At 34.3% G+C, this 72,089-nt stretch overlaps 3 protein-coding genes and 1 pseudogene across 4 annotated transcripts in view; 3 read left to right on the top strand and 1 right to left on the bottom strand.

Annotated features, from left to right (window-relative positions):
• LOC127241767 (sorbitol dehydrogenase-like) overlaps positions 1-7,578 on the top strand; it is a 14,111-nt gene extending 6,533 nt beyond the window's left edge. The window contains exons 2-6 of one of the 2 annotated variants that reach the window (XM_051260968.1): positions 4,886-5,054; positions 5,145-5,212; positions 5,288-5,815; positions 6,050-6,240; positions 7,305-7,578. In XM_051260968.1, coding sequence (XP_051116925.1) covers positions 4,937-5,054; positions 5,145-5,212; positions 5,288-5,815; positions 6,050-6,240; positions 7,305-7,497 — 1,098 coding nt within the window. In that variant the 5' untranslated portion in view covers positions 4,886-4,936 and the 3' untranslated portion in view covers positions 7,498-7,578. Of the gene's footprint in view, positions 1-4,766; positions 5,055-5,144; positions 5,213-5,287; positions 5,816-6,049; positions 6,241-7,304 lie in introns of those variants that run through there. The other variant, XM_051260969.1, reaches the window with a different exon arrangement.
• Positions 7,579-33,634: 26,056 nt separating this feature from the next.
• LOC127241800 (sorbitol dehydrogenase-like) lies at positions 33,635-37,608 on the top strand. Its single transcript, XM_051261019.1, has 5 exons — positions 33,635-33,725; positions 33,868-33,935; positions 34,166-34,693; positions 34,898-35,088; positions 37,416-37,608. Exons 1-5 carry the CDS (start codon positions 33,662-33,664, stop codon positions 37,606-37,608), a joined length of 1,044 nt encoding a protein of 347 aa, XP_051116976.1. The 5' UTR covers positions 33,635-33,661.
• A 19,332-nt stretch (positions 37,609-56,940) lies between these two features.
• LOC127241642 (organ-specific protein S2-like) lies at positions 56,941-58,372 on the top strand. The gene is made up of 5 exons (XM_051260783.1): positions 56,941-56,959; positions 57,047-57,059; positions 57,163-57,190; positions 57,912-58,007; positions 58,079-58,372. Exons 1-5 carry the CDS (start codon positions 56,941-56,943, stop codon positions 58,370-58,372), a joined length of 450 nt encoding a protein of 149 aa, XP_051116740.1.
• Positions 58,373-59,081: 709 nt separating this feature from the next.
• Positions 59,082-61,638, bottom strand: LOC127241641 (ras-related protein Rab7-like; annotated as a pseudogene).
• Between the last annotated feature and the right edge of the window lie 10,451 nt (positions 61,639-72,089).

Below are 72,089 nucleotides of genomic sequence, written 5' to 3'. Positions count from 1 at the left end.
TGTATTACAAAAGGGAACAACATAAAATTTATTATTTTCCAAATAATCATATTCATTCAGAATTTTAAGACCCCTGTTACTAAGGTGACCTAACTATTTTTCCATAATTCAGTATTATTTATTTCAGAATGATCAACTCCAGACCATGCAATTAGAGGAATAGAAGAAGTAACATACAGATCATTTTGCAATTCTGCCCTAAAAATTACCAAAGCCCCTTTTGTTATTTTCATGCCGTTTAAACCCTATTTTCCTTCTAGACCTAGAGTAAATAATCTAACACATGACAACAAATTGTTTGACAAACCATACACATATCTCACATCATTCAATTTGATCACATTCCCATATTTAAATTTCAAATTGGCAACACTAATTCTCTCAACTTTTCACACATGATTATCAGCTATAGTAACATAACAGTGTGTTAAAGTTTTAAATTTAGAAAAAATATTTTTCAAAGGTGTCGTATGGTATGTACATGCAGAATCAACAATCCATTCATTAGCACACAAAGAATTTGAAATTAAATCTGTCATAACAACAAATACATCCCCTAAATTTCGATTCATATAAGACAAATTGGCCAACTCATATACTTGTGTACTTTTATTGTTATGACTATTATTATCTCCAACCATGATTATCAAGTTTCCAAAATAATTTACTCAAAAACACTTTTGAAAAAATGAAAATTGTTTAGCAAAAACAATTTGTTTTAAAATATAGTTTATTAAAGAGATCAGTTTATAAATAATATAGATTATTTTAAAAAAAATTGAAAACCAAACAAACACCCAAGTCAAAGCACATCAACAACAATTCACATAAAACAAACACAACAGTCAAACACAAGAACAAATATATCACAAAATATTGCAATAGTAGGCAAACAATAACAAAAATACAACCTATCTATTACAACATTCATACAAGACTATTCCACCGAAGGTACTCAAGAATCACTCACAAGAGTGAGGATCGGAGTTTTGCAACCTTGGTATCATAATAGCCTTTACAATCGATTGAGCGGAATTTAAATGTAGATATTATACTAAGAAAATTAACAATAGTAATATAATAGTTAGGGTTATAATAGTTAGGGTTATAAAGTTTATCCTCGAAGGACAACAACAATATATTTTCTACAACAATACAAGGAAATATACAAATAACCTATTCTTTTTCAAGGATAGGGGTTAGCCAACTAATAACAACAAAACAGAAACAATTTTTCTCCTCTAACCAAAGTTAAAGTCATCGAAACTCACATATAGAAGATGACAACACAAAAAGAACAGAACATATACAGATACAAGGCCACAAAAAATGTCAGATTTAACAAGATCCTTGAAAAACAGTTTTGGCTTTAAAGATTTTAACCAAAATTAGTTACGACTTTAAAGATCTTAAACAGTTTTAACAAAAAATTTTAGATTTTTAACCCAACAAGCACAGATCTAAACAAAAATAAGGCGAAGTGACAAGTTTTACAGTTTATTTTCTTAAAATAACAACGGAAAAAATTGATTTTCACCAAATCAAAACGATTTTGAATCATTCTTAACCAAAATGGACTCGAACTTAACCGATCTACACAAAACAGTAGCGATTAAGTCCAAACCACACATTAACAGTTCGACCGTGGCTATATTAGCACGTACCGAAGCACACGGGGTCGATTTTGAACAAATCTAAGAGAAAAGAACCAAACACACCAAAAACAGGTTCGATCCAACCGGATCCTTTAGATCTTAAAGATTTGAATCCAAAAAACTTTACAAAATAAAAAATAAAGATAATTTTGTGAAGAAAATCTTCACAAAAAGCTCTGATACCATTTTCTATTAGAAATATAAGAACGGGTCGAAGATTTTATTATGAAATCGACAAAATATTTGACTAGATTTGATTAGGCCGTGCCCCAAATCAAACTCGGAACACATATCGACACAAAAATCACACCTAACTTGCGATTACGCATAAGAACCGGCCCAAAACACACGACACACACCAAAATGAACCCCCACAAAACATACAAGGGGAAACAAAACAAATACAAACGCCTACAAGTTGAACGAGCCCTTTGCGGCTACGAACAACAACAAACAGGAGAAAAAATGCACCACAGGAACTCCACAAGCTACAGAAGGAAAGACGTCGCCAAGAACCGCCGTGGATTGCTGGGAAAGGTCGCCGGAGAAGATGGACATAAAGGTCGAGAGAGAGGCTAGAGAGGGCGAGTATAGAGTGAGAGATAGTATCGTATCGAGTAATGGCTACCCATCTCACCATCCACATATATATATATATATATATCTAAGTTAAGAAACCCAACAGTAAAGATTAAAACCCCAAATTGGACGGTCAACGCAGCGTCTAGGAAAGATGCGGATCCTCAGCGGGTCGCGGGTAAGTCGGTAGCTTTGGGTCAAGCACAAGATCGGCCAGAAGGTCGCGGGTCGTAGGTTGGCTCATGGGTAAGTGAGATCGGTTCTGGAAGATGGGTCACGGGGTGCATATGTGGGTCTCGGGTCAGGGCCATGGTTCTAATGGACTACATAATTGGATGTGTGTCTTATTTGGGATGGATCCAATTGGACAAAAAAAATTCAATAATATTATTTTCATAGACCAAAATTTATAACAATCCTCCACTTAATTCTAGTCAAGGGTGACTAGGGTCATCATCTTCCACTACAAAAAAAATAGTATATTAGTAACGAAATTTCGTTCCTAAAGTGTATGTAGTTAACACAATTCCCTCTCTAATTCCGTCTCTAATGTCTTTAGTAACGGAAAAAAGGGATTTAGAGACAAAAAAATCTTGTTACAAAATTGATATTTTTTTGTAGTGTTCCAAATGTTGGATTACTTTTTGGCACAAAGAAAAATACATAACAGTTAGTCAAAAATATTAATTTAGCCTTAAATCTACATAAATATATTAAAGTAAGAAAAAATTCAAATAAAATAAAAAATATTATCATTCCAAGGCATTAGATCCACAACAATAGGAAAATATGCAAATCCAAACACAGTGAAAACTAGTCTAAATTGTAAATGTGTCGTACACCTGAACTTATAAAATACAACATTAGTTAACTTTCTAAATTTCATATAATTTACAATCAATTATAATATAACACAAAGAAACCAACACATGGTTTAGAAATCGAATTCAAAATTTCATTATCAACCAATGAATTTATATCTTTTTTTTAACACCATATATTAAGACTTATTTTCAAAATTAATTATTTCCTAAACAATCATAGCTTCATTTATATATAAGTTTTCAAATATATCACAAGTTAAACAAGATAAAGCCGAAATACAGCACATATAGAACAATTTAGGACTATCCATAACCCCATCACTAACAAATAATTAATTTTCTATCTCGTTACTATCATCACAAAGAGTTCCAACATTACTTTTAATTTTCGACACTGAATTTTCAATTTTATCACTTACAAAAATATCATTTCACTATGTTTATCAAATTTTCCCACTTGCATGTTTTATGCATATTTCAATTTAATAAAAAAATGATTTCAACTAATAAATAAAATTCAAAATATTTTATATTTTTTACATTTATAATCAAATACAATATATATACATATAATACAATTTACCCTTCAAAATTATAAGAAAATAAATAAACATTTGATCCGCAACTCAATAATAACAATAATAATAATAATAATAATAGCCGCAAGTCTTTAATGTAATTAGACTGGGCTACTAATAGTAATCAAAATAAACAAGCTAATCAATGTCTGCTAATTAAGCCAAGGGAACAATAAATAATAATATGGGTAAATTAGTTAACTACTCCCTCCGTCCCAAATACTCTGCAACATTTTTTTTATATATGTCCCAAACGCTCTGCAATATTTCCAAAATAGAAAATAATTAATTATACTTAATCTCTACTCCACACTTTATTCTCTCACATCATCCAAATCAAAAAATAAAATATATATTTGTCTCTATATCACATCACCTCATTTCTAAATTATACTATTTAATACTACCTATCTAAAAACCCGTACCAAAAGTAAATATTACACATTGTTTGGGATGGAGAAAGTAGTTAATTAAATTAGTTTGTGCCCATTAATGATTTAATTTAGTCAAAAATAGCAAACAACATTTACATGGCATGTCGTGTGTATTCAAAAACTTGGAAGTGGCTAGAGGAGCTCATTAATTAAAGTTAACCAGTAAAGTGCAGAGATTAATTATATGTAAGGTCAGTTTCTACTATTATGCATTTATATTATATTATACCTCTCCGTCCAGATACAGTGTCTGCTACACGGTAGAGAAGGAGGGGTATAATTAATAGATAATTAAAAATGTATTAGTAAAAATAATTATTCTGTAATATAAATAATTATAAATTAAGATTAAGATAACTAATTAATTTAATCAAAATTAAAAAAGAAAATTAAAAAATTTAAAATGAGATTAAAGTGTGTAATCATTTTCCAAAAAAGGAAAGTGACATAGTATGTGGGACGGACAGAAACAACAACTTTGGACATAGTATTTGGGACGGAGGAAGTATTATATTAATTAATATTTTTAAACTGAGATCATTTATTACATTTTGTGTCAGAACTATTATCATAGCAAAGATTGGTAAGTACGGTGCCGATGACTAATGTATATATAGTGTGCCGCCCTATTTTACAAAGTACATATTCATACCAAACCTATTTCCTAGATTCCTAGAAACAAACATCTCTTTCTTAACCAGGAAAAGAAGAAGAAAAATAAGATAAAGCATTATGTATTACTAATAGTTATCCCTTTATTGTGTTCTATCATCCCTCCAACCTCTCTCTATAAATGCCCTCATTCTACTCTCAAGACTTTGTAAGTAAAAAACAAAAGATAGAGAAGCAGCAACAGTAAGAAGAAAATGGCGGCGAAAAATGCTTCAGCGCAAGGATTTAGTAAAGAAGAAAAAGAAAACATGGCAGTATGGCTTGTTGGTCCTAAAACCCTCCAAATTCAGCCTTACAACCTTCCCTCTCTTGGTAATAATTAATCATTCATATATATACTCTATGTTTTTTCAATTCATCAATTTAATTTTATACATGTATGTGTTGATTCGAATGAATTAGGGCCTGAAGATGCAAGAATCAGAATCAAAGCTGTAGGGATTTGTGGAACTGATGTTCACTTCTTCAAGGTAATAATTTTATATTTACTGTTTGGATTTGATCACAATTAGATAGATAGATGTGACGACTATTGATTTTTTCAGGAGTTGAAAATAGGCGATTACATAGTAAAAAAACCGATAGTCCCATGCCACGAGTGTGCCGGAATAGTCGAGGAAGTCGGGGCCGGCGTCAAGCACCTGTCGCCGGGCGACCGTGTGGCCATCGAGCCGTCAATAGGGTGCTGGCAGTGCCACAGCTGCCGCCAAGGAAGATACAACATCTGCCCCGAGTTGAAGTTCTTTTCCATTCCCCCTGTCAATGGCGTCCTCGCCAACCGCATCGTCCATCCCGCCAAAAATTGTTTCAAACTCCCCGACACATTGACCCTCGAGGAAGGCGCACTGTGTGAGCCCCTCAGCTGTGCAATACACGCTTGTCGACGCGCCAACATAGGTGTCGAGACCAATGTATTGATTGTTGGGGCCGGCCCGATTGGGCTCCTCACAATGCTTGCGGCTCGGGCTTTCGGATCCCCAAGAATCGTGGTCCTCGACATCGAGGATTCCCACTTGGAAGTGGCTAAGAATCTTGGGGCTGATGGCGTTGTCAAGGTTTCGACAAATATTGATGTATGTAAATTTTCTTGACAAAATTGTCGGCATAATTTTTTTTTATAACATATAGTTCTGTGTAGATTGTTAAAATGTGTTGTTAGTTCATACTTTTTAACATGTACTTTGTGTTAATATCGATCATGGCATGTGTTGTATTACATATGCTGTATGGATTATGATAATGTGCTTTATATCCCATATGTTGATTAAATTGCTACCTAATTAACTGATTGAATCATTCTCTTTTAGGACGTGGAAAAAGAAGTAGAGAAAATTAAGGATGCCATGGGTGCAAGGATTGATGTAAGTTTCGATTGTGTAGGGCTTAGCAAGACAATTTCGACGTCACTACAAGCCACGACATCAGGTGGAAGGGTTTGTCTTGTCGGATTAGGGCACGCCAATATGACTGCACCTCTAACCGGAAACGTCGCAATAAGGTATCTACGTATCAATATTGGTTCGATTACAGTGCTGATTTTGAGAAAATGAACACGGCACTAATTTCCTCAACTAGCACTGAGATCAAGAGTTTAGAAAGTACCCATTAAAATTTGAGAGAACACATTATTTATGTTAATATAAATACAACATACTTCTATATAGCACATGATACCGTGATGATTTTCCTAAATATCACCAATTCAAAAGTTCAAAAATCATCAAACATCATTTATATAATAAAAATATAACATAAGAACTAAGAACACATGACACTGTAATGATTTTTCAAAATATCACCGATTTAAAAGTCCAAAAGTATCGATCAAGAGTTCATAAAACACACAATTTTGCATATAGCCCATGTTCTTATATATAGAGCACGTGGAATCTGAAGTTTTCATCAATACTTTTTGGAGTTTTGATAGATATTGTTTTGAAAACTTAACACGGTTTTATTTTTCTAAATTAACACCGTATAAATATATATTTGAAGAAATATAGTTTTACTTTTATATTTATAGCCAATTATTATTCTTATATTGTATGATAATATATTTTTAATTATATTAATCTAATGTAGTATTTTTTAAAAATAAATGCTTTTATTTTTTAAATTTAGGCCATTCGATGGGTTTGGAATATGAAAATATTCCTCCTAAGAGATACGTAAATATATGTAATGTTAATTTTTAGTTTTTCTTATAAAATCAACCTGAGTTTTGAAAAAAGTACACCATCTTTAGAGTACTTTAATTCAAGAAATATTTACTTACCTTTTAGCTAAAAACATATTTTGTATATACAAATTATATTATACATACATTAAAAAAATAATAATTTAGGCCCCCCTTTTTTTTTTGTAGGGGTGTTCTAGTCGAACGCCCCTTTTGCCCTTGCCTAGGGCGAATTCCGAATTAAATATATATATCCAAGATTAAATTTTCAAATTTTGTTGTATGTCTACATATATTTTCAATGTCTAATTATTTTATTGTACGTCTACGAGATTATTTTTCGATGTCTAATTATTGCGCCTATGTAATGTATGTATAAATTTCAGAGAGGTGGATCTTGTGGGAACATTCACCTACACAAACACATGGCCATTGGCGATCGAGCTTATAAGGAGCGGGAAGATAGACGTGAAGGCGTTGATCACACACAGATTTGGGTTCTCCCAAAAGGAGGCTCAAGAAGCTTTCGAAACGAGTGCATATGATGGCAATGCAATTAAGGTCATGTTCAACCTCTAATATATATATATGGAACCAAATTAATGAGACACCAGTTGGGCTGTCTTCATAACCAACAAAACAGCTGCTGCTCTATCAATAAATTCTTTATAACTCCTACTATATACTTTATTGTTTTACAATTTCTACATCAAATAGGATCTAACTTTAATTCTTCATGTAGTTTAAATTTCATGTCAGTACTGATTATTCGATTTTTATTTTTATCTTTACAAAAAATTATTACTATTTTATAAGACAAATGTCAAATTTTATGCCACATTATTTATTGCAAACTTGTGTGGATTAATTTTTATATTTTATTTTTAGAAAATAAGTTAGGTCTAAATTTTATGCCAAATGTTTTTCTAAGTCAAATTACGCCTCAAGTTAATTAGGTGGTCCAAAATTATGCATAAAATCAAATTTCATTGCGCATCCCAATTTTTAAATAAGGAAATTTAGAGTGTGTTTGTTTGGGTGATTTGATTATGTGTGTTGATTTTAATAATAAAATTTTGAATTTGAATAGTTATTTGATGGGATATATATAAATCAATGTAATATTTTGAATATAAAATTAATTTTTAGTTAATATAAAAAAAAATATTTGATTTATATTTTTGAAAGAAAAAAATTCATCAATATTTTAAAAAAAAAAATCAAATCATCGAAAATTAAAAATTGATATTTGATTTAATGTATTTAATTCCACGCTACCCGAAGGTGTTCGCTGGGTTAAGCCCATGCCGAACCTAATACCCTCCAAACTATGTCCGACAAGGCAAATCACACTAGGCGAACTATGTGCGGCAGGTGGACCTCGAGGCGTCGACTATCATTTTGCTCTTTTAATTAGATGGTCTCTAATTTTAATGTAGTAATTGCGGCTCTATTAGTTATGTTTTCAATTTAGTTTTCGTACTATTCAAATGAAAATCATTTAAATATATATATATATTTATATTCCATTCAATATTTATTTACCTCATATAAAATACTTCACTTTTATTTTATCTTATTTTATTTTTAATTATGATTTCCAAAACTCCATAGTACTTCTAAAGTAGATCCAAACCCATCCAAGCTTATTTTTGCCATTTGGTATTTTAAATAATGCTCACGACCCGTACATGTACTCACATTAATTGATTGGAATTAACATGGACCTACACATTCAAATTCTGATTCCCAACACAAATATTTTTATATACGTGAAAAGAGAAGAAAAGTATGGGTTTGTTCTTTTGTTCAAATCTAAAATTAAAATTATTCACTTTATAGTTTTAAATAAAAAATATATTATTTCTTCTCATAAAATATCATATTGTAATATTATTTAAACAACATATTCAAATCAACATTATATTTCAAAATCAAGTTCAAGATAAAAATAAAGATAGAAAAATGCAAAAATTTTAAAGCTTGAGCACAAGAAATTGAGCCTAAAACAATTACAAGAGGGAAGAGCTATGTATTTTTGGACAAAAAAAAAAAAAAAAAAAAAAAAAAAAAAAAGAGAACAAATAGGGAAATAGACCATTTGAAAGAGAGAGTGTGTGTGTGAGAAATATATGAATAAATAGAATGATATGACCAGAGTGGTCTCGAATTTTTTTAGGGTTACGAACAAAATTTCAATAGTAGGACCGATTATTTTTTTTTTCGAAATATTATAAACGATAAATATAATAATAAATTATATGAAAGTAAAAATTATATTAATAATATCTCCAATAAATAAAATATACTAACTCAATAATAGTAACACTACTACCACCACCAATAATAATAGCTACGAATTCTAAAAACATAGGAAGATGAGATTAGTTTTAGAGAAAATATAGTTAGAGTTAAATTTTACAATTAAAATTGAATTTAGCAATTATAAAGAAAAATATAGAATAAAATTTAAATTAAATTTTAATATATTCAATAATAATTAAATAAAATATAAAAATATGGACCCTCTTAAAGTAGAGGTCCTGAGCAATTGCTCATGTTGCTACTGCTAATAGCGTCTAGATTAAACACAAGACAAGATGTACATAAAAGCAAAAAATGTGGCAAAAAAAAAAAAAAAACACATTTAGAAAGAAGATTTAAAACTTGTTATCTTCTACTATCATTTAATAGACATGTTTATTTTATAAAATTATTTTTCCATTTGGTTTTTTATAGATTGTGAATGTTGGGTTTAATCCCAAAGTAAGTCATGGCGGAATAGGACCAAACAGGCCAAAGAATCTATTTGAAAAGATGGCCCATGTGGGCCAAAAGAATTAGTGAGAAGAAGAACCAAATGATAGGAGAACTTAAGAAAAATGTAAACTTTTATTTAAGAGAGATTAATGTGAGGAAGTTACAAAAAATAAGAGGTAATGTGTGAAAATTAATGAAGTCCTTTGGAATAAAAATAAAAGAGATTGAGGATGAAACAAATGACCAGCCAAAAATTAAAACAAAGTAGGTATTTTTTTTAATATATCATATGAGTTGTACTTTTTAACAACCTACTAGTGTGATTCAAGATCATACTAGGATTGAAACCCAAGCTTCTTTACATGATTCAGCTCTACAAATGTCTTATTTCGGGCCAACTATTTGAAATAAGAGTATAGTTTTTGGGGTGGAAAAAACACCTATTTGAAATGAGATAGTATAGTCAAAATGAGGTACATTCTTTATTCCAACCATCAAGAAAGTAAGTTTTGTTTCTATTACATTGTTGCCACTCCAATGTGGGTAGGAGCTGACATGGTCCTGATGTGGCTGATATGTCATCGCTACGTAGATGCCACGTCAGCAATATGTGTAACTTTTTTATTTTTTATTTTACAAAATATCTTGGTAAACTATTTTTTTAGTATCGTATATGATATCATTTATCATTTTTAGAACTTTAAATGGATTGTGTCTGAAAATAATCTTGCAAGTAAATTTTTTTCGCTAAAATAATCATTCGACGTGGCATCTACGTGGCGATAACATGTTAGCTGCATCAGCGCCACGTCAGCAACGGTGGGCCAGCTTGGTTAGTCCGGCACCTGAGGACCATTTTCTTACGGGATTATTTTCAGACATGGTCTACTTAAAGTTTTAAAATAATGAAGGAGGTTAATACAATACTAAAAAAATAGTTTATCCAAATAAATAAGATGAATAGGTACCGGCTATAGAAAAAAAGGGTTTCTTAAAAAGATGACCAAGTAAAATATAGTTTGAGAACTCCTATATTTACAACATGTAAAAGTTTTCAAAACTCATAAATATAGAAACATTTGAAAACACCTAAAATATTAAACATAGAAGTTTTCAAAATTCTTACTTATTCTTCCAACTACCTTGTGTCACTGTTAATGTCATAAAAATTGGGGAATTATGTTTTCTCAAAATTCCTATAGTTTTTATCTTAGAAGTTTTGAAAACTTTTTTATATAAGGTAGTTCTCAAAACTCTTATATTTTTAATTATAGAAGTTTTGAGAATTCCTACATTTTTAATTTCAATTCATACCGTTTTAAATGATTTTGTTTCATAGTGGACTAAATTATTTTATAATTTTATACAAAAATTTATTTCATATTGTTAGTGGGCTATTTTGTTTATAATATATATTTGTTGTTTTATTACAATATTATTTTTATATGATATTTATTTTGGCATTATTTTTAAAAAGTTAGTTGTTTAGCGTTAATGCATTTGTTTGTATTTTATAACATCTTAGGGTGTTTACTTTGAAAGATTGCATTATAATACTAACGATTATTTCAATAGATTAAATAATCAAAGGATTAATTAAAATAATATTTTTTTTGGTAGATTAAATAAGAGATAAAATTATATTATGTTTACTTTGTTAGATTATATGATATGATTAATTTTTCTTTTTACCAAAAATACCCTTCATAATCATATAATAAATTATACTACCTCCGTTCGGCTCTAAGGGTTTCATTACTTTTTGTGTATTGATCTTTGAATGTTAATTATTATATCAAAATGTAGTACAAATTAAGAAAAAAATGTAAAAATACTTTCATTGGTGTCTTATGATACTAATAGAAGGATATTTGTACAAAAAATTATACAAATACAAGGATATTTTTAATATTAAATATTATGACGCAAAGCGTTAATGCGACCCTTAGAGCGGACGGAGGGAGTATAATTTATTTTATACATTTTTTTTCTTTCCAACTATAGAAACATAATATATAACAATCCATTAAAATTTTTAATTTTGATATCATTATAAATATATATATAATTTGATATAATATTTTTTTATTATAAATTAAATATATTTAATTTTATCTTCAAAATTATGAATTAGCTTTTGGCAATATAATATATCTCATTCTTATCACTTTATATTTCGTTGATTCAGATAAATATATATAGTTTCTTTTCAAATGAATTCAAAATAAATTTTAAATAAACATTAAACAAAATTATTTTTATTATATTTATATAAAATAATTCTAATATTCTTTACTATAATTTTTTATCAAATAAATTATTACAAACACTCAACAAACTCATAATACTAAAGTGTAAGTCATTGTCATTGATATTTTCATACATTCACATATGTTCAGTACTTCGTTATATATATATTTTTTTCAATACTTGCATATATAGTTAATGAATTACTGCAAGAGTGAAGAAAATGAAATGTACAGGGCAAGAAAAAATATTAAGACTACGGATGGTTTAGTAATTGTATTAAGTTGTATTAAATAATATTAGGTTGTTGGATTAGATTAACAATCCTATAAATTGATATTAGTGTATCGGTCATGCGATTATCTCGAGATCGAATACATTAAAGTAAACATGATTGTTTGTACAAGCAAAACCTTAAAACCCCTTTATGCTATTTTTGGCAATGAACAGACATGCTGACACGCTGTCACAGCTACTATGTAACACAGTTTTGGCACTGTCCGGTGCTCTGTTCGTGGAATCAGGTTTGCAATGGTCAAACCTGCTGTGCATTCAATGCTTTGAGACAAAGGAATTTGTCTTATGTGGAAGAGGAAATAGGACATAACAAATGACATCTCATTTGTCATGCATGACATTAATTGCCTTTATACACACTTTGTCTTCTAGTGTGTGTACATGTGTTTTGTTTGTATTTTTTTTTTTTTTTTTTGTTTTCGTGCGTGAGCAACCAAGACCAAAGATTTTTTTCCTCTCCACCTGTTTGTGTGTTGAGAGAGCTCATCCATGGTGGTTTGAAGACGAAAATAAGGATTTTTTTGGAGCTAAAGCCGAATGAGTCATTCATCCGATACACAACCTTATTCTTAGCTTGGCCACAGGTCTGCTGGTGTCATTACGGTGGAGTAACAATCAGTCCATGAGAGTTTGTAAAACTAAATGAAGTTTGGATAAAATATAGGTGGGTAGCTCGGTTTGATGACTTATATGGTGTAAACCAAGTGTTTGGTTTAGTTAAGTCTCCCGGATTGGAATCCCCCAGACGTAGGTTGGATAACCAAACTGGGTAAACAAACTTGGTGTGTTGTTTTTCTTTTTGCACTTATTCAGCTATCAATTTGTGCACGCACACACACCGTTGTTATAACCTCGAGATAACTACGTTGTAAAGTTGTGGTTACGTCGAACTTTTCACAGTTCCGCTGTGCAAGGTACTCAGAGGCGTTAGACCTCTTACTCGCCCCTCATCGTGATTTCCAACATCCGGTATCAGAGCAGCGTGCTCAATACCCCGAGTAGATCTGTCTGTGGTTTAAGATGAGACGTGAAGTAATCTTGTCCATTCGTCCGCCAATTTTCGATGGGAACAACTACACCTATTGGAAAAACAGAATGGAGGCCTACCTGTTAACTCTTGGTGATGAAACTTGGGAAGCTGTAGAGCTTGGATGGACTCCTCCAACCAAAGTTATGCCTGGAGAAACTCAGAACGACCCCTCAACTATCATTTTGAAGTCAAAAAATGAGTGGACACCTGAAGAAAAAATTAGCTGCTGGTGGAAATGCCAAAGCAGTAAATTCCATATTTGTTTCTATCGATGAAGTTCAGTTTTGTGTCATCTCAAACTGCAAGAAAGCAAAGATGCATGGAAAGCCTTGGAAAATGTATTTGAAGGGACTGCTGAAGTTAAAGAAACAAAAATCCAAAGGGTAGAAAGTATGTTTGAAGCCTTGAAAATGATTGATGATGAAACAATGTCTGAGTTCTACACTCGATTCAAAGATGTGATGAACCAAACATATGCTCTTGGCTTGCAATATGATGAACAAAGGTTGGTTCGAAAGATGCTGAGAAGTGTGACCAAAAAGTTCAAAATCAAAGTCTCTACTCTTGAGGATAAAAAGAAAACCAAGAATATGAATCTTGAAACCTTAAATGGTATTTTCATGAATTGGAGATGAATCATATTGAAGAAGAAAGCTCAAAAGGGTTACTCTTACTGCTGAAGATCTGGAGCTTGTCGAATCTGATGAATAAATGTCTCTGCTGTCCAAGAGGTTGTCTTTAATGATAAGTGAAAAGCGTGCTCGAAAATTCCACAATTCTGGAAAAAAAGGTCACTATGGTGGTAAAACAACTGGTGAACAACAAAATTATCCATAACACAAAAGTGCTAGTTACAACAAATGAAATAGAGCTTATGATAAAAGCTATAAGAAGAAGTTCAACACTTCTTTTAGGCCAGAAAACTCAAGTGATCCGAAATGCTTTGCATGTGGCGGAGTTGGCCATGTGAAAGTGGAATGTGCAACATTCAAGGAGAAAGAAAAACATGCATTTGAAGCTACTTGGAGTGATGAAGAAGGCAGTCAAGAATCTGAAGATGAAAGTGATAATGAAAGCGTTGTTGCTTTTGTTGCCAAAGAAGGAGAATCTAGCAAAGGAAAAGAAAGTGTTCCTGAAGAAGAATGTAACAGCAACGACACAATCGAGATGGACATTTATGAGCTGATGGAAGCTTGTGAGGAAGTTGTATCCGAACAAAAAATTTGTGTAAAGAAAAATAAGGATTTGATCAACACAGTCTACTGTTTGGAAGCACGAGTTGAAAAACTTGAGAAAGTGAATCAAGAAATGTTCGAAATCAATGAAGGACTTCAGAGGGAAGTCAAGCAGTTGAAAATGAAGTGTGATGATCTGAGAGAAAAGAATGATAGACTCAGAAAAGGAAAAGACAAACTCAATGAAGTTTTATCGATTAGGAAACCATTTTGAGATCATCGTGGGATTGGTTATCAAGAATCCATGAAGGTGAACCCAACTACCTTTTTGAAAGGAGGTTTTCTTACTGATGTGAAGATTCCAGAGATATCTGCAAAAGGGAAGAACACTAAAGGTCCCAAAGAAAACAGAAATGAGAGACAAAATTAAAATCGCAGAAGACGTGTCAACTCGTCGTTACAACAGAAGAGCAACTCCAAGTACTGTTTTCAATTTGGTCATGCTGAATCTCAATGTTTCAAGCTGGCTAGGGATTTGATGTCTAGAAAAAAGGTCCATTGGCCCTCAGAGGAGTTGAAACAAAGAGTGAATTTTAGAATTGGAATGGAGACCTAAGAAGGATCAATATAAGATGATGTGCAATGTCACTCAATCTAGTCAAGAAGCAACTAATTCATCCCGATGGTATTTTGATAGCAGATGTTCACGCCATATGATGAATCAGAAGCATCTATTGAAGAACTATGTAGCTGACACTTATGGAGAAGTGATATTTGGAGATGAAGCCAAAAGAAAAATTGTGGGCTATGGTTCTCTCGAAGCCAAAGATATACCTAATTTGTCGAAGGTATATTTTGTTGAAGGCTTGAGTATTAATCTCATTAGTATCAGTCAGTTATGTGATGATGAGCTTCAAGTGAAGTTCACTAAGGATGCTTGTAAGGTGTACAACAACAAGAAGGACTGTGTGATGACTGGAAAAAGGTCAAGGAACAACTGCTACTTACTTGACAAACCTGTGGATATTGCATTAATCTCAAAGGATGATGAAGCTCTTCTATAGCATACAAGACTTGGCCATGTCAACCAACAGAGCTTGATGAAGTTGAGTAAGAAAGGAATTATCAGAGGACTTCTAAAGTTTTTGAAGTTACCTAACTTTTTTTGTGGTGATTGTACTCGAGGAAAGAAGAAACATGTCTCTCATTCGCAATTGGAACATCAAAGCAGCAACACCTATCTTGATTTGCTGCACATGGATTTGATAGATCTAGTGGATACACCCAATCTTGAAGGTAATAAGTACATACTTGTTTGCATTGATGATTTCTCGAGATATACATGGGTTGATTTTATGAAGAAGAAATGAGATACATTTGATATCTTTGAGAAATTGTGCAAAAGATTAATGAATGAGAAGAGATCAAAGGTTAATTGAATTTGTACCGATTATGGAAAGGAGTTTGAGAATCAGAAGTTTGATGGTTTCTGTTCTGATCTTGGAATACTGCATGAATATTCAGCCCCCAAGACCCCACAATAAAATGAAGTCGTGGAAAGGAAGAATCGAACACTTCAAGAAATGGCTAGATCCATGATGCAAGCCAAAGGTGTTGCGAAGTATTTATGGGCTGAGGCGATCAACACTACATGTTATGTGATCAACAGAGTATATTTGAGACCCCACACTGAGATCACACCGTACGAGCTATGGAATGAAAGAAAGCCGAATGTGTCATACTTTCACACATTTTGATGTCGATGCTACATTTTCAAGGATAAAAGTTATCTTCAGAAATTTGATGCAAGATCAGATGAAGGAATATTCATTGGGTATTCTCATAACAACAAAGCTTGTCGCATTTACAACAAGAGGATGAAGAAATTTATGGAATCGATGAATGTAACTTTTGATGACTTTTGTGTGGAGAAGAGATCGATCAATCAAAAGGATGATGAAGACTTGATGCCTCTTCCTACTATTCAGAATCAAAATACTTTACTTGAGGTTTAGAACCCTCTACCTCAGATTCCAAAACCAACTCGTGATGAGAGTTCGATGCAGTTCGATTGGAGTGAAGCAAATGAATCTACTGAAGTTATCACTGCTGCTGAACAACCTGGAGAATTTCAGTCTGATACTGAAGTAAGGAGCTATAGTTCAAGAATTCCTAAGAACCATCCAATTGATGCTGTCATTGGAGATCCACAATAAGGTCATCGAACCATAGGAAAACAAATCGATTTTAGAGAATTTTCTGGTATAAATTGTCTTCTGTCTACCATTGAGCCAAAGAACATTGAAGAAGTACTGAAAGATGAACACTGGATCAGTGCCATGCAAGATGAGTTGAATCAGTTTGAAAGAAATAGAGTCTGGACGTTGGTAAAACGACCAGATGACGTCAATGTCATTGGAACGAAGTGGATATTCAAGAACAAATCTGATGAGAAAGGAATATCACAAGGAACAAAGCTCGGCTAGTTTCACAAGGATACACTCAGATTGAAGGAGTTGATTATAATGAAACGTTTGCCCCCGTTGCAAGAATTGAAGCCGTGAGGTTATTACTCTCAATCTCATGCTCGCTTGGATTTTCTCTATTTCAAATGGATGTCGAAATTGCATTTTCGAATGGCTAGATCAAAGAAGAAATATATGTGGAGCAGCCTAAAGGATTTGAAGATCCATTATATCATAATCATGTCTACCTATTGAGGAAAGCTTTGTATGGATTGAAGCAAGCACCTTGTGCTTGGTATGACCGATTGTCTACCTTCTTGATTGGAAAGGAATATACCAGAGGATCCACAGATAAGACATTATTTATCAAACATAAAGGTACTGATGTTATGATTGCTTAAGTTTATGTCGATGATATTGTCTTTGGATCTACGGAAAAAAAGTTAAATGATGAATTTGTAGAGTTCATGCATTCAGAATTCGAGATAAGTATGATTGGAGAGCTGAGATATTTCCTTGGATTGCAAATCAAGCAATGTGCTGATGGGATATTTCTGAATCAAATGAAGTATGCAAAGAATATGGTTGAGAAGTTTGGTACGAAGAGTTCTAAGATTGTTACAACACCGCTGGGACAATATGACAAGCTGTCTAAAGATGCTGAAGGAAGGATGTCGATCAAAATTTGTATAGGAGCATTATCAAAAGTCTGTTGTATCTCACTGCTAGCAGACCCGATATCACATTTAGTGTTGGTGTTTGTGCTCGATTCCAATCAGCCCCGAAAGAATTTCACTTGAAAGCCGCAAAGAGAATTTTGAGGTATACTAATGGAATGTCCGAACTTGGATTATGGTATTCTAAGTGATCATCACCTGATCTAATTGGATTTACTGATTCCGATTGGGCCGGATACTGTCATGACCGGAAGAGTACGATCAAAAGATGTTTCTACGTTGATGAATATTTGATCAATTGGAGTTCCACGAAGCAAAGTTCGATTGCTCTATCTACTGCTAAAGCGGAGTATGTAGCAGCCAAAAGTTGTTGTGCATAGTTGTTATGGATCAAACAAATGTTGAATTATTATGGGATTAAGAAGTCGTTTGTACTGTGGTGTGACAACACCAGTGCAATTAACATCTCGAAAAATCCAGTACAACATGGTTGAAAAAAGCACATAGAAATTCAATACCATTTTATTTGAGAGCTTGTTGAAGCTGAAGTGTGCAAATTGCAGCACATTGGGACTTATTTTCAAAAGGCAGACATCTTACCAAAGCCTTGGATTCGGAACGGTTTGAGAAATTGAGAAGGAAATTAGGTATGTGTTCATACCTAAACTAATTCCATTTATGACGGGATTGGTCCAATATTCATAGGCTAAACTAATTCCATTTATGGTGGAATTTTTCCAATATTATGGGATTTTATTTGGATATATTGTAAAATATTGGATAAATATAAGGAAGGGAAAAATACGTGGTTTGATATTATTGGAAAGGGAAATTAGTAGCCTTTTTAGGGCTACAGTGCCTGCTGCCTAGGGCAGTGTCCCAACGTTGAAACGACGGTCTGACATTCCGACGCGCCTGTTCTGATAGTGTAATTATGATGGCGTGTGAAGGGTTTTAATTCCCCTGCATCTATATCTTTGGATCAGAGATCGTATACACCACTCATACTCACTCTCTTAATCCTAATTTCAAATTGTGCGGAGTTTTCTCTCAAAATCTCCACTATGGTGAACACTCGTTCTGGAGGTGCTTCTAGGGATACTAAAGCAAGGAGTTCATCGAAGAAAAAAACTGCATCTTTTAAGAAAGGGAAGAAAGCAACTGAACCCTCTCTTCAAGTTCTTGAAACCATCAATGAATGTGGGAGTTTGGAGGAAACTATTCGTAAGGTTGAGAATCAAACAGATGCTGAGGTTCATGCTGAGGAAACTATGGTCATAACCTTTGGAGATTGTCCTATGTCTGAGGGAGTTAAGGGCAAGTTGAAGAAAATGTTATTGTTATCCAAATCGATCTCAACCAAGAAGCTACGATGGAAACTGAAGATCAAAATGAAGTTGATGGTGCACAAGGAGGAAATGCAGAAGAGATTGGTGCTAGTGCTGAAGGAGGTGTTGTTCAAACTGATGGTGATGGCAATGCTACTGTAACTGCAAGAGATGCCTTGTTTCAGCTGAAATACAAGGTGAACATATTTCTGAAATTGTGGCTAGCGATATACTTGGACCTGATGATCCAATAATTCTACAACCGGTTGATGCTGGAGGTGATCCAAATGAGGCTGGTAATGTTGCTGAAGATCGTAAGACAGTGAGCCCTGAAGGAGAAGGTAATGATATTCATGTTGAGCATTCAGAGGAACCCGAGGCTCAAACTGCTGAAGGTAATGAAGAGGAAGAGGACCTTGACTCTATCCATTTGTCCTTTGCCTTGGACCATCTTCGGAAAAGGAAGTTTGGAGGATCATCGAGAATCAATCCTCCACCGGAGTCGTCTCGTCCATCAAAATGAAGTCTTCGAAAGTCGACAGCTTCTATTGGTGTTCGAGAAGATAAAGCCCTTAATGAGACGTACTATTATGCCTCAGGCAGATGGTATGCTCTTGAAATTCTTTCCGGTAGAACTTTTATTGCTGAAGCTTAATTTGTTCGCAGAGCATATACAGAAATTGGCTTCCGAGCCTTTCTGGAGGAACGCCATTTGTTATTATGGGCAACTGGTCTTGACCGATACTATCCAAGATTAGTGAAGGAGTTCTACGCTAATCTAAGTGGCAAAGTGCTAGATCCAACCTCTCTCTGGCATCATAAAATCTACATGCGTGGAAAGGTTTTGAAGTTGAGTCCCGCAGTGATCAACGCTCTGTTACAGCTACCCGCCAACGACGTTGATAAATTGCCATCCAAGATGCTTAAAGAATAAACTAGAGAAATTGCACAGGCGATTTTCCACTGGGAATGCTTTCACTTTTGGCCGTTCTAGAGTAACTTTCGCGATGCTTACTATGAAATACCAGTGCTTATTCCGTTTTTGTGGATGCAACGTGTACCCGACCGTAAACAACACTGCCGTCAGTCAAGATTTGGGTACTTTAATTTATGCCATTGATAAGAATTTTGAATTAATTAACTTTGGATTTGTTGTGATTAAGAAGACAATAGATTTCTGCTCTGATTCACGAGTGGAATGGACTTGATTGCTCTATCCGGGCTTGATAAGCATGTTTCTCTCATCCAATGAAATTCACCCCGAGCCGGAGGAAGATGTGTCTGTTATCCGATCGTTCCTGGCTCAATCTAATCTGGAATAGCTTCATAATGATTTCCTGCATGGTGCCTCGCTGGATGCCGAAGGGAGACTTGCTCGTTGCAAGGAACTACTCCAAGATGTCATGAAAGAACATACTGCTTTGTTTGTTGTCTTGATTGAGCAGAAAGAAAAGTTGCTCAGGTCTTGCGACTTTTGCCTCATTCCGTTGCTCCTTAGGAGGACCTGGAGGAGGTTCCCGATGTTGGTGATGAAGAGGCAGAGCCTTGACCTGACTTTGTTTTTGAATTTTGCTTATTTTCTATCTGTTTTATAAATTTATGTTGTCTGCTAGTTGTTACAACACCCTTTTGATGAAAAAGCCGTATGTGGCTTGGTGGATTTATAGCCTGTAATAACTGTGATTGAATTGTGGTTGGATTGTGTTTGCTTGCTTTTATTTTGCCTTGCTTCATTTCCAAAAAGAGGGAGATTTTTTGTACAAGAAAAACCCTAAAACCCCTCTTTGATATTTTTGGCAATGAGCAGGCATCCTCACACGTTGTCACAGATACTCTGTAATACAGTTTTGGTACTGTCCGGTGCCCTGTTCGAAGAATTAGGTTTGCAAGGGTCAAACCTGTTGTGCATTCAATGCTTTGAGACAAAGGAATTTGTCTTATGTGGAAGAGGAAGCAGGACGTGATAGAGGACATCTTATTTGTCCTGCATGGCATTAATTGCCTTTATACACACTTTGTCTTCTAATGTCTGTATATGTGTTTTGTTTGTATGCTTGTTTGTTTTCGTGTGTAAGCAACCAAGACCAGAAATTTTTTTCCTCTCTACCTGTTTGTGTGTTGAGAGAGCTCATCCATGGTGGTTTGAAGACGAGAAGAAGGATTTCTTGGAGCTGAAGCCGAATGAGTCATTCATCCGATACACAACCTTATTCTTAGCTTGGCCGGAAGTCTGCTGGTGTCGTTACGGTGGAATAACAACCAGTCCATGAGAGTTTGTAAAACTAAATGGAGCTTGGGTAGAAGATATGTGGGTAGTTCGGTTTGGTGACTTATATGGTCTAAACCAAGTGTTTGGTTTAGTTAAGTCTCCTGGATTGGAATCCCCCAGATGTAGGTTGGATAACCGAACTGGGTAAACAAACTTGGTGTGTTTTTTCACTTTATGCACTTATTCAGCCATCGATTTGTGCACATACACACACAACTGTTATAACTGCGAGAGAATTACGTTGTAAAGTTGTGGTTACGTCGAACATTTCACAGTTCCGCTGTGCAAGGTACTCGGAGGCGTTGGACCTCTTACTCGCCCCTCTCCGTGATTTCCAACAATGATATTAGGTCATATAAAATTATATTATCCGACCTAATCCTTCAAAGTAAACGCCCCCTTAGTTTTTTATTTTGGTATTATTTCTAGGGTTTATCTTTATTGCATATTATTTATATGTATAAAATATTTATGTATATTTTTTATAATACTTTCTCCGTCTTACTTAATTTGTCCACTCTTTCTATTTATGTCTGTCCCACATAATTTATCTATTTATTTTTTTGTAAATATAATTATAGACTTTAATTACATTTTAAAATTCATAATATATCATTTTTATTTTAATTAAACTATTTACTCATCATAATCTTAATCTATAGTTATATTTATTAAATTATAATTATTTTCACTAATACAATTTGTAATTACTTATTAATTAGCAATATCTAAAACTCCATGCTTAAGTTAAAAGAGACAAATTAGTTGAGACGGGAGGGAGTAGTACTTTTATGTATTGCTTATTTTCGATATTATTTTTATAATCTATAGCGTAGAAGTTATATAAATATTCAAATTTAATTAAAATGCATGTCTATTTCCGTCATGATCAAGAATATCATTAAATTTATATAACTATTTTTATACAACATTAATGCATTTTGACAAATTGGTTATTAATATAGAATGCCGACACCCTTCTTCATATGCAATGACCCATTTACTTTTGTCAATTATGTTATATCAATCATAAGCTACTTTCTTTAGAAGTTGGATTGCCACCATTGCTTCAATAAACTCCAATGGATCAATAGATGCCATTGCCCTCAATTACATATCCTTCAATCTTAGATCTATATTAATTGAAGTTGGAATATACATGTCTAAGGCAAAATCGATGTCAGCCACAAGAAGGATGGAAAAAAAGAATATGCTCAACTGGACTTGTTATCCCAACATGTCTATCATATGTGAGACACGCGTGATACCAACCGTGCACAATGTATCTACATACAAAATGCAAGAATTTGTGTTATTAAAAAATATTTAACAAATTATGAATTATAATTATTATAATGGCATACTTACTAATTGAAGAAACATAATGAAGATTCAATACTCTCTTTATCAACAATGACAAATGCTAAAGGTAGCACATGATGGTTGGCATCTATAGTAGTAGCAATGAACATAACATGCTTGTATTTTGCATATAAATGAGTCACATCCACACTAATCATATTACAAAAATGCGATAAGCTTTAATGCAAAGTCTAAATGCCCAAACCACATACCCCAGCGTGTACTCTTTTTAATGTGCCATTTCTACATGTCATCACTCAACAATAGTATTTGATGCATACTTTTGAAGTATTTTCATATAGGTTGGGTGTTCTTGCAATTTGCAATGAACTCTCGCATGTCCTATAAACATCTTCAATAGCCCCTTTAAAGCTATACGATGCCGTTGAATAAGAAATATCAAACACAAATTCTATCTTCACCACTTTATCCATATTTTCTAACTCATATGCCATATTTCTTCTTACAAACTCCTTCAATAAATTTGCTATCATGTTAACATCCAAGTTACTATGTCTCAACGATAGATCATTTGGTGATCAGACATCACTATAATTAACTGTAAATATTCTAAATGTGGTTTATATTATCCATTGGTTTGCAAATTTGTTTCTTTCCAAAGTACATGTGCTAAGCACAAATATAAAACTGTAAGTAGAATTTATTGACAAAATAAATATTAAGACCTAAAAATATATAGAAATATATCCTAGTAAAGTACGCCTATCAATTCTCCCTATACCTAAACTATGCTTATTCTAAAACCAAATGATTCATACCATAATATTTTCACAACCATCGTGTTCACGTATGTCAAACAAAACATCATCAAATTCATACATATATATAGAGAGAGAGTGAGAGTGCTACTCTCACTTTAAGTGTTTAGGCTAAGAACACTCTATGCACATTAAGACAAGCATAATGCCTTAGGCTTACTCCAAAATATGTGGAGGAATCAATTTTGAGCATTAATTGCTTACTGTAATTAATTCCTTAGAAAAATATAGACATGACCCTTTATGAGCTTTAGGAAAATTGAAAATCATTTTGCAAACACCTTTGAATGTACGGTTGTCTTGCTAAAGTAGGGATGCTACCTCATAAACATATAATAGTAAGTCCTAAGTTAGTGGAATACATTTTCATTGATAAACACATAATAATACTACTTATCATTTCTTGATATTCAATTCAAAAACTACAGACATCCCAAAATATATGATTTTGTAATCATATAATCCATCGCTCTTTAAAAATATGTTTCTTGCGATTGTTGGCACTGAGTCTATTTTGGCCAGTTGAGATCATAAAACAATAGATCAAGATGGAATGGAAATAAATGAATCCAATTTCGAACCAGGTCATGAACACGAGCTTAGAAGAAGCAAGCAAACACGAGTTAAAAAGTTATTTGGAGATGACTAGTTCACTTATCTTCTTAAAAATGAACCCCGGCATGTTGAAGCAATAAAGCCGTCGTAGACACAATTCTATAAGAAAACTTATAACAGCTAAAATTATTATCATTGACCATGTTACGTCAAAAAATTAACTTAGCGGATTCACTAACCAATTGATTAAACTGTGATGCGGTTTACTATTTGACTAGAGGAACGAACCTTAAACCTGCTCAAATATAAGTCTTACAAGGGAAAACTCAACCTTAAAATATTGAAGATCCTAAGAGAACAAGGTTTAATAGGACAACTGGCCTATAAGAGTTATGTGTGTCACTGTGGAAGGCTAACAGTCTCGACCGATTCTTATCAACAAATTGTGAAAAAGTAAGGATAATAGTTTAATGATTATTACGTGAGTGAAGTGTCACCAGAAAATTTAAAGAAATCACCTATATGAGATAAAAATAGAGCCCCTTCGAGGGAGAACTTTTTAGGCTCAATATTTTAGAAGCTCTCGTAAAACAAATAAGGGTTTCATGGGCAAAATGGGCTAAACAATGAGAACCAAATTATGAAAATTAATTTTTTGTTAGCATGTAGTATATTTACTAGAAAATTGAACAGTTCAAGGACAATATGCCTCCTATTGAACTGTTGGTAAAAGCAACATATTATTCAAGAGAAAATTTAAATGGAAACTTATTTATCTTATGCAAAATTCTCAGTCATAATCCTTCTTTTCATTCATAGGATTGTTGAGAGCATAAAGTGATGAAAAGAGAAGAAAAAGATGATAATTTGTCCCACATTGAAAATAAAAAAACAAGCCACCCTACTTTAAATGGTTTTGGACTCTATTAATTATTGATGAACTAATTCGGCAAGTGTTTGAGTGGCATGTGAATTGTGTGGGCTTGGGCTTGTTTATTTCAAATGTCAAAGATTAGCCTTAGGTTTGGGACCGTGGGGGCTTGTGGCTTGTGGGCCGAACCCAACATATTAAATCAAATTATAAATATACGAGGAGTCGGTTGCAATTCATTGGAACGGCAAAAAGTGGAGATGAACTGATCTATTGGAGTAAGTTTTCAAAGTTGTTTTTTCTTTGCCATTAATTACAAACTTAAATCTACATGCATAACATATCAAGTTTTTTTTTTTTTTCAACATGGATAATATGTTGTTTATTTTAATTTAGCAGCATGTTGAATGCTTGAAATGAATCCTATTTATTTAATTAATTATATAATTTAATTTTATAAATTAAAGACAATTGAGTTTTCAACATTCAACAAACTCCGGAATTAAAGTACTTAGCATTTGATCCGAACTTTTTTTTTTCTTTTCTGAGTTCCCTTCTATTAAAATTCTGCAAGTTTTTATTTTCTAAAGTTCGATTTGTTGTGAAATATGTTATTTCAATACATCTCATCTTGGAGGGCGATCAATGACAAGTCAAATTTACTTTAAAAAATTCACATACAACATGAGACTCGAAACATGTGGTTTGATTTTCTAGTATCTCTGTTATTCACGTTTTATTTATAACAATTTTTTCATTGAATGTTTTGAATACAAAATAGTAATTAAATAATATATTTTAAAAAATCGTTATATATTAAAATATTATAATTTAATTTTTTATTGCCTTGGCTTACACGTGTAGTTTTTGTAAAATTGATTCGTAATAATCTTTAAAAAAATGCACTAAGGCTATATTGATTTTTTTTTAATAAATATACAATATTATGAATATTTATATTGCATAAAATATATCCTATTCTACAATTATTTTATTAAAATATGAAAATATAAATAAAAAAATAAATATAAAAAGAAAATATTCTACGTAATTACAACATTTAATTTTTGTAGTTATTTAGTAAATTTCTAAACAAATAATAAAATTATAAATCCTATATATATATATATATATACCCATCTGGTATTAACTATGATTTTATCAATTATATCAATTCAAAATTATGAGAGAATTTAAAAATATAGATCATACTTTTAATTATAGTAATAGCCGCAAACCTTTAATGTAATTAGACGGGGCTACTAGTAGTAATAAAAATACAAGGAAATAGGGATGACAAAGGATATGTGTAGACCTTATACCCGACTTTGACTTTACCAATTTATTTGGGGTCGGGTCTAATTATTTAAATATTGGGTTGGGTATGAGTTGGGTTTTTAATAAATTTTTTAAGATTGGGTCAGATCGGGACCAAGGTTTAATTCACTACTAGAAATATATAGAATTGTCTCGAAAAAATTGTTTTGAAATCAATGTAGATACGAGACAATTTGTTGAATACTCTCGGAAATTGTTTCAAAATTTTTTCCGTGGCCGTTTGATTGTGACAATTTGTGAGGTCATAGAGAGCCGAGACAAATTATCTTGTTAGATTGACCGAGAAAATATTGTAACAATATATTATCTCGAAAATACTCGCAAACTTAGTTGAGACTATATTTATCTCGAACAACTATGGCAATGTCCAAGAAACTATATTTTGTTTTATATCTCAAAAATCCGGGACAATATCCAAGACAATATATTGTCTCGAATACCCTTGACAATATCCGAGCTTATATTTTTCTCTCAAACAAATGTGATAATTTTTTTAGGCTATAATTTGTATCAAACAATTGTAAAAATATCCAATACTTTATACTATTTCGTTTAAAATAATTTTAACAAAATTCAAGTTTATATTTTATACTATATAATTAATTAATATATTTGTTGGCCTTTTTATATTACATTTCTACTAAAAATTTGTGCATATAATCAATTAAAACAAAATTACTATCACAAATGATTACATCGTATTTCAAATAAGCACACTAGAATTAAACTACAATTTTCATGATAATACGTATATAAAAAAAAAAAAGGCTGAAAATTATGTCTCCATCCACAATGAAATTCTTCGATCCTTCATTCTCATCAAAGCTACATCTTCTCCAATAAAAAATATAATTTGTCATGACTAATCTTCTGACCCGAAATTGATAGAGCTACTGAGATTCGTGCTGATGTTCTTTCATATTTTTTCTTTCCTTCCACTAATTTGATAGTGATAGAGCTGCTTTCAAACAATATTTGCACAAGAAAATCACACATTATTGTCATATGTTTTCAGCAACTATTTTTTTAGAAGTAGAAAATAAAAAACTTACAGATGGAATTGGACAAATTTATATTCAAATAAGATAGACATACCTATCTAACTAATTAAAAAACTATCTAAACAATTTAAGGAGACATTAATAAAAACAATACATCTAAACAAATGAGTATATACAAATTATACAAATTAAAGAACAAATACAATACAAACTTACCATAGAAGAGAAGTTCTATTTATACATGTAGAAAATAAATAAGTAGGTAAATGTGAATGTGGGTAAGTAAATGTAAATGTGGGTGAGAAAAATTATGATTGTGGAGTAAAAAATTAGCTAGATTAGTGGGGAGTTTTCTAGTCAAAGTTATTGTAGTTTTTATATTTTCATATTTATTATAAGATATTTTTTTTTTTATTTTGATTATATTTTAATTTAATTTTTTATTATAGATAAATAGATTTAATTGAAAAATAATTATAATGTTGATAAAATTATTGATTATACTTCCATTAACAATGATTGAAAAATAAATATTTTAGTGACTTATTTAAAGATAATTTATATATTCGAAATATTTTTTTATGATTTATTTCGAGACAATTCAAGCTTTCAAAATATTTTATGTTAGTTATTTTAAGATAATTTCTACTCTTAAAATATATTTCGTGACTCGCTTTTGAGATAATTCAAACTCTCGAAATATTTTTTGTTACATATTTTAAGATAATTTTTACTTTTGAACTATTTTTATAGATTTATTTTGAGACAATTTATGGTCTCGGAATATTTTTCGTGACTTGTTTTCAATTCATGCTTTCCATATATTTTTTGTGATTTATTTTGAGATAATTTTTACTCTCAGTGGTGTTTCGAGACAAATATGCAACAATAAATTGTCACGAAACAAATTTTGAGATTATGATCAAGAGAATTTATCGCGGTAATGTCTCAAATCATAGTTGAGATACTAATTTGTCTCGAACAAAGGTTTCGTGACAGAAGATTGTCTCAGAATTTTTTTCCGAGACAATTTTTCGAGATAAATGAGCACTTTTGTGGTAGTGATTGTAGACCCTATCCGACCCGGACCCAATTAATTACATGATAAATTTTATTATTATTATTGTTAGTGTTGGTGGTGGTGGCAACAAAGCATCTATGTTGTATGGGTGAATATTTATAATTCTGTTACCACAAAAAATTAATCCTTCAGACGCATCAAATAGTTGACGTGTATAGTCATTTCAATAACCACCAACTCCCTAAAAGCCACTCGACTGCGTAAGTTAATACAGATAATAGTTTTGAAATGAAATAAATTTGAAGCCGAAGGACCGCCTATGTTACTATTTCCGTAGACAAGGCAAGTAACATGGAAAAAAGAAAAAAGATTATTATTTCCATGGAAAAGTTAAAATACATTAAAAAAAGGGGAGGGGGGAGGGGGCAATATTCTTTTTCAAGGAAAAGAATGCTAATATGGATATGACAAAGTCCACGGACAAGAATATTTTTAAATGAGCACTAATCATGTGTTGATATGAAAATTAATTTAAGCATTTACTAAATTAATAAAAACCAGTAATTAATTAAAAATAATTAAGTAAATTATGATATTTTTTTAATCAAGGGTAAGGATGAAGTTTCAGTATGTTAAATTTAGTCATTCAGTGCACAATCCGTGTTGTTTTTAAATATATAACTATGCACAATGTGAAAATTATGGATAAAGTAAAGTTCATGGACAAGAAAAATAAAAATAAAATAATATCCATTGATAAAAGAAAAAATATAGTATTTTTCAAGAAATTAAATGAATAACCGTGGAAAAGTCAAGGTTAATATTTACGTGGAAAAATAAGCATGTACGTGAACCAAAAAATAGAGGAGAACGAAACCATGAACACTACTTGGAGATTGTGGCCACAAAACAAGAAAGAAGAAAAAAAATTGCAGAAGATTGATTTGGCGGCGAATAAACTGCTGAAACTCTTATAGGATATCGGATTTTATCTTGATTATATTTGATTTTGATATGATATCAGATTTTTATGTTGATTATAATATCTCGGATTTTTGTTACAAAATATCAAGATTTGTTACAAGATTTCAAAATTATCCAGTATTATGATAAGTTCCCAATTTAGATTTAATTAGGAAATAAATAATAATTATTATATATTTATTATTTTCTTGTACAAAGGGTTACGTCCCTTCATATTTCTAATATGTTAGAACGGTGTATTGATTGATATACACCGTTTAGATTATAAAAATAGAGTATGTTGTATTCCTTGTAACTCAGATTCACACGTCTCAATCAAAAGTGATATTTCTTCTTTTATTTATGCAATTTATTTAATTTTCGCATCTTTTTTACTTTTTTTTTTTCATAATTTCTTACTATCAAATTTCTGGGTACTGCATTTGATACAAATTAAAGATTTAATCACTCTAAAATGCTCCAGAAAGAAGTCCATAGTTATCATCAAGTTTAAGAAATTTCAACCTACGGTAACAATTTGTCATATATATATATTTAATTTATTTGTTTGAAATAAATAGATTTTTTTTTAGGTAAACAAAGTTGAGTCAAGCTTGTGTTGAAATTTTTTGAATTTGCCGGGTTTGGCGGATCAGACGGATTTGGTAGGTACATCATGGGTAAGATCCGGATACATACGGGTCCGGGTACATTGGGGTCTGGGTAGGATTTTGGGTCAAGTAATATAAATATAGGTAGGGTCTCGGGTCCATATATACCTGACCCATACCCTACCCATTGACATCCCTAACGGGAAGCGAATAAGACTAATTAATGTTGACTGAGAGCCTTGAGGTGTAATTCATATTTGGATAAAATTTTGTAAAAGTAATTTTTTTTTTTTTTAATATTTGGATGTACTAAATTAAATATAATTTTAAACTGTTAAAATTATCAAAACTACATATTGTTAATGTAAATGTATTTTCTATTTAACTTTTTATAACATTTATAATAAATTTTATTAATTATATTTAAAAATTTTAAATTATGTGTAATATAATTAAAGGTATATTTATTGAATTTTGGTAACTTGTAGTTTTTGAAATTTTAATTTAATTATAATATATATTAATATATAACTTAACTTAAAATTAATTGTAGTCTAAATCTACTTTAAAATTTTATAAATTATAGTTAATAATTTTAAATTGCTACTATAATTAATATATATTTTAAATTTGGTATTTTAATTATAATTTAAGTATAATATACTCCTTTCGTTCACTAAATTTACTATGATTTTTCTTTTTACTCTGCTCGATTTACCCTATTATTAATTTTGGCCAAGATAATAAATCATATTTATTTAAAAATTACATCACTTTCAAAAAAGAAATTACATGTCACAAAGTAAAATTACAAGCTTCTTTAAAAAAAACAATTACATATCACTTTCAACAAAACAATTATCACTTTTAGAAAATAAAATTACATATTATTTAAAAAAAATATATATCACTTTCAAAAAAAAAAATTATATCACTTTTAAAAAATAAAATTACACATTATTTAAAAACAATTATATATCACTTTCCAAATGTAAAATTATATATCACTTTAAAAAAATAAAATTATACATTATCTTATTTCTAAAAAAATAAAAATTACATAAAAATATTAAATTATACAGTATTTTTTCAAACAAATAAAAATTACATATCACTTTTTAAAATACAAAAGTACACATTATTTAAAAACAATTATATATCACTTTTCAAATGTAAAATTATATGTCACTTTTAAAAAAAAATAAAATTATACATTATCTTATTTCTAAAAAAAATAAAAATTACATAAAAATATAAAATTATACAGTACTTTTTCAAACAAATAAAAATTACATATCACTTTTTAAAATACAAAATTATATACTCCTTTCATCACACTTAATTTGTTTATTTTAGCTTAGACACCACGTTTTAGATATTATGTAATTAGTAAGTAATTAAAAAATGTATTAGTAAAAATAATTATGACTTAATAAAAAAAAATTATAGATTAAGATTAAGATGACTAAATAGTTTAATTAAAATAAAAAAATTTATAAATTATGAATTTTTAAATGTGAGTAAAGTGTATAATTAATTATATATATTTTTTTTAAAAAAAGACAAATTATGTAGGAACGAATGGAAATAAAATAATTGACAAATTAACTAGGATGGAGGAGTATTATTTCTAAAAAAATTAAACAATATACTCCAAAAATAACAAAATATACAAAATACCACAAAACATTTAACTCGAAAAATAGAATGGAACTACAATATTACTCGGTAAATGGAATAACACTGTAAATGTCTGCAAAAATAGAGAATTTGAGGTTGGGTTGAGCCCCAATCCCCCAAATTTGCCCAACCTACTGAAAAAATTTTAAAAGATTTTCTTAATTTTCGTATTGAAACCAAATATTCTAAATTCGCCGGACCGAGGGAGTATAAACTAAAACAAAAAAAATATAATTATATTTTTAACTTTTAATTTAAGTATAATATAGTATAAATTAATTAATTTTTATATTATTATTATGATCAAAACCATAATTTTAATTTAGAAAAAAATGTTTTTTTAATCCAGTAACTAACTACTCTTACAGTTGCGATACTAAAAAATAATTGTCCCTTTAATTGAAAAGTGTTTTTGTTTTTATTTTATTTTTTCTTTTTTGAGAAGTTATTGCAATATTCCTCTCTAAAAATACTACTGAACTTCAAAAGATATTTTTACTCTTTGACAAAAATTAATACAAACAAATATAAAGTATCTTATTAGGTTCAGCTGGGGTTTATCCAGTGCGCACTTTCGGGTAGTGGCTGCGGGTTCCCAAGTCATCCAAAAAAAATAAATATTAAGTATCTTTTGGTCATGGGTTCAAACCCCCGACGCCTCAGGTCACTTGCCACACATAGTTCGCCTAGTGAGACTTTTCCGTCGAGTCTGGTTTACAGGGTATTAGGTTCGATCGGAGATTTACCCCGTGCGCACTTTCGGGCACCGGCTGCAGGTTCCTATGTTATCCAAAAAAAAAATATATAAAGTATCTTTTAGTAGCACAAGTCAAAAGTATATGACAACCAATTCAGACATGGCCTTATTAATTAAGCCAAGAGAACCATAAAATAAATATGAGTAAATTAATTAATCCATTAATGAATTAATTTGGTGAAAGGTGAAAATTAGTAAACAATATTTACATGACATGTGTATTCCAAAATTTGGAGGTGGTTAGATGGGCGGATTAGTCTTTCAAAATATAACTGAAATTAAAACATTATGTATATATATTACTACATATGTTTTGTGGTTCATATCATGTATTTGTGCAATCTTGTATTTTGTACTAACATATGTCATAACATATGATGCATGCACGGCTGGCAGTGGTGAACTCAAAAAATTTTATTGGCTGGTGGAAATTTTTGTAATATATATAGTTTGACTTTCTCCTTTAAATTTTTTTTTTAAATATAAAAAATTATACATTCAAAACAATTTTATTTGGACAATTGAATTGAATATTTGTAATAATAATTTTGTATTAATATAATAGAGATGGCTCATTTTTTTAATTTCAAAAATTGTACTCTCTCCGTCCTAAACACCGTGCAACATTTGTGTTTAGCACGAAAATTTAAGTGGGGGGAGTATTAAGAATGGTAATTTGAGATATTTTGGATATCAAATGATGTGATTGGAGAGAGAAATTATTATTTGTTTTTTTTTATTTGAGTAATGTGATGGGATAAAGTGAAGTGTATATGAATATATGTATAAAAATATTGTTAATTATTTCTAAATTTGAAAATATTGCAGTGAGTTTGGGATAAAAAAAAAGGAAATATATTGCAGGATGTTTGGGAACACTACAAAAAAAAATAATATATTTGTAACGGAATTCCGTCCCTAAAGTTCACGTAGCTAACGTAATTCCATTCATAATTCCGTCTCTAATGTCATTAGTAACGGAAAAAATAGATTTAGAGGCACAAATATTTTGTTACAAAAATAATTTTTTATTATAGTGGAAGGAGGGAGTACTATATAATACAAAAAATAAAAAAAAAATAATGCATTTGTATAATGTTAAGATGTATATTTGTAGTGAGATCAATTGCTACCTTGACTATTAATATGTGAAACATTCATAGCTACGTTGCAGATTAGCCTTCAAATTAGTTCCAAGCACACCATAAGTGGCCGTCTGAGAAATGGAGGTGTTGTGTCATGTGTGCCGCCCTATTTCACAAATTACAGATTCATACCAAACCCTAGATTCATCCCATTGTGCCACCCACAGACATAATTTCTTTTTTAATTAACGAAAAGAATGAAGAAATATAAGATAAAGCATTATGGATTAATAATCATCCCTATATAATGTTCATCCATCATCACCCCAATCTCTCTCAATAAATACCCTCTCTCTCAAGATTTTGTAAAGCAAAAGAAAAAAGAAAAAAACAGAAAGACAAGCAGCAGCAAAAGAAGAAAATGGCCAAAAATGCTGCAGCAAAAGGATTTACTGAAGAAGAAAAAGAAAGCATGGCAATATGGCTTGTTGGTCCTAAAACACTCCAAATTCAGCCTTACAAGCTTCCCCCTCTTGGTAATAATTAATTATTCACATATATATATATTTACATATGTGTGTGTATATCTCTATGTTTTCTCAATTCAAAAATTCTTTTTTTTTTTTTTTTTTTTGAAAAGGGTTTAATTTTATGTATGTGCTGATCCATATCAATTAGGGCCACAAGATGCAAGAATCAGAATCAAAGCCGTAGGTATCTGTGGAACTGATGTTCACTTCTTCAAGGTGATAGATACATGCATACATATACATAATATGACTATTTATATGGGTGTGTTTATTTCAATGAGTTTGGAAAAAATTTGGTTTGAGTTTGATATAACTATTTATATATATATATTTTTTTTCGCAAAATACAAAGCTCAAATAGTAAAATTTGAGAAACCTAGCTAAAAAAACAAACCCTAAATATTTGGATTCGAGCACAATTGGGATGTGACTATTGCTGAATTCAGGAGTTGAAAGTGGGGGATTACATAGTAAAAAAACCGATAATTCCAGGCCATGAGTGTGCCGGAATAGTCGAGGAAGTAGGGGCCGACGTCAAGCACCTGTCTCCCGGCGACCGTGTGGCCATCGAGCCGTCAATAGCGTGCTGGCAGTGCCACAGCTGCCGCCAAGGAAGGTACAACATGTGCCCCGATTTGAAGATCTTTTCCCTGCCCCCTGTCAACGGCGTCCTCGCCAACCACATCGTCCATCCCGCCAAAAATTGTTTCAAACTACCCGACACATTGACCTTCGAGGAAGGCGCAATGTGCGAGCCCCTCAGCTGTGCAATACACGCTTGTCGGCGCGCCAATGTAGGTGTCGAGACCAATGTATTGGTAGTTGGGGCCGGACCGATCGGACTCCTCACAATGCTTGCGGCTCAGGCTTTTGGATCGCCAAGAATTGTGGTCCTCGGCATAAAGGATTCACAGTTGGAAGTGGCTAAAACTCTCGGCGCGGATGGCGTTGTAAAGGTTTCGAGAAACATTGATGTACGTATATTTTCTTGACAAAATTGTAGGTATTTATTTTATAACATAGTTCTATGTTAATTAGTCCGATTTAGTATAGTTTACATATTTATAATATATCTTTCTATATGATATATGTCGTATAAACTATTACGGTTTAAATTTATATCTAATATGTTAGATTAAAATGCTGCATAATTAAGGGATTGAATTATTCTCTTTTAGGATGTGGAAAAAGAAGTCGAGGAAGTTAAAAATGTGATGGGTGCAAGAATCGATGTAAGCTTCGATTGCGTAGGGAATAGCAAGACGATGTCGACGTCACTAAAAGCCACATCGTCGGGTGGAAGGGTTTGCCTTATCGGAATACGGAATGTCAATCTGACTGCACCACTAACAGACAACATTGCCATAAGGTATCTAATATATACTTCATCCGTCCACTTACAATGTTTACGTATTTTTATTTTGGAATGTCCAATTACAAAGTTAATATTTCATTAAATATCCTATTTTTTCCACAAATACCCTTACTTTAGATCACATCGTTACTTTTACACAAAAAAGTAAGAGCAAAAATGTCATTATACTACTTTTAACTACTCACTGTAATTAAAATACTATTATTTCTTAGATACCGCGCCAAAAATAAATGTAAACCTTGTAAATGGACGGAGGGAGTATATTTGAAAAATTAGAAATCAACTTTTATATTTATAGCCAATGATTTTTTTTTTTTTACCCTAATATCCTGCAAATTATGCCCGACCGAAAAGTCACTGGCCAATGATTTTTCTTATTATTATATGACATGAATTTTTAATTATGTTTTAATTTCATATTTTATAAAAGAAACAAATTGTTACTATTGTCCTAAAGTTGTACAGAGAGTATAAGAAAATTGCAAAAAAAAAAAAATATTCTATATATATCTCAATTATCACTTTTCTCCTCTGTTTATTTTTGCTGGCAAAATATATTTTTCACTTTGCAAAGGACAAAAATGTAGGACGTTCACACCACGCTTGGTCACACGCAGCCAAAAGATAGCGACTTTTGCAAAAATGTAAGATATATTTTGCTAACAAAATAAATATAGGAGAAAAGTGATAATGGGTATAGAATTTTTTTTCTTTATTATTGATTCTTTTAGATGCCTTGTCTATTTTTATTTGGATTTTGCATTTAAATATTATTTTGAGGTAAAAATTTTGTAAGAACACATTAAATAATATTTTTTTATCAAAAATTATGAAAATTAAATAGTAAAAAAAAAAAAAAAAAAGAAAAAAAACCAAATCCTTTATTTTAACGAGGTAATGAGACAACATTTAATTGAAAAAATTATGCGGAATAAAAATAGTAATTGGTCCAGTAGCATTCTTGACTTTTGATATATCAGGAATGCGAAAAATATTGTTAAGAGTTCCTTAAAAATATGTAATATAGAATTTTAACATTTGCTTATAAAATCAAAGTAGAAATTAAAAAAATATATAATATGCCATCTCTTAAAGTTCAATTTAAGGGTATGTTTTTTAGAGGAGATTGGGGAAAGTTGAGTTTGGATTTGATTTTTATTTGAATTTTGGGATGAGTTTGGATTTTGTTATTTATTTTGAGTTTGGTTGGGGTTTGGGGAATTTTGATATGTATTTGATTTGATGGATAATGAATAAAATAATATAAATGTATATTAAATTGAATTGATAAAATTTATATTGTATGATTTGATTATGAATTTATATTATACCCAACATATATATATTTAAATTTTTATTTATTTGTATTATAAATACTTTATTTCCTACAAAATGACATATACTCCCTCCATCCCCAATCTATCTATCCATTCTGTTTATGCACGGGATTTTAGGAATATTAGTATAATATTGGGATAAAGTAGAAATAAATGTAAAAAGACTAAATTAACCCTATTAGTATTGTACGATATAGAGGTAATGGCATTTGTGTAATATATTGTAAATTAGAAGGGTATTTGTAATGTTAGGTAGATAGTACAATTACTAAAAAAATGAAACAGATACTTTGTTATGAGACGGACCAAAATGAAAAAATGGATAAATTGTTAGGGGACAGAGGAAGTATATTGTATATATATATTTTTTATTTAATTATAATAAATATTAAATAAAATTTTAATTTAAAAAAAAAAAAAAACAAAAACAGATGGTTTGGCGCACATTTTACTGTATACATTAATTGCATAGTAAATTGGGGCCAAACCCCTGGAGAAACATACCCTAAGAAATAAATACATCTATTTCAGCTAAAATATATAGATTAAAGATATACACATATTACCCATAAATAAAACAGCAATTTAAGCCATTTATTTTTTTGTAGTAGGCTCTGGCCAAATGCCCCTTTCGCCCCTGCCAAGGCGAATCCTGAATCAATTAGGTTGTGTTCTTTTGCAAGTTTTATTACTAATTTTTACTATTTAGATTTTTTTTTAAATATTATATCAAACAATTATTATTATTTTTTTTATATTAATATTACAAATTTATTTTACATTAAAAAAATCAAATTAACTTCGACATCAAACAGTTATTCAAAGTCAATTTTTTACTATTAAAAAATCCAAACTAAAAAATTAAAACTCACAAACAACACAGCCTTATATATTCAAGATTAAATATACTAATTTTATTGTACGTTCTACATACATTTTCAATGTCTAATTATTGCGCGTACCTAATGTATGTATAATTGTCAGGGAGGTGGATCTTGTGGGAATATTTGCCTACACAAACACATGGCCATTGGCAATCGAGCTTTTAAGGAGCGGGAAGATAGACGTGAAGGCGTTGATCACGCACAGATTTGGATTCTCCCAAAAGGAGGCTCAAGAAGCTTTCGAAACGAGTGCAGACGATGGCAATGCAATTCAAGTCATGTTCAATCTCTAATATGAAACCAAATTAAAAAGACAAATCGGTTGGGCTGTCTTCCTATATTGCATCCCATAACTAATAAAACAGTTGCTGCTGTCTATAAACTCTTCGTATACATACACATAGCCTTTTCGGACTCCTGCTATGTATCTTTATTGGAAAAATTACAAAAAATGTATTTATATATATATATATATACAATTATAACTATTGTCTTTTATTTCTATTACTGACAAAATATTACTACCACAAAAAATGCTAAACTATCTCGGAAAATTTTTTCGAAAAAAAACTTCCGAGACAATATTGTATCACAAAATCTTTCTTCGAGACAAATTAGTGTCTCAACTATGGCGAGACATCACCGCGACACTTTGTGTCGACCATGATCTCGAACATTATTTCATGACAATGCATTTTCATATATTTCTCTCGAAACGCCACCAGAGTAACTATTATTTCGAAATAAGACACGAATAAAACCCTGAGGTTTGAATTGTCTTGAAATAAGTCGAGAAAAATATTCCGAAAGGACTATGCATTGTTTCGAAATATGTCACAAAACACATTCCGTGAGTATGCATTGTCTCAAAACAAATCACGAAAATACTCTGTGAATATATATTGTCTCAAAATTCAACACGGAAATTTTTTTTGGGAGCATTAATTGTGTCGAAATAAGTCACAAAAATACTTCGATAGTTTGAATTGTTTCCAAACAAGTTGCAGAAGATATTCCGAGAGTTTGAACTATCTTCAAATAAGTCGTCAAAAATATTATGAGATTATGAATTATCTCGAAATAAGTCACGAGAAATACTCCGAGAGTTTGAATTATTTGGAAATAAGTCCCAAAAAATAATTTGAGACTTTCAATTGTTTTGAATTAAGTTGTGAAAGTATTACGAGAGTATGAATGTCTCAAAACAAATCACGAAAAAAATCTTTGAATATATGTTATCTTGAAATTCATCACGAAAAAATTTCAAGAGAATAAATTGTATTGAATTAAGTAACAAAAATATTTCGAGAATTTGATTTGTTTAAAAAAAAAAAAGTAGCAAAAATTATTAGGAAAGTAGCAAAAATCACAACATAAGTTAAATAAATAAATAAATAAATAAATAATTATTAATATATTATATAATTATATAATTTAAATTAAAATATTTAGTATCACAAAATAAAAAATATATTTTATATAATTTAAAAGTTCAAATAATATTACATTATTATATTCCACTTATATCATAATAATATCTACTCAATTTATTATTATAGATTAATATTTCTGTTACAAACAATAATTATAATAAATAAATAAATAAATAACTACATTTAATTGATATTTCACAACCATCTCAATCTTATAAATTTTCTTTCATCAATTTGTTGATGTATTTGTTCAACAAAAATAAAGTAAAATTCAAAGATATAGAAAATATCCTTAAACTTGATTAATTAGTGTCTGAGATAAGAAATCTCTAAACACTGTACGGTACATAAATACTCTAGAAATTACAAACTACAATACTGGAAATTGAAAGTGGTGATCCCCAAATCTGATTTTTGCTTTCTGAGAAGTTGATTGAAGATACCCTGTTAGTTGTTGACCCAGATCCTTAAATATCCCTGTTCGAAACTGCTGCCTGATCCGTTGTAACGATTACTCTTAACCGCCTAATAACCGCCACATGTCTCTAACCGCCTTACCAACCGCTTTATGCTTAGTCCCGACCTTATTGGCACAACCGACTACCTCTAGGCCCTTCCAAAAGTCGGTTGACCTTATCCGACCATACCAAACGCTCCCGAATTAGACAAACTACCGACTACAGGTTATAGCTAACGGACGGTTGATACCACCCGACCAATCCCAATCCTAAACAACTCTCTTTAGCCATCTAATGGGCCAGGTCTGGGCCCACTCATTTCTCCCAGTTTGGGCCATTTGACCTAGCCAATTTTTCTGTGCGTAACAACTTGCCCGCCGCCATCGGACTTTCAAACGTCACTCTTCGATTAGTGTATTGACAAGACGTTTGGAAGTCTGCAACTCACGCTACAGTGCTAGTCTGACTCTAATTCCGGCACATCAATGGGGTTTTAAATACCCCATTTAGCAATCATTACCCCTTATGTCATTTAAAAACCCCTTTTCCTCATCTGCTCACTTTACACACCCACAATCACAATAGTCCCCTTCTCACTAAGCTTTATCTCATCTCTTTCACAAAATTATCCTCTAATGGCGAATCAATACATTCCTGCCCTTCCCTTCGACGGAACCCTCCCAGAGGTCCCGTTTTCAGCCTCGAAAGTACTAACTCCGACCATCCGACCATACTGCACTACTCCCGAAGACTCAAATCGGATGAGGGAAGTTTTGGAATCCCGAAATTCCTTAGCCGTCAACAACCCTACTTACCAAGCAGTTCGCATTCGAGACAGCATCAAAACCCATCTCACAGACCCAAAAGATCCTTATCGCTCTTGGTATCGACGGGTATCAGAACACTTACAGACCCAATGGCGATCTCAAAAAATCGACCAAGCGATTCTATTGTCCACCATGCCGATCAATCTGCACGATAAGGTGCTCCTAGCCATGTCGGCCTTCTGGAATGCGGAAAATGGGACTTTTCTCTTACCGTCGGGCCCCTTTGGTCCGACTCTCATGGATGTGGCGATGATCGCTCATCTCCCAGTCGTGGGTGAAGACCCTGTGATGGGAGCCCTAGATGGGCAGGAGCCACCAGAAGACCATCTAGGGTGGTCTTTACAAGGCGTGAAGGAATGGGGCTGGACAAAGTTCGCGACCGACCAGCAAGGGGCTCCAGGGACCCCCGTGACCGACCGGGAGCATACTGCCTTCATTCTTTTTTGGCTTTGTAGGTACGTCATTGTTTCCCCTTCTAAATGCGTCCTTTCTTCTCACCTCGACCTGGCCATTCATATCGCGTCAGGTCGGTTCTTTTCCCTCGGCACTCTGTTTTTAGCCAATCTTTTTGAAGGTCTCACTAGAGTTAGCCTTCGTTTAACAGATAATGATAATAGAAAATTAGACACTGCCGCGTCGGGTCCTTTTTGGTTTTTGGAACTTTGGTTCCGTCTTTACTTCCCCGACGCGTTCAACTTAGGATCTCCGCCCACTAGTCCAATATCCGAGAAACATTTGGGATTAGCCCTCAACCGACTCTGCTTAGGACGCAGTAAACTCCAATCCTCCGACCCAATAATAACCACAATTTTGACAGATACCCGCAATAACTCTCGATTTTATATGTATAAAAAATATGTGGGTTATGCTCCCGACCACTTTTGGCCCTTTCCGGCACCAAATCCTCTTCCGACTCCTGAGCCTTGTCCTCATCCCACTTATCCTTTTGCCTGGGACGTTGCCCTCAAACCCAGGTCTCTTTTTAGCAGTAAAAAACTTGATAAAAAAGGGCAAAAAACTTTTTACACCTTTAATTACGAACCTCAATTCATGGCGCGTCAGTTCGGCTGCTGCCAAGGTATCCCTGGACCCGTCGCTTGTCCTCATATAATTTTTCAAAGTCCTGACCGACGGGTCCTACCTAATTCAATTCCTTCTTATATCTCCCAGCTCACCACGTATATAGTTTCCAATTCTTATATTCCTTTCCGCTCCAACCCTGAGACTGTGAATACATTCAATGAATGGTGGTCGGTTGTATGGGCCCTGATTTCCCCTGATAAGGATCGGTTGCTGAACGTACTCCTTCCCCCCCAAGGATTGGTTCTAGGGGCAGCTAGACATACCAGCACTCAGCAACAAACAGCCGCCCCGGGAGTCGGATCTAGCGTCCCAATGCGGAAAAGGAAAGCTTCCCAGCTTCAAACACCTCCGACCTCTGGGGCCGACCAGCAAGCTCCGGCGGCCCCTGGAACTACTAGGACGTCAACAAGGACCCGACCCCGAATAGGTAATTTTTTTGAAAACCTTGAACCATTTCAATATATCTTGACTTTGATTTCTCTCATTTCTTTCACCAGAACCGACCTTGGTAGCACCGACCACACAAACGACGCCAGCCCCAGCCGACCAATCAATTGTCCCTTTGGTCCAGTCTCAGGTAATCAATTAGCACTTTAACTTGTCATTTTTTCTGCAAAACTTTAAATGTTGATCTCCATTTGACTTCAGGCACTTCCTCTCCAAACCCATACTCCACTTCTCGCTTTGCCAATGAGCAGTCGGGCGGAAGACCTGACAAGGAGGCAAACTCTTCCTCCTGTGCCGAGGAGCGGTCGGACCAGGCACCCGACCAGAAGGCAATCTTTACCAGCACTGCCTATAGAACCCGTAAGTCCTCTTATCTGCAATACTTAGGGTTCTAATGATCAACCTTGGTGTGTTTAACAACAACATTTCCATACTTTTTCACAGACACCTTCACCAATCGCATCAGCAGCAGGGGTCTCTTCAGACAGCGAGGGGACTACCTCTCAGATGGGTCGACCGCCATACATGGCATCAGACTCATCCATTTCGAATGAAGAACCGGCTGCCCTTGCCGAAGCTGACCCTCAAGAAAACATCCCTGCTGCTGCTGATCCCGAAATAGTCCAATCGGATGCGGCCGCGCTGGAAGCCGAAGGTACCTCAGCTGCGGCTATCCCAGTTGCTCCTGAGGTACCGGCTGCAGTGGCCCTAGATGCAGCCGCCCAACCAGCAGCCGCCCAGCCAGCAGCTACCCTACCTCCAGCAATCGAGTGGCAAGCAGAAGAACCACCTGTGGCAGCCCAACCTCCAGAAATAGAAGAAATTTCTTCGTCCGATTCGGAGACTTATGTGAATTTGGTAAGATTAAACCAATTCATGCCATAATATTTCTTTCTAAAAATACTAACTGTTTTATATACTACTTTCCATAGGGACCCAGGTCGGCACCTCAGCGACCATTCGCAGCAGCCGACGAATCGGCTGCTGTTATACCAGCTGTCCGCCCTACTCGACCGACCTCATTGTTGCCCCCTTCAATTACAGCAGTTCGCCCAGAGGTAACATATATCTTACTCAATCGTTCCCAAATAATTTTGCACCTCCTTTGGAATACTTATTGAAACTGTAAGACTTGCAGGGGCCTTCTAACTTAGCTATCCTATCGACTGTTCCGGTTCCAGCAGAGGCCCAAACTATATTCACCGAGGCCATTAACCGTCCCCTTCCAGAATTAAGATCCGACTTCTTGGACAAACTCATTCAGACGGTTGGTGGCCTTCTTTTTTACACTCCGACGGAATCGCCAGCCGTCCCCATTCTGCATCGGCTGATGGAGAGACTTACTGAGCTCAAGACTGAAGTGTTAGTTATCGGACTCCTGTCAGCCGAAACGCCCCAGCCTGTCTTCGATCAAACAACACTGGAGAATTCTTTGGCTAAGACCCGAGAATCTCTTCAGCAAACTACTGGAAGGTTGGGCGGTCTCCTTAGCACGAAGGCTCTAGTTGATGAATCCATTCAGAAAAAGGAGGCAGAATTGCAGGAGCTAAGGAAAGAACAGTCCATCCTGGATAGTCAAATTGCCAATGAGCAGCGTCTGCTTGAGAGGTATACAAAGAACGAGGCCGAATTGGATCAAGAGCTAAAAACCCAAGCTCGATCTCAATTTATCAGAAGATATCAGACGGCTGCTAATACCAGAAGGCTATCCAGGGATGAGGTCAAATGGACAAATATAAAAACTGCCCTAGGGGCACTTTTGTAATACTTCCCTCTTTGTAATATAATTTGACTTAGTAATATATTTTTCCTTCTTCTCTCAAAAAAAGGATCACCTTCCAATTTCCAACTTTTGAGGAACCAAAAACAAACTCCTTCCTTAAAAGAACAATGTTTCTCACATATTAAGAAACACACCAAATTTCAAGGCATATTTTGAAAACCAAAACACCTGAAGTGTTAACAAACATGGCGAACGACCGACCTCATGTTCCATCAAGCAACTGGGAAGGTGTTCTTCAACCCTTCTTTGTAGGTAATCACCCTGTTGGTGGCCATGCAGAAGACTTGTTACATATACTCAAGCAACTAGACTTCAAATTCCGATTCTCCCAACGAGGTAGAAGAACCATTCATCGCGTCATCCGCCTAATGGAAAAAATCATTGAGGGGTATGAAACTCTTCGTGACATCCTTAGCCGCATTCCTGACCTCCATCATCACATGGAATTGATTGAACATCACGCAGCAACCATACTTCCAGACCTTGGTTGGGATAATATATTTTCCAATCAACGAAAAGTCTTTTCAAGATTGCGTACCATTGTTGACCGTGAATATCAAGCCATAACAGATATGCAAGCACGTACCAATCAAGATTTAGACGAAATGCAAAGCCAATGGGAGAGGTACCGACCAGATTTGGAAGATCTTATCGATGAAGAACCAGAACTAATATCCAATCATTGGGATGAAAATTCTGATCCAGAGGCAGAATACCTCCCACAAATACATGATGACTAACAGAAATGAACCTTAAAATAGGTTCGAACCCCATAAATGGGTTCTGAATAATATTTTGTTTCATGCAGTTTTGTTATCTGAAAAGGCAGGATAATACCTCTTCAGATATTTAGCATTAATACAATCATGTACTCTCTTACCTTCATGATTTACAATAATGAAAGCGCCATTCCCAATATTTTTTTGAATAATGTATGGTCCTTCCCAATTCGGTGACCACTTTCCCAATTGGTCAGTTTTCTTATATGTAGGAAGAATGGTGTTCCAGACTAGGTCTCCCTTTTGGAATGTCCTGTAAAAAACTTTCTTTCCGTAATTCCTTGCTCTGATTTCACTCTGTTTCACACTTTGACCTATTGCATGGAGTCGGTTAACATCCAAATCCTCCAACTGTTGCAACATAAGCTGTTGGTATTCTTTTGTAAGATCACCATCAGTAAATTCTGTTCGGCCAGACGATACTCGGATTTCGGCTGGTAAAACAGCATCTTGGCCAAAAGTGAGTTGGTACGGTGAGAACCCTGTGGCCGTATTTCTGGTATTCCTGTGTGCCCATAAAGCCCGAGACAATAACAAATGCCACTTTCTTGGGTTCCCTTCAACCATCTTCTTTATAATCCCAATAATGATCTTATTTGCTGCTTCCACTTGTCCATTGGCTTGGGGATAATAAGGTGACGAATGGTGTAATCGGACACCAAATTCTGCCAAGAAACTAGAGAACTTTTCCCCTGTGAAAACCAGGCCCTGGTCGGTTGTTATAGACTGAGGAATACCATATCTGTAAATAATTTGGTTCAAAACGAAGTCTATCACTTCTTTCTGATCTACATTTTTCAAAGCAACTGCTTCTACCCATTTGGTAAAGTAGTCAGTCGCGACCAATATGAAACAATGGTGTTTCGATGAAGCAGGATGTATCTTACCAATGATATCCATAGCCCATGATTTAAAAGGCCATGGTTTTACCAAAGATTGCAATTCGGTTACTGGCAAATGGTTTAAATTTCCATGTCTCTGACATTCCTGGCAGCCTTTGGCAAATTGTATGCAATCTTCAAAAATCTTTGGCCAGAAAAAACCCAAACGATGAATGGCCCATCTCATATTCAGACCTGCCCGATGAGCTCCACATATCCCACTATGTACTTCTGTCATTACCTCTAGAGCTTCTTTAGACCCCAAACATTTTAAAAGTAAACCTTCAAATGATCTCTTATACAAAATTCCATCTATCAATTGAAAACGTAAAGCCTTCAATCGTATCGCAATTGAAACATTCGCACCTGGATTTTGTAAATACATGATAAGTTCTGTTCTCCAATCGGTCGCTGTTTCACTAGTATCTTTGTGTCCGACTGTAACTACGCTGTCGGGCTCCTGTCCGACAGTCTCTTGTCCGACCATTCGATCACATATTTGGTCTGTCTTTCCTTCTATGTCTGACTTGACCTCCGAACACATATCCTCCAGAATTCCTTTACAGGCCCTTTGAGCCAACTCATCAGCACGTTGGTTTTCTTTCCTTGGAATGAACTCAATTATTACTTCTGAGATTTTTGTCAGTAACCGACCCACAATGTCCCTGTATCTGCGAAGATGAGGGTAATTGCAAACATATTGATTGTTTACCTGGTTGATTACTAATTGAGAATCCCCTCTTATGATTACAGACTGGACCTTCCTGGCTATTAAAGCCTCCAAACCCAAAATTAAAGCTTCATATTCTGCCGAATTATGGGTCATGGCTTCCAATCGTAGTTGTAAGTTGATCTTTTGACCGTCAGGTCCTTGCAAAAAGACCCCTGCTCCTGATTTGTTTCCAGAGGTGGAACCATCAAAGAACATCAACCATGTTCTGGTACTTATATAAGGCACACATCCGACCTGTAGATTATTCAGATATGATGAACAACTGAGTGGTCGGACACTATCATAAAAGGAATATCCGACTTGTGAGAATTCTGCTAAGAAGTCGGCTACTGCTTGTCCCTTGATTGCCTTCAAAGAGGAATGTTGGAGATCAAAAGGAGCCAATTTGATGGCCCACTTCATGAGTCTGCCCTTCATAGTAGGTCTCTGTAAAATCAATTTGATGAGATCCACCTTTGATATGACCTCAATTCTTCTGGGCAGCAAATAATGCTCGAGTTTAGTGCAAGCGAAGACCAATGAATAACACATTTTTTCTGGCATAGTGTAATTCAGTTCTGGTCCTGTAAGGGTTTTACTGAGATAGTAAATTGCCCTTTCCTTCCCGTCATCACCATCCTGTGCCAATAAACAGCTAACCACTTCATGTGTATTTGCCAAATAAAGTTTGAGCGGCCGACCTAGTTTAGGAGGCATTAAGACTAGAGGGTGAACAAATGCTTGCTTGATGGCATCTAAAGCCGTCTGTTGATCTGGACCCCATTCAAAAGCATTTTTTTTCAGCTTTTAACAATTTAGTAATTGGTCTGACCTTGCCAGCAGCATTAGAGATGAAACGCCTCAAATAATTCACCTTACCCAAAAGACTTTGGATTTCTTTAACCGTCTTGGGTGACCGACTGTCAAGAATGGCTTTAGCCTTATTAGCATCGATTTCAATTCCTCTCTCATGAACTAAAAATCCTAAAAAGCTCCCAGCTGATATTCCAAAAGCACACTTGGTTGGATTCATCTTCAACTTGTACTTCTTCATTCTTTCGAATGCCTCTTCAAGATTTCTCAAATGTTCGTTAAAACTGGAGGATTTGACAATAACATCATCAATATAAACTTCCATAGATTTGCCAATTAGATCATGAAAGATTGAATTCATGGCTCTTTGGTAAGTTGCCCCTGCATTCTTTAACCCGAATGGCATGACTGTCCATTCATAAATACCTAAAGCCCCTGGGCACCTGAATGCTGTCTTAGGAATGTCTTCTTCTGCCAGAAATATTTGGTTATAACCTGCATAACCATCCATCAAACTAAGGACTTTATGCCCTGCTGCTGCATCAATCAACATGTCGGCCATAGGCATCACATATTCGTCCTTAGGGGTAGCTAAATTCAAATCCCTGAAATCGATGCATATCCTGATCTTACCATTTTTCTTGACCACTGGTACAATGTTAGCCAGCCATTCCGCATAACGGCAAGGCCGAATGAAACCCACTTTGAGAAGTTTTTGGATTTCTTCCTTGATTTGAGGCATCAGATCCGGGCTCATTCGCCTTGGGGGTTGTTTATAAGGTTTGCAACCTTCCTTGATAGGCAATCGATGCTCTATTAGACTTCTTTTCAAACCAGGCATTTCTGAATAATCCCATGCTAAACAATCAATGTTGTTTCTAATAACTTCGAGCATCATTGTTTGTTGCTCTTCAGACAAATAACCACTTAGCCTGATCACTTTTGGAACCAATTCGGTTCCTAAATTAAACTCCAATAATGGGTCTTGTGATGAAGCTGTTGGTTCTGTTTTTTCTAATAAATCAGGCCAACGAAATTGTTCATCTTCTTAGAGGTGAACATCAAGAATCTCTTTACTATTTTCTGCTTTATGTAATAACTGCTTTAAATAGAACTTATTAATAAGAGAACTACATACTTCTAAACTTGTATCACCCATAACAGACAAATTATATGAGAATAGGTGTGGCTTTATCATGAGCCATACAATAAAGTTGTTCTTTTAATAGAACATCGAGTTCTGGCCAGTGACTTTATAACCCTTGTTTGGGTATTCCCTGGCCATATATAACTGAGACATCGGAGCCAAATGACTGGAATAAAAAACTGACTCTTCAACTTGTTCTGATACATCGAATGGGTTGTCATTTGCTTCCATTTTGAAGACCTGATTTCCTTCCCAGAACATTAATTGTTGATGCAGTGTTGATGGCACACATTGAGAGACATGAATCCAGTCTCTCCCCAGCAAAAGAGAGTATGTAGTATCTGCATCCACAATAAAGAAAACAGTGGAGATCTTTTTTGGTCCGACTTCAATTGTGGCAACCATCATACCTTCAGGCTTGGTCGGCTGCCCTGTAAAGCTTGTCATTTCGAATTCCACAGGAGACAGATCATGAATTCCTTTCCCTAGCTTCTTGAGAGTCTTCAATGGCATAACATTAAAGACTGCTCCATTATCCACAAAAACCTTTGTGATTGGTTTCCCGCAAATGTGAGCATTATCATTCAGAGGTTTCAAATGGGAGATCGCACCCTCTGGAATAGGAGGAAACACTATCGAAGGTGTCTCCGACTGAGACTCGGGATCTGAAGCCTTTGCCCACTCTGTTTCCTCCAATTCGTCATCTGCCAAGACTGCCCATAAAGGTTCGTCCGTAGGATCATCTACCAGACTCGCCCACATTGGTTCATCCTTCATCTGATTAAACTCTGTCATTCGACAAGGGATTCGTGGCCCTAGACGAGATTTAACAGATCTCGAATTTTCCTCTGCAGTTACAACTTCTTCCTTTGTCTTACTTTGAGATTGAATCGTCAAAGATTCTATACGGAATTCTTCAGGAGATGGATTGATGTTGATCCGTTCACAATGTTGGCATCTAAAACCTCTAATTATTTCATCTGATATTCCTTTACCTTTCCCCTGTCCCGACGAACTTCCTTTGGTATACTCCGAAACGCCTAATCCGTCGTTCGGTTGCTTTCTTGAACAGACCCGAATGGACCGATTTTTTGGAGATTGAATGGCTGCTCCCTGCTCGTTGGTTGTTTGTTCTGTTGAAAAGACTCTAATGGACTGATCTCCTGCCGAGTGGTCGGCTGCTTTTTGTTCGTCGGTTAGTTGTTTTGTTGAAGGAACTCGTTTCCCATACTTCGCAGCATACCTGCGTTTGGCATTACGAATCTGTGTACGATTCATACCTGGGAAACGAGGATCTATATCAACTGGTAAAGGCTTTTTATTTCGAGCCCAATTGTTTCCGACTGACCCTGTTTTTCTGGTCGGGTGGTCACGCACTAAAACCTTTTCTTTCACCTCCACATTAAAAGAACCGTCTGGATTGTCCCATTTTTCAGCGACTGGCTTTTCACAAACTTTGAGTCTTTCTTCCGGTCGGCCACTGTTTAGCTGACTTCCTCTTTTTGTTCCGGGGCTTGCCTGAGTTCGTTCCCCTGTTTGTCCACTATTGGCCGAATTTTTTTTTTTTGTTTCCGAACTTGGTTGTATGTCAACCATTGCCGTTGTTACTTTCGGAAACGGTTGCTGGTCTACACCTAAAGTGATGTACTTGAGCCGACCTGTCTTGATGGCTTTTTGAATTTCCTTCCTGAAATGAGTACACTGACTTGTATTGTGTGTGAAAGAATTATGCCACTTACAGTATGGTCTCCCTTTGATTTCTTCTTTAGTGGCCAATCTTTGCCCCTTTGGAATACGGATCTGGCCATCAGTCAACAGGATATCAAAGATTTCGTCAGCTTTCGAACTATCAAACGTCGGTTGATCCTTTCCTTCAGATCCTGGTACTGGCTTCAATTTGGGGCATACATAAGGTTTTCCAGAAAGGATTTCGGCTGCCATCTCTTCTGACTGATTAAAATCAAAGTCACATGTTTCTGTTCCCATACTCGCCATATGTTGGCCTCTATTACGCCTGTTATTCTGATCTTCCTCTCTGGACAAAGACTCTAAACGTCCAGCCTTAGATGCAAGACTTGCCAAATCCTCAACATCCAGTGCATTGAGTGCCTTTCTTAAGCGAGTATGCATATTTCGGACCACTAAATTGGTCATCTCTTTCTCACTGATTACCGTAGGACATCGCCCTTTCATCAATCGCACCCTTTCTATAAACTGTGAAGCAGATTCTTCTGGATACTGTCTCAATTCTAGTAAATCAGTTAAAGAAACAATTGGTAAAGGATTGAAGAATCTGGCATGAAATGCCATCTCCAGTCCTTCCCACGTCTGAATTTGTCCAGGAGGCAGACTTGCAAACCACGAAAACGCTGTTCTAGTAAGAGATAAACCAAACAGTTGCAACTTATAAAAAGGGTTATTACCAACTTCTCCCAATTGTACTGTGAACCGACCAACATGTTCTATGGTGGAAGATCCGTCCTCCCCTGAGAATGCATGAAAATCGGGTGGTCGATAATTCCTTGGGAGGGGGTGTTCATTAATGATCCTTTCTGGGAAAGGTCTCTGATATGCAGGGCGGTTAGCCATCTGAGGAGTTAGCCCAAACTGATCCCTTAATATATGTGCAATCTCATCAGGATCTACATGAAAGCGTTGATGATCAGGAACATGGAAAGGATCCTGCACAGGAATATGAATAGGATCATGTATATGTCCTCCAGGCCTGTCCTCCCTTGTATTGTTCGGCTGCGGACTGGAAACCCTTGGTCCCAACGGAACAGTGTTGAGAAAAGTCAGAGGAGATTTTCCCCTATCCGTTCGGTTGGGATTTGTGGCACTTGGAAATGCACTATCCACGAATGATGGCCCTGCGAAATTTGCCTGTAGTCTGGATGGTGATACTCCTGGTGGAGTTTGAGTAGGTTGAAGACTAACCCTTGACAGTGCTTGATCTAACATGTTCTGCATCAGATTATGTTGCTCACGCAACATGTTTTGCATAACCAAAGTTTGCTGGTTGTTCATTTGTTGAACATAAGACCTCCAATCAGTTGGTGGTTGTGGGATTTCCCCAGCATTTGGCACAATAGGTGGTGGAACGGATTCTCCCACCGGTGCCGAAGATGATTGAGGTTGTGAACCTGCCATATGGACCCTTCCGATGATACGGCCGGATCTAAGACGTATGAAATTATCGCCGGAATTGGAATGAGCAATTTTGTCTTGCTCCCACTGTGGTCGCCAATTTGTTGATGTATTTGTTCAACAAAAATAAAGTAAAATTCAAAGATATAGAAAATATCCTTAAACTTGATTAATTAGTGTCTGAGATAAGAAATCTCTAAACACTGTACGGTACATAAATACTCTAGAAATTACAAACTACAATACTGGAAATTGAAAGTGGTGATCCCCAAATCTGATTTTTGCTTTCTGAGAAGTTGATTGAAGATACCCTGTTAGTTGTTGACCCAGATCCTTAAATATCCCTGTTCGAAACTGCTGCCTGATCCGTTGTAACGATTACTCTTAACCGCCTAATAACCGCCACATGTCTCTAACCGCCTTACCAACCGCTTTATGCTTAGTCCCGACCTTATTGGCACAACCGACTACCTCTAGGCCCTTCCAAAAGTCGGTTGACCTTATCCGACCATACCAAACGCTCCCGAATTAGACAAACTACCGACTACAGGTTATATCTAACGGACGGTTGATACCACCCGACCAATCCCAATCCTAAACAACTCTCTTTAGCCATCTAATGGGCCAGGTCTGGGCCCACTCATTTCTCCCAGTTTGGGCCATTTGACCTAGCCAATTTTTCTGTGCATAACACAATTTATATCTTCTGGTCTATTATTTCCTCTAGTCTCTTTTCCCCTTAATATTTTCTTTCACTGGTTCCAGATTCGAAAAATATTGATTGATTGCAGTTTCGGTTGAAATTGAACCTATGGATTGCTCTTTTGAAAATTTTCTTCTTCGAAAGAGTATTTGACAATTTATGTTTGCTGGTAGATTTGTCTAAATGGTTTGAACTACCGGTTACGGTTTAAAACCGTCAATTTTGATTTATCAAAAAGTCAAATCAAAATCGAATATTTCGAATCATCATTACATATCCGATTTGATAGTTTTGTAACCAACGATTTCGGTTCAAACATTGCCGGTCGATGGACTTTTATTTACTTATTTTTAGTAATTTTCTTTTATATTTTTTATAATTTTTTTCCTTTTAAAAATCGGTTAGCTTAAATTTAATTAGATATATATTTATTTTTGTTTACTACATTAAACTTATATAAATAATAATCATTAATTATAAAATACAATATAATTTATATTAAATATAATTATATAATAAAAATTTATAAAATGCTAAATTTTAATTATTAATAATTTTTTATTAATATTATTTTAATTTTATAGAAAAAAGTAATTATATGTAATAATAAATATATTTGCCATAATGAAACACATCAATAGCCGCCGTCGCCCGCACTCCTTTCTTCCCGAAATCTCTGTTTTCTATTTTTTTTTTTTTATCTTCACTCACCCTTTCAACGTGTGATACATGCGAACCGTAAGACATTTCCCACCAGCACGTCTATACATATCCAGCAGAGTCCCATAATAAATTTTGTCATTGTCGATGTTCTTAAACAATACTTTTTGACCACTTACATATGGATGGCTTAGGTTTTCCACTTCAAAATTTCCACCCACTCACATGTAAATGTCAACCTTGCAGTCTTTGTCCATAGGTTGGCGAACAACAAAAACCTGCACGTGGGGCAACCAAGAATACATTTCAATAATCAACCCACCGACTTTCTAACATAAATAATCTAAACAAAGTGAAGCAGAGGTGGTCCACCCCACCCTGGAACACTATCCAACAACAACCAGACAAAAAACAATTGTTCAATTAACATAATCAATTAATTTCGTAATTGGACGCAACCAGTTACAGGGTTTTCGGGTCACCATCGAATATGTATAAAAAGCAAAACAAATGTACAAGGTGTACCCCCAATTCCACTTCTGTAAAAAATCGATGAACTTCTCAACCCGAAATTGTCCAAAACTATAGAAAAAAACTCAAAAGCCCTAACCGTAGAAAAAGAAAAACGCCGAAAAGCCCTAGCCCTAACACAAAAGTCATTTAAAATCGGTCGAACTCGGTGACTTACAAGAATTTGGGTTCGTTGCTACCCTTTTCTATGACAACACCTCCGTTGGATCGGTGTTCAAACCTGTAATCAATTTTCTCGTAGGTGGAAGAAAAACATCGAGTCGGGGATAGTGATGGGGGAGAGGTGTCGGTAGAGAGGGAAGTGATGGAGGAGTGTTAAGTGAGTTATTTAAAGGAAGGGTATAACGGTCCATTCGAAAAGAAATTTGACATCGTTAGGTCAAATTGATCAAATGAGAGAATGTGCGAGTTTTCTGAAAACACAATGGAGTACTACGCCGTTTTTAAAGTACAGGGGGAAATGACGCCGAGTTTCCAAACTACAGGGGGGATATAAGCAGTTTGCAAATAAAGAAAGATAAATAATGATGCAGATGATGTATTGCTTACAACCACTGAAAGATTGTACACAGGGACCCTACCAATGAAGAAGAAATGACAAGTAGATTTAGTGATGCAGTGCGATTGGTAGATCAGCCCATTATGATGGTTCTAATGAATAAGCACAACGATTCGTGGTTAGCGAGCTTATTCGTATAAAATCCAAAAATAATATGTCTGAGGCGGCATTTGATGATGTGTGTATTATGATGAGACGTGCCTTACTAGAAGGCAAGCAAGTGCCGTCAGGTTTCTATGCTTTAAAAAAATTGCTATCGAATATGAGAATGCCATCTCAAAAAATAGATTCTTGTCCAGTAGGATGTATGTTATATTGGAAGTCAGATGAAACGACCCAAATATGCAAGTTTTGCGGATTGTCAAGATGGAAAGAAAATAGTTGGCATAAAAAGGTTGCATCCGCTCAAATGGTGTACCTTCCATTGAAAAATAGATTGAAAATTTTGTTTGAGTTCAAACATACTGCTCAGGCAATGATGTGGCATGCAACACATCACACTGATGATGGAAAAATGAGCCACCCATCAGATTCAACTGCCAGGAAACATTTGAACACATGTTACCCAAACTTCACGCAAGATCCACGCAATGTGAGGCTTGGTTTATGCACGGATGGATTTGCCCCATTTGGAACATACGGTTGTAATTACTCATCTTGGCCAGTAATTTTGACACCCTACAATCTCCCTCCAGGAATGTGTATGCAGAAACAGTACATGTTTTTGACAGTTGTGATCCTTAGTCCGAATAATCCAAAAAGAAAGTTAGATGTGTACTTGCAACCTTTGGTAGACGAACTATTAGATCTATGGCACATCGGATATGTGGTCTATGATGCACATACAAATCATCAATTTTGTATGCATGCGGATTTAATATGGACCATAGGAGATCTTCCATCATATGCGATGGTATCGGGATGGAGTACTGCAGGCATCCTAGAATGCCCAATTTGTATGGATGATAATTCGGCATTTAGACAACAATATGGGAGAAAAATGTGCTACTTTAACTGTCATCGACAATTTTTACCACAATGTCATGCCTTTCGTCGAGATGATCAGAGTTTTATTAAGGGTAAAATGTTGAGGGTACTGTACGGGACTGTTTAAGTGGGGATTTGATATTGCAATGGATTTCAAGCATACCAAAGGTAGTTGATAACCCATTATCAGATGCACATAATGGGTATGGAGAATCACATAAATGGACGAAAAAAAGTATACTTTGAGATGTACCCTATTGGAAAGATTTGTTGTTGCGACACAATATAGATATAATGCACATTGAGAATAATCTGTTTGAAAAATTATCTACACGATCATGGATGCCCCAGGAAAAACAAAAGACAACATTAATGCTCGGAAAGACATGCATATGTTATGTGATCGACCTGAATTGTCCATTCCACCTAATCTTGATGGACCAAAACCGAAGGCAGTATACAGTATCACACGTCAAGATGCTAGGGTGCTCTGCAAATGGGCATCAGAAATAAAATTTTCAGATGATGTTGTATCCAACTTGAAAAGATGTGTCGATATTAGTGGAACGCAATTCACTAAAATGAAAAGTCATGATTCGTATGTATTCATGCAATGTTTGGTACCTGTTGTGTTTCGAGGTATACTACCAGACTACATATGGGAGGCACTTACTGAAGTAAGTGTATTATTTCAAATAATATGTTGTTGCACATTGTACATTCAACAATTAGAGCAAATGAAAATCAGAGCTCCTTTAGTTGTATGTAAACTAGAGAATATTTTCCCGTCTGGGTTTTTTGATAGTATGGAACATCTTCTAGTCCATCTCCCTGAAAAAGCAATACTTGCTGGACCAGTGCACTACAGATGGATGTATCCGTTTGAGAGGTATGATGTATGATTTTTAAATTAGTCTATATTTCAATAGAACCTTACTTGCGATGGATATTTGAATGCTAGATTCTTGAAGGACTTAAAGAACAAGGTTAAAAATAAAGCACATCTGGAACGTTCGATTGCAGCAGCGTATATTATGGAGGAGGTTGTATTTATCAACACAATATTTCAACGAGAAAAATATGGATGGTAGATTAAGACCTTCTACCCTCACAAATAGAAAGACGTTTTTAATTTTTATCTTTCCAGGACAAGCAGGTGGACGTGAAGCGACACCGTATATATCTGATTCAGAATATCGATCTGCTTCCATATATATCTTGACCAACACTACAAAGGCAGAGCCTTCTTTTCGGTAATTAATATAATATTTTCATTGTGGATTATATGATAAATTTTTATAATAATAAACGTATCTTTAAATTATCCAAGGAAATTAATGATTAATTTAAAACATGAATAAACTAACATGTTCTATTGTGACTGGGCTAAGGAGCACATAGGGACATCATCTATTTCCGTTGATCATATATTTTCGAAGGTTATGTGGATTGGTTTCGAGACTCAATAATGAATATGAACTTAGATGATGTGCTTCAACTCTTGCGTGCAATAGCATCAGGCATGAGTTACAAATTAAGAATGTTTAAGGAATATGTGATCAATGGATGGAAATTTAGTACCTTTGAACGAAGTGACGGGCGGGCGAGTCAGAAATATAGAGTTGCAGTGCAATCTAATAGAAAATACAGTACTTCAATAGAATACTTTGGAGTAATTGAAGAGATTTTGCAAGTTTCGTATGATCTGCATTATCATAGGAATGTGGTTTTGTTCTGTTGTCGATGGGTTGTCCCTAACCGAGGGACGCGACGCCATCATACATATGATTTGGTTGATGTGAACTTTCCGTATCTTCTTAGGACAAAAGAGCCCTACATATTGGCACAACAAGAAAAACAAGGTTTTTATGTTGAGTATGCTAAAAAAACTAGATCCAACTCCAGATGGATGACTGTTATGAAAACCAGGCCACATAACGTGGTAGATGTGACATGAGATGATTTGACATATCAGTCTGATCGAGTGAAAGGATCCACGGCGTGGATAGACTCTAATGCATCTCACAATTGATCTGATAGTGTTCAATCTAATGTAAATTTGGATTTACATGTAAGTTAATTGGAATCTTTGAAGGTGAAACTAATGACCGTCATATTTCTGACTGGGAAGAGATTGATGCACATGAACGACATAGTGATTGATTTTCTGATTTTGTTGAATAAGTAAGTTCTCTTGATTTGCGATTGTTCATATATGCTGCTGGAACCATTTATTTTCATCTCTGCAGATTAGATGCAATAGAACCTATGCCATGCCTCTACTTGTTTTTTGCTGACTTTTTTGTAACAAATAAGGTGAAAGCTTGGCTTAGGGTGATATTTGGTTTAACAAAGTTGAAGTAAAGGCTCCTGAGTGGATTCTGGAACATAAATAAAGGTTTTCAAGTTGCAACAAAAGCTTATTTTTTTAAGATATCAAGCTCTTGTATTTATTTTTGTCGATCAGTGTTGAATTGATTTGAAATATGGTTCATGCCTTGGAATTTTCTTGTTTGCCAAGGGTTGCAACAAGAGATGCAGAGAGTCAATTTTCTTGTTACTACAACTTTTGTGTTCTTTAATTCTTTAGTGCATATTCCTAGTTTTAGAGATGGGCAATTGATGCCACTAAAAGTTTATCCCTACATATGAGGTTATTAAGAACAAATAGAAGAATGAAAGCAAGGGGTGAAAGTAAGTCGTGGGTGACATATAAAAATGGTTAATACAAAATAGGCACTTAACTATTTCATTTATATGTCATTTTTGTTTAATATTCAGAGCTTGGCGCAAGGTGAGAATCAAGCTTACAAGTTTTTATTGTCGGGCTTTAACCAGTTAAGTAAGGATTTCATCATCGAATACGAAGCATGTTATATTGATATTTTATTATGTAGGTTGCGACTGGTCAAGTTGCTAGCATTGGTATGGGTTTCGCTAAGTTATGATCTTGGTTGATGTCTAGCACTGGTATGTATGGTTGCGTTGAGTTATTTGCATATTAATTTGAGAGATTAATAATTGGAAAAATAGCAGAATTTATATTGATACTAATATATACACGCCCAGAATTTTTACACTTAATTTTAGTCTTGTACCCCTGTCCTTTATATTATTTTTCTCCCTTTGGCACGCCACAATGGTCTCCCTCAAGATTGGTTGGACATTGATTTCTGCATTGCCGAGGATTTCAATTTTGTCGCTAGATCATTTGTCAAGTCTGGAGGTGTTATATCTACTATTTTGTTGGATGTTTGTTCACTGTAAAGTATATCTTTCTTCTATCTTCTAGCATAGCCGGTTCATTTTACACTTCAATGTGTTTTTCATGTATTGAGACTTTGGCTTTCTGTTTAGGGCTCAGTTTTGTTGTGACTTTAAATTGACTTGCAATATATGTATATGCATTTGTTGTTCATGAATACACTACAAGAAAAAATCATTTTTGTAACAAAACTTTTTTGTCTCTAAATCTACTTTTTCTGTTACTAATGACATCAGAGACGGAATTAGGAATGGAATTACGTTAGCTACGTGAACTTTAGGGACGTAATTCCATTACAAATATATTATTTTTTTGTAGTGATAGTTCTAAAAGAATGGTTGATAATGATATATGTTGTGTTTACTTGATGTTGTAATGTAGGTCGATGCAAGAAAAGCACCGGGCGAGTACCGGAATAATGTCGCGAAGGATAAGCCCGTGCCCCTTATTGGGAATCATCTCATTATCATGTCCACGGCAACTTCCACCACCACCACGCCTTGCCGGATAGTCTCAAATCTGAAAAAGGTTGCGGGACAAATTTTGAGCCGAGGCCTAATGTGTCTGTTTATGGCGAAGATGTCGAGCCTGAAAAGAAGGAGAAGTCGCAAGTTAAAGGTGACTTCGAGCCGAGGCCTAATGTGTCTGCGTATGGCGAAGATGTGGAGATTAAAAAGGAAGAGAAGTCGCAAGTGAAAGGCGACTTTGAGCCGAGGCCTAATGTCTCTGCATATAACGAAGATGTAAAACCTAAAAAGAAGGAAAAATCGTACGTGAAAGGTGACTTTGAGCCAGTCCTAATATATCGGCGTAACCGACGATGTGAAGCAACAAAAGGCTAAATTTGGCACGGAAGAGTTCGTGCCGAGGCCAAATGTATCTGTTTATGACAAGTAGGGAGGAACGTTGAGGTACAGATTGAAGAAATTGTGTAATAATATGATTGTGTCCATTCATGCATTATTGTCTCTGTCGTGTATTGTCATTTATATGAAGATGTGTTTGTGTTACATATCCAATAATTCTTAGTGAACTTGGAAATGGTTGCACTTTCAATTTGCATCATGGATCATGTATTTTTAATAAATCTGTACTTTGGAAGTTAGCCAGATGGGGATGTTATGTATTGTAAGATGATTTTGATTTGAACATATTTTCTTTACGAAACTTGTAGTTTTCAGTTAAATAAATAAACAAACGACAGACGTAGCATAAAAGGTTAAGCATCAACAATGAATCACTACCAAGTCTGGATTGTTTACACCATACTGTAATTTAAATATTTATCTCATGAATTTGGACCTCCTAACTTGCTTGTTTTCATAATAAATTTTTTCATGCACGAAATCAAATTGGTTTCCTAGATCATGCATTCGATATAATATTAGGTAAACAACATTGTCAAGAAATGTTGTACAAGGAATAACACACAATAATTTAAATCTCAAGTACATAAGAAGAGTCCAGAAGCAATAAATATAATCAAAATACATGAATTTAGCATATGATATATAAATTATTAAATACACAAAATAATGCAATCTTGGGGGATTAAATCAAATTAAAGCAGTGAGAAAGTCCATGCACAACTAATTCAACAAGGGCTAAATCAAACCATACAAATTTTATAGTGTACAAGAAAATAAATAAGACATGGGCAATAACATATATCACTTGGTTTTGCCTTCTGGAGCTTCTCATTCTCTTCTCTTCAGCATTCGCACCCGGTTGATCTTTGCTGATTGCTGCTTCCAACATCGATTGTGTCGGGCAAGTATCGTCAATAAATTTCCCAACAAAGCAATGAAGAAATAGATAAGTGATTAAGAAAATTCATGACTGGAATGTTCGGTGAAGTAAAATAATTCTGGCACCAGGATATGGTGGTATCTTATACTCGATGCATTGCAGTTTTCAAGAACTTTGGTATCCACACAGCATGTTATTGTTTAACCTTAGTCTATACTAATAATGTATTATGACAGGTTTTATTTACTTCCATCTCTTCTTCTCTGCTCTTTAACGCCTTCTTTGCAATGACCTGGAAAGCCTCTTCCACATTGGTGCCTTCTTTGGCAGAATTCTCAAAGTAGGGAATGTTCCCCTTTGAGGCGCAACAGGCTCGAGCTTTTTTCTTAGACACCTGTACACAAGGCAATGCCATCAAACAGATTACTCGGTATGTATATATTTATATCTAAATTATTATGTCATACAGAACATGTTATTCAACAAATTCAGGAGAGGGGAAAAGAAGAATATGAATGATTACCACTCTGCTATTTCCACCATCCACATCAATCTTGTTGCCAATCACAACAAATGGGAAATTTTCAGGATCAGATTGGCTTGCCTGCAGAGAAGCTTCTCTTTTAGCATGTTCTTTCTATAATAGATAGATTTATCTTCTCTTAAAAAAAAACAAAAAAGAAAAAGAAAATAGTAACCCATAGAACTAACATTAGGGGCCACTAAAAGCAATCAGCAATTTTAAAGTCGATCTAACATATTGAGCCGTAATGACAAAAGAATGCCCTTGGAGGACTAGGATTAATGCTAATGTACGTGGTGAATGAAATTGAAAGATTAACATCTAAAAGTATTTTGGGCTCACATATGTGTATCTAATAACATGTTTTTTCTCTCATAAGCAAAAAAGTGGAGATTGGATCAGTATTCTATGTTTAAATGGAAATCACTTCAATTAAAACTCTGGACTATATGTAGATTTTATGACACACTGAGAACATAGGTGGTGTCTTTGGGGCCGGATGATAATTCTAAAAAAAGGCAATAATAAGGGCTACCATCCGAATAAGATAAGGAATAGAACAAATACCTGAATTAAGATTTCCTCCCTCGAGTTGTTAAGGTTGTCAAATGCTTTCATCACATTGACATCGTAGACAATCACACAACAATCAGCACCGCCGTAAAAAGCAACCCCAAGGCTTTGAAATCTCTCATTGCCCAGCTGTATCCCATATCTTAATTGCACAAAAACTCAATATCAAGGTATAAAACACCAAAACAACATAAAACTCTATAGTTCAGCTACATTGTAACTTTCTGTCAATTGTCTCAGGTTTTGGAAAAAGAGCAATAGGTCCAGACGAATATACCGATCCAATTTTAGAATTGCTAATAACATGAATAATATCTAGACTAATCTGTAAAGTGAAAACCCTGTCCTCAAATTGAACTTCCTTGGCTAGGAAATCTGCCCCTATTATGGATTTGTATTGGTTGCTAAACCTCTTATTTACATACCTTTAAATAACATGTCAATGAAAATAATAGTAACAATGAAACCAAATTGAATCACCAGACTAATAGATTCTGTAAATGCAATAGGAGTTATTTTAACTAAGTAATGAGTGTTTTAAGGATACTGGTTCATCGATGAGGTCTTCCTCACCTTGCAATTATACACACACAAATAAATAAATAAATATAACCAATCACAACAACATAAACATAAAATTGCAGTCATGTTAACAAAAAAAAAAAAAAACATAAAATTACAGTCAGAATGTAATCATTATTCATTACATCTAATTAAAATTAATATAATTTGAATATATAATTTACATTTCAGATAAAGTCAAATAAAAATATATTTATTTTGAATAGCATCATTTTAGGAACAATAAAAATTGTGTATAAAATTTTAATTAAATATATTTATTAATAAATAAACTTAAATTCAAATATAATTAAATTGCACAGAAAAATCTGAATAAAAAATATAGTGGGATTTTTGCCAAGCATTTAATTTCACCTTCACTCCACTCTCCCATTTACTTTTATCCACAATCACATTAGTCACCATTTATTTTACACAATCATGGATTAAACATATTTAAATTTTGATTATTTTTTAATATCTTATATAATTAAACTAACTTTAAATTGTGGCCCTTTTTTTTTTAATTATAAATACTCTTACTAAACCTACTGTCAGAAAATTAGAATACACCATCGCTATTGAGAGCCAGGATTTGGCAACGTCATCCTTCCAAGCGTTCCAAGATCTGGCAACATCTTCATATGGTTTCAAAGTTTCGCAACAACATCCTCCCAAGGGTTCCAGGTTTGGCAACACCATATTCCCACAGTTCCAATCTACTGTTTGCTTGAAAAAGAAAATCTGAAGAACAAATTTAATTTTTAGCAATGGCTAGAGGTTTGTTTAAATTTCGCTATTCGCTTCCGCTAAAATATTTGATTAGATGTTTATTTTCTAACATTTGGTATCAGAGCAATTTTTGTCTCTGTGTTGCTTTGAATTTTTTCCTCAATCAAGCTTTAATTTTTTATTTGAAAATATTTTGATTTTCAACAATTGTTTTGCCAAAATTTTCTTGATCGAAATATGATTCTACGGTGTTTTAAAGAAAATTTTATTTTGAGAAAATTGAGTTTTGTAAAAAAAAAAATAAATTAATTATGCAAATATTCTAATTTCTGAAATTATTTCTCTGCTCATGTTGACGTTGACGGCGAGTGCTATGGGTTCATGAATTTATAATTATTACGATTCTTGTATGTGAACGAGAATTCAATTATTATTATTGAATGCGATTACTTTTGCGTATGGAGTTAATTGAGAAGGTGGATCACATTCTTGCTGCTGTGTATACTTTATTTTTATTTATTTATTATTATTATTATCATCATCATCATCATGAGACGTGCAGTAGTATTGTTGCTATTATTATTATTATTATTATTATTATATTTAATATTACTATGATGATGAGGCATGCGAAATTATTATTATTATTATTATTATTTTTACGAATAATTAGAATTGTAGATTTATTTTGATGTACTTAATAATCCAATTAATTTTGGGATACAACATGTATTTTCAACAATATGTATTTGTTCAAATTCGACTATAGATATTCATTACATTAAATTTATAATCTCTTTGGGTGGCATATTTTTGCTTGTGTGATTCCGCTGCATTTAGTATTTTTTTTTGGACTATTTGATTATTTCGATGAGTCCATAAATTAATTATTGTTGTTATAGCTTTTATATGTATTGGACATACATAGTTTATTTTAACGTGAATTTAATTAGCAATAAAGAGTATAATATATTTTATGAATTGGTTGAAACTGTAATGTTGCCAAAGCAGCCCTGTTGTGTAAATCGGTTTATTTTATATGTTAGAAGGTTGTGTATGTAGTTTATAACGCTGCTGATTGACCCAAAGGCAAGTAAGCGATTAAGTAGTTACATGCATGTTTAATGACATTGAATTGGTGATTATAATTTGATTACTTGTGTGTAAACAATAGATTTGTCCAAAGATGGAGTATTGTTCGACATACTACTTTATTTTCTACTTTCGATTGTCAAAACAAATTTATCACTGGCGAGTCAGTAATTTGTCCAAAGACAATTGTTGATGTTGCTCAATAACTTGTAATAAGATTGCTAATTTATTTATAAATTCACATACGGAACAGTCAATAGCTTATAGACATGTGTACTTCAGATTGCATATTCATAATATTTGTGATTTATTTTAAATTTTATTTATTTGGGGAATAGCCACAACATCCTCGATTAATTAAATATTTGTTCATGATTTATTTGAAATCACATTAATAGACATCGATTGTAATTATCATGTACAATGTGATGAGATCTACCTACAGGAGTCTTGTTATATTTATATGAGTAATTTGGATAAGATATCAAATTGTATTTCTTAATCTACCCACAAGAGTTAAGAAAAGGAACACAATTTGATAGTTTTATTGTTAGGTTTTGTTTGAATCTAATTGAGTAAAACTTTAGCCCACATGCAAGTCTTATGTCTTTAGATTCATGTATTAACATGTTTATATTGATAGAAATGTAATTTACTTGTCTCCTTTATTGATGAGCATATTTATTTAATTTTGGAGCATTTAATCCTATGAATTTCTCTAACATTAAGTGTGATGTCCCCGAATTGACTGGTAATAATTACGAAATTTGGAAGGAAATGATCTTCCTTCATTTAGGCTGGATGGACATTGATTATACCAGTCATTCAGTTATCCACCATGAGATTCACGGGTGTGAGGAGTGTGCGCGAGCACATAATGTGGATGCGGGACATTATCTTACAATGCACATAAAGATAAATGGTTCATCAATGAATTGACGACCATGTGTGTTCAAGAGGATGAGAGACTATTGATGGAGGAAGGTGAGAAAATTTAGTCTGTAGGCTTAATAAATCCATATATGGATTGAAGCGAGCCTCCCGCTAATGATATTTGAAATTTCATGATCTTATCTCTTCATTCGGCTTTGAAGAAAACGTCATGGATCACTATATATACTAGAAGGTTAGTGGGAGTCATATTTGCTTTCTTGTGTTGTACGTGGATGATATTTTACTTGCAACTAATGATAAAGGGATGTTATATGAGGTACATTCAAGGTACGAAGGATTTCATGCTCATGTATAGACAAACTGATGTCTTGGAAGTGATTGGCTACTCCGATTCGGACTACGCTGGTTGCATTGACACTCGGAAATCCATATCGGGTTATGTGTTCATGTTGGCTGGTAGAGCTATCTCTTGGAGAAGTGCAAAGCAGTCTATCACTACTACTTCCACTATGGAGGCTGAATTTGTTTTATGTTTCGAGGCTAGCTCGCATGGTGTATGGTTGAAGAGTTTCATATCCGAGTTTAGAGTCGTTAACTCTATTTCTAGACCGATCAAGTTGTACTGTGACAACTCTGCTGCGGTGTTTATGGCTAAAAAGCAATAAGAGTGGGAGTCGAAGTAAATACATCAACATCAAGTATTTAACCTTAAGATAACGTGTCAAGGAAAATAAAGTGGTCATTGAACACGTTAGTACAGAGTTGATGCTTGTGATCCTTTGACTAAAGGCATGCCACTAAAGAATTTGAGGGATCACGTAGCAAGTATGAGACTTGATTCTACAATGTAGTTTATTTGCGCACATTGTTATTTGAGACTCTTATGCAGTTTGATGTTTTCTCGCGTTATTGTGCACATATTTGATTATTATTGAGAAAACTCGCTTAAGTTTAACCCGGAATAAATATAAGATTTATTCATTAAGTTGTGAAATTAGTTTGAGATGCTTGACATATCGTGATACATGGAAGGTAACATTCGTTTATAGAAGACCTACGGCCATGATTCGTATGTAAAGTTTCTCGTTATGTTGTGATGGTTTGAGTGGGCCAAGTGAGAGAATGTTAGTTTAATTAATTAATTAATCATATTTAAATTTTGATTATTTTTGAATTATCTTATATAATTAAACTAACCTTAAATTGTGACTCACTTTTCTCCCATTAAGTCTATCATATTTGAAATATACGTGAGAAGGGGCAAAAAAATCGTGATAGACGGTTTTTCTTTTTAATTATAAATACTCTCACATACGGGTTACTAAACCTACTCTCAGAAAATTAGAATACACCATCGCTATTTGAGAGCCAGGGTTTGGCAACGTCATCCTAGAGTTCCAAGATCTGGCAACATCTTCACAGGGTTCCCAAATTTGGCAACATCCTCCCAAGGGTTCCAAGGTTTGGCAACACCATCTTCCTACGGTTCCAATCTACTGTTTGCTTGAAGAAAAAAATCTGAAGAACAAATTTAAATTTTAGCAATGGCTGGAGGTTTATTTGAATTTTTCTATTCGCTTCCGTTAACATATTTGATTAGATATTTATTTTCTAACACAAACTACTTCTGTTGTTAGACAACCCTGCTCCCTGCCGCCGGAGAAACTTGCTGCTACCATCGCATCCATCGTTGACACCGCCAGAACGACCACTGCTGCAATCGTAATATCATATATTAAAAATAACTTATTTTCTTATTTTTATTTAATCCAATTTCATAAAATGGCAGAAATTATCTACTCAGCATTAGTGTACTTTAAATCACTAATTTGGTCCATTTTCTCTTGCAAAATTGAGTAGAGACAAACGATATCCTTCTTATTTGCTTCACTGGAAATTACACTAAACTTAATGGCTTATTCGTTTATAAAATTTTACTCAACTTTTACTATTCATCAAAAAATTTTATTAAAAAATATCAAATTAAACACCTTTTGATGTCAAAAGTTCAACAATAAAATGTAAAATTTGAAAATATATTTCGAACTTGAACAAAAGAGTGTTTGAGATTACGGATCCCTAAACACACAATACATAATAATGTTAAGATAAAGAGAAAAGCTGAAACAAATAACTAAAAATAAAATGATGATCCCCAATAAGATTGTCTTGGAATTTTGTCTGATTGAAGATGTCCTCTCTCTATCGCTGAGGCTGCTTATATACGTATCAAACTAAATTGTCCAGAACCGCTTCCACGTCGGTTACCCTTGTAACCATAAAAAACCACTTCCACGTCGGTTACCTTTGTAATCGTCCAAAAAACCGCCTCCATGTTGGTCACCTTTGTAACCGTAAGAACCCGTTTCCACATCGGTCACCTTTGTACCCATCCACAAAACCGCTTTCACGTCGGTCACCTTGGTAACCAACCGTCCCAAGGCCTAAACTCAGATAAAAACTGTCCGTAGGGCCAACCTTCCAACTCGCCTGGCCCCAACAACTATCCGACCGAATGAGTCTGGCCCACCATGAGATCGCCACTAGGCCCATCCATTCATCCTTCTTGGGCTCAAACCCTAATCTTATTTTTTGTGCTCAAAAAGCCTCATCCTCCTCTGATTCCCAAACGTCACTCTTGATCAGCGCAAAAAGTGACGGTTGGGAGTCTGCAACAGCAACTGGGAGTCTTTAACTACCAACCGCAATTTTCTTGCGCACCACCAACTGACCTACAGACAGCCGACCTTCCGGCCACAAACCCACCAGTGGTTAGGCTCCCGTCTTTGGGTCCCCTAGCGGCTTGCCCTTCCAAAACTGGCCAACCAGCGGTCGACCCTTCAACCACCAATTCTCTTGAGGCCAACCGACTTTCCGCTGGAGAGGAGTCCGGTAGACATATCCTGAGGCCAACCGAGTTCCCACTGGACGGCTATCTCCAATCCTTCTCATGTGAGGCCAACCGACTTCCCCTACTATTGGCTTATTCCGAGGCGACCTCCGTCCAGGGTCAGGTAGACAACTCCACACACTTCTCAAGTTTCTTGTTGATATTCCAAATTTTAAATCAGTAATTTCATTTGGCAGCATAATCTCGATCTTTCCTTCATCTCCCGAGTTCCAGTTCCAACAACTGCCCAATCGATCGTGGTTCGATGTGCAACACTGCCCTTTGGTGACTTGAAGCATGATGATCTTCAAACACTGGCTCGATTCACGATGGATTTGCCTATTCAAAACCCCACAGAGTTGGCGGCTACTCTAGTTTTGCACCGACTGGTGGAACGGATTACCGAACTCCAAACCGACCTTCTAGTGATCCAAGCAGTCGGCCATCTCAGCCTCCGATCTTTCAAATGACTTTTGAAATCAGCCGACTTAACAATCATATCGTCAATATAGACTTCCATAAATTCACCAATGAGATCGTGGAAAATACATTCATCGCCCGTTGGTATGTTACCCCCGCATTTTTCAATCCAAAAGGTATAACTGTCCACTTGTATATCCCTAACGCCCCTAGGCATCTAAAGGCTATTTTGTGGATGTCCTCATTTGCTAGAAAAATTTGATTATAACCAACATACCCGTCCATCAGAATAAGAATCTGATGTTTTGCGGCTGAATCGATCAACATGTCGGTCACAAGCCTGACGTACTTATCCTTAGGAATCACTAGATTGAGATTATGAAAATCAACGCAGATCTGAATTTTTTCTTTTTATTTTTCATCCAGACCTGCCTTCCTTTGTAATTCCTTATTTGGAGAAACTTCGATTGTAGCCATTGTTACCTTGGGAAACGGTTGTTGTTCTACCCCAGGGTGACATATTTGAAGCGTCCAGCTTTTATAGCCCTTTGAATCTCCATCCTGAAATGTATACACTGACTTGTACTATGGGTAAAGGAATTATGCCACTTACAAGAATGTATTCCTTTAATTTTATTTTTTTTGTCGCCAATCGTCGTCCTTTAGGAATCCCAATTTGTCCATCCGCCAGGAGGATATCAAAGATCTCATCTGCTTTAGTATTATCAAAATTCGATTGATCTTTCCCTTCTGTTCCTGGAAGAGGCTTCAAGTTCGGGCAGTCGTATGGTTTCCCATTGACTATATCTGCCGCCATTTCTTCTTGTATGTATGCTTTTGTTTCCATGTTAGCCATCTGTTGAACCTTGTGGCGCTGAAAATTTTGATCTTTTTCTCAAAATAATGACTCCAAATGCCTAGCTTTAGAAGCTAGACTAGCCAGATCTTCTACATCATGCGCAGTTAATGGTCTCGAAGCCGTCCATGCATGTTTCGGACCACCAGATTGGTCATCTGTTTTTCATCTATCATAGTCGGACATCTTCCCATCATCAAACAGATTCTTTCTATGAAGTGAGCAGCAGATTCTTCTGGCATCTGTCTTATTTCCAATAAATCAGTTAGAGACACAATTGAAACATGATTAAAGAACCTAGTGTGAAAGACTATCTCCGATCTTTCCCATGTGTTTATTTGCTTAGGTGGCAAATTGACAAACCAAGAAAAAACCGTCTTGGTCAAAGATAGACCGAACAACTGCAATTTATGAAATATATTGTTACCGATTTCCCCCACCTGGGCCGTGAAGCGTCCCCATATGCTCAATAGTGAAATAATCATCCTCCTCCGAGAATGTGTGGAAGTCGGGTGGTCAATAATTCCTGGGAAGATGATGTTCATTGATGATTCTCTTAGGGTACGGTTGTTGGTATGCAGACTGATTGATAACCTATGGAGTGTGACATCGTTTGGGTCCAATCCGACTGGATGATATTCTAAAACTGGAATGAGATCTTGATGATGACCTCGAGGTCAGTCATCCCTATGTACATCTGTCTGAAACGGCTCGGGCTGAGTCTCCAATGGAATATTATTTGGAAAAGTGAGAGGAGTTTTCCCTCTCTCTGCCCTACTAGGGGCTGTAGCACTTGAAATGGTGCTACCCACGAATGACGGCCCTGCGAAGTTTGCCTGAAAGCGCGACGGAAACATTGTGGAGGTGAAGGTGTAGAATGAAGTGTAACTCTCGAAAAGGCTTGATCTAACATGTTTTGTATTAATTGTTGTTGCTTGTGTAACATTATCTGCATGGTTGTTGTTTGTTGATTTTTTATTTTTTGAACATGATTTAACCATTCAAATGGTATTTCGGAGACGGCCCCCGTAGTGGGGATTGATGGTGGCGTTGTCGTGGTGGCCCCGATGGCTGTGATGAGGCTTTGAGATTGAGAACCTGCCATGAAGTTCCTTGCAAAGACTCGACCAGATCGGAGTTGTATGAAATTCTCATTAGACGTTGGATCAACAATTTTGCTTTCCTCCTACTGTGGTCACCAATTTGTTGATGTCAAAAGTTCAACAATAAAAAGTAAAATTCGAAAATATATTTCGAACTTGAACAAAAGAGTGTGTGAGATCACGGATCCCTAAACAAACAATACATAATAATGTTAAGGAAAAGAGAAAAGTTGAAACAGATAATTAAAAATAAAATGATGATCCCCAATAAGATTCTCTTGTAATTTTGCCTTATTGAAGATGTTTGTTCTCTATCGTTGAGGTTGTTTATATACGTATCAAACTAAACCATCCAGAACCGCTTTCACGTCAGTTACCTTTGCAATCGTAAAAAAACCGTTTCCACGTCGGTTACCTTTGTAATCGTCCAAAAAATGACCTCCACGTCGGTCACCTTTGTAACCGTCCAAAGAACCCCTTCCACTTGGTCACCTTTGTAATCGTCCAAAAAACCATTTCCACGTCGGTCACCTTTGTAATTGTCCAAAAAATTGCTTCCACGTCGATTACCGTTGTAACCGTCCAAAAATCCGTTTCCACGTTGGTCACCTTTGTAACCAACCGTCCCAAGGCCCAAATTCGAATGAAAACTGTCCGTAGGGCCAACCGTCGGATCGACTTGGTCCCAACAACCATCCGATCGAATAACTATGGCTCACCACTGGATCGCCACTGAGCCCATCATTTATCCTTTATGGGCTCAAACCCCAATCTTATTTTTTTGGTGCTCAATACACTTATTTTTTATTTTTTATATTATACTAAAAATTAATTTTATATGAAAAATATCAAATCATACAACTAAAATTAAAAATAATAATAGACCTTAATCTTATTTTTTTGTGCTCAATACACCTATTTTTTTTTATATAATACTAAAAATTAATCTTATATTCAAAATATCACATCAATGAATATTTATATCATATCATACAACTAAAATTAAAAATAATAATAAATTATGATTCAGATAACTAAATAATTTAATTAAGATTAAAAAATAAAAAATATGATTAAAGTATATAATTATACTAAATAATTTAATTTTTTTAATTCTATAATATTAATATTTTATTGTTTATATTTATGATATTATTATTATTTTTTTTTTATTTTGAAACTTTCATAGTATTTGAGTGAAATAAATTACGTGAGTATCTGTAGAATTTTAATTTTACGTTTTGATTTTGATAGATTCTGAGCATTGAATTTTTCAAATGTATTTATTGTAAAATTTTGGATTTTAATAATTATAGTTAAAGTAATGATTAAAATTTAATAAAATAAAAAAACATTAATGTAATATATATAATAAATAATTATATTTTAAAATAAAAATAATAAAAATATTATTAATTTATTATAGTAATATATATTATACTTTAAAATAAATATAAATAAAAAATTATATATATATAATGAAATATAAATATACAATTAAAATATATAGATAAAATATTAAGAATACAACCCTATTCTCCTCCCCCTTTTTTTTTTTGTTTTTATTATTATTTTAATGGTTGGCATACAAAAGAAATAAAATAAAATAAATAAATTAGAAAAGGGTGCCACCACTATTTGACCCTTCTCGTGGTCTCCTCCACTCATCTCTTTCTTTACTATTGGTATAGGGTTAATTTGATCATTACGAAGAGTCTCCTCCACTCATCTCTTTCTTTACTTTTGGTATAGGGTTAATTTGATCATTATTTATTCAAATAAGGATAATAAAAATATTAGTGGTAAGTTTTTTATTATAAATAAATTTTGCATAAATTTAACGGATAAAAAATATTGCATAATTATTCCAAATGAAGGAAGTATTTTATATTTTAATTATATTAAAGTTACAGTAACAAGTTAGTGAAATTTGACTTTGACTTTGTTAAGACATTTTAAATATTTTACTGATACCACTTTTAACTATATTATAATTTTAAAAATTGTTTTTAAAAAATATGAATAGCACCACAAAAAAATAAATCGACGAAAAAATGATATAGAAGTTACGTTATTAAATTATGAATAAGACAAAGAAGAAAATGTAGAAAGACATAATTAAGGAATAATTTGAATTAAATAAATGATTTAGGCATGAATTTAGGAACAATAATCTTAAATGGAATAAAAACGCATGAATTTAGGAAGCAAACTTGCTGCTATGTTGATGGCATGTTGTTGTCTATATTTTTTTCCTCTCCAAATTCCCATTTTAAAGTTATTCTTTAATTGATCTTCAAGTCACTTGAACGTAGGAACTACTCTACCCACTTCTTCCCTAACCTCCTTATCCGAATGTGTGCAGTTGACTGATTCTTGCTCAATATTGTTAGGCCAAGTCTTGGGCTCCTAGTTGGACCGGTCGGCTCTTCTATTGGGCCTTCTTGGACTGCTGGTTGAATTCCTTTGGTCCGGCCCAATTCAGATGGTTGGATTTTTTTGTGGGCTTTCAATTTGAGATAGAAATTGTTTGTAGGACAACAAATGTCCCTCACAAAAATATTTTTGGCAAAAGTGTATTCTGCAGTCCGAAATTATTTTTGTTGAAATGTAAATATTCATGCCCCGATGTGATTTGAACTGCGCTCAAGCCATTCTCACTCATATGTTTCGTTTTTGGAGAACTTCTACATTACTCTTCTTACCATTGTTTCCCCCAGCGTTTTGCTTCCTCTAAATTCCTTTGGCCCTAGGTTTTCCAACTTCCTCTTGTTGCCGACTGCTCGCTCCTAAATCGACGCCGCTGCTCTTCGTTTGTGTAATGACGGGTACTGGTTCTTCAAAATCACATGTCGTCGAGGGTTCTTCCGAAATCCCGTCTCGTCCTCCGATCACCAAGAAGGTGAAGGACAAGTCGTCCTCTACTGCTCGTCCCGTCGGCAGTCCTTCTATCTAGGCTCACGAAGATTCGCAGGCATTGGGCTCTTCATCCTAACTCCGAAGATGAGGATTATTCCGGTGTCATTCCGGTTGAAGTCTTTGGCCGAGGTAACCTTTGCCTTATCAACCTTGGTTAAAATTTTCCCGTATCCCTTCCCGATTGACGCGATTGTTGAACCCGGAAGATTTGAAGTCTTGGGGATCTCGGGATGATAGGTTAGACCCT

This window comes from Andrographis paniculata, unplaced genomic scaffold (assembly GCF_009805555.1).
Source record: "Andrographis paniculata isolate CXL003 unplaced genomic scaffold, ASM980555v1 Contig83END, whole genome shotgun sequence".
In the NCBI taxonomy this organism is placed as follows: Eukaryota; Viridiplantae; Streptophyta; class Magnoliopsida; order Lamiales; family Acanthaceae; genus Andrographis; species Andrographis paniculata.
The sequence above is the reverse complement of the archived record's forward strand: the minus strand, read 5'-3'. Positions and strand labels throughout refer to the sequence as shown.

Coding starts and splice junctions, on each gene's coding strand:
- LOC127241642 (XM_051260783.1), top strand. Junction 57,191..57,911: donor TGGTCAAGTTGCTAGCATTG/GTATGGGTTTCG, acceptor GTTGTAATGTAG/GTCGATGCAAGAAAAGCACC. Junction 58,008..58,078: donor ATCTCATTATCATGTCCACG/GCAACTTCCACC, acceptor ACAAATTTTGAG/CCGAGGCCTAATGTGTCTGT.
- LOC127241800 (XM_051261019.1), top strand. CDS start 33,662: ATGGCAATATGGCTTGTTGGTCCTAAAACACTCCAAATTCAGCCTTAC. Junction 33,726..33,867: donor TTACAAGCTTCCCCCTCTTG/GTAATAATTAAT, acceptor CATATCAATTAG/GGCCACAAGATGCAAGAATC. Junction 34,694..34,897: donor AGGTTTCGAGAAACATTGAT/GTACGTATATTT, acceptor ATTCTCTTTTAG/GATGTGGAAAAAGAAGTCGA.